The following is a 72,089-nucleotide window of genomic DNA, read 5'->3' on the forward strand; positions in this document are numbered from 1 at the left end:
AAATGACTGTCCTAGGATAGGCTTAGGGCAGGCTTACAGAATACCGATTTTGCCTGTCCTAAGGGTATCCTATTTTCTGTCCTACGCGCGCTCCTAGGACCGAAATAAGGATCGCGCTTACAGAATACCACCCCAGCTGGTTTGTCCCAAAACTCACGACCCTATGCAAAACGTCAACCGGGGGTCCGTTTCATGAAGCTATCACATAAAAGCTATCACATAAATCTTAGAATGGCCAAGCCGCTCTTAAGCTAGGAGAGACTTTCACAGAGAAGTAAAAACCATTTCACGAAGTCTCTCCTAAGCTATGAGAGACTTTAATTTTTTCAATCGTCATGTTCGAGGGTAATACTAATTAACATATCATTAGCATATCATTAACGTATTCTCCCTATTGTGTTACATGCGGTGAGCACTCGCTACATAGACATAGCACGTATACACACAGTGTATACAGCGCAGAGGTAACAGATCTACGACGGAGGCAAGATCCTGAAGGCTAAGTTGCATTCTACACCGCTACCAGTACATATTTCTATTAGTGAGTATATTTAAAGCTGTCTGCAATTAAAAAGTAATGCATGTGGATTCATAATGTGATATTATTTGGATATATTTTTGCTCGAATCTTCTACAATTCTCCAAGGGCTAGCTAGATGTATAGATCTAATCTTACCGGTAGTAGCGTTATCACAATAGTCCCACGTAGGCACATCGCCATGCCCCTGGGAGGCGGGGGTGCTGGGGGTGCTGCAGCACCCCTGACTTTTGGAGCAGGGGGGCATAGCACCCCTGTAAAAAATAAAACTAAAAATTTGGGGTGCTTCTGCACCCCCAGAACTTTTATCTTCTTACTGGGAAAATTGCTTGTTTTTTTAATAGAAAATTGCCCAAATATCCCATCCAAAGTGTGCATCAGATCGCTGAATTTTCACTCCCACACAGAACAAGCTTGTAAGTGCAGTGAGCACGATTAAAGCATTTCCATTGTCTCTGGATATTAACTTTTCTTACTTTTCTATGGATTTTAAAAAAATATGCTACCTGAAGGCTCACTAGATTGTTGAATTTCAATTCTAAAAATGCAGAAGTTCCCTCATTTAGGGGGAGGGTACCCCCTCCCACGATATTTCCTTTCTATTCTAGAGTAATGCAAAAGCTCCCTCGTATGCAGGGGTGCGGGGCAGTTACCATGATATTACCCCTCCTCTCTCCTCCCCCCCCCCCCCCTCCCCCCACCGCAAATGATTTTCGGGATTTCGGAGATTTTCTTGCTTTTGTGATGGAATACTGTCCAAATATTTTACCGAAACTGTGCAAGGAATTGTTGCAGTTCAATTCTGAAAATACAATGGGTTTATACCCCCTCCCACATCGTCCCCCTTTGGTCCTTTCCCATAAGATTGACATTATCTCCGAATGATTCTTTCATCAAAAGATCTGTCATTTCAGTTCAAAAAATGCAAAAGTTCCCTCGTGTGGGAATATAATATCCTCCTTTCATTTAGGCCCTAACCATTTCCCCGCTTAGTTTCCCTCCATAGCCGTAGTAATAGTACACTTCGTGGATTAATAATTCCCCCAATTCCACCAAAATGTGTTTGCGAGATGATGTCAATTTGATTCTAAAAATGCCAATAGCGTCATTCCTGGAACAAAAATATTTGGTGGGAGCTATGCAAACACATCACTTTACACCCATCTCGATCCTCCCCCCCCCCAAAAAAAAAAAAAGAATCCCCACGATCAATACATTTTCGTTTGTTTTTTTTTTGTTTTTTTTTATATAGAAACTGTCCAGATATTTTACCAAAAGTGTACAAGATCGTTTCATTTCAAATCTGAAAATGGAAAATGCCCATAGTGTGGGAGGGATACACCCTCTGCCGTTAGGCCAACTTCCATACACTTTTGAGATTGACATTTTCGGAATATTTCATCAAAAAGTGCGCACCAGGGCCCCGTGTCATAAAAGATGTTAGGATGGCAACTCTTGCTGGAATGGCAACTTCCATATAGCAACATCCAATCAGGAAGCTGGATTCTCATCGTTACCATGACAATTGTCATTCTAGCAAGAGTTGCTATCATATCAACTTTTTATGAAACGGGGCCCAGATCTGTCACTTCAATTCAAACAAATTCAAAAGTTCCATCATGTGGGAAGGGGATATTCTCTTTCAGTTTACCTTTATTCCCCCACTACATTATTAGTAGGCTCATGCTTCTTTGTTTGACAGTTTTTCAAATATTCCTTCATAAATGACTATTATTGTGTAGAGACAATATATTTTCATTTCAATCCTTAAAAAACAAAGGCTCTCTCGAATGGGAGGGGTTAGGGGACACCCCCTTCCAAAACCCTCCCCATTGCTGTATTAGCCTCCACCCCATGCATTGACTATGGCTACATTACATAACATTAAATCAAAAGTGTGCGCCAGAAATTCCACATCTTTGAATCGCAATCATAAAGATGCAAACGCTCTCTCATGTAGGAGGGGGATACATCCTCCCACATCCTTCTCCCGCTTGGTATCCCTCCATAAATGACTTACTACACTCGTCAGAAACAAATTCCAGGATATTCCACCTAGATTTTGCATCTGATCGTTGCACATTGTATTCCAAATTTAAAAAAGCAAAAGCTCCGTCGTGTGGGAGGGGGCTACCTCTCCCATCCCCACCTCCTCAACTTCCATACATGTATAACACAGTAATGATACACACGCAGAACATGAGTTGATTATACCCCAATTTTATGGTCATTCACATTTTTGTGAATATTATTTTTCATATAACTTATGAAAAATATCAACAAAAGTGTGCGCCAGATCGCTGATTTTCAGGCCTGAAATTTCAAAATCTCCCTCGTGTGGGAGGGGGATACCTCCTTTCACACCTTCCTCCTTTAGGTCTCCTTCCATGAACTTATACAAAGTAAAGATACACACACACACGAACTCTGATACAACTTTCTAGATATTCCACCGGGAGTGTGCATCAGATCGTTGTATTTCTATTCTAAAAATGCAAAAGCTCAATCGTGTGGAAGGGGCCTGGCTATCCCTCTAATCCTTGCCTCATCAACTTCCATTTATTTATTGCACAGTGATGACGCACACGCGGAACAAGAGTTGACTGTAGCCCGGTTTAATGGTCATTCACATTGCTGGGAATATTATTTTTCATACTTTTTAAAAATTTTCACCAAAAGTGTACACCAGATCGCTGAATTTCAGGTCTGAAAATTCAAAATCTCGCTAGTGTGGGAGGGGGATACCCCCTCCACACCCTCCCCCTGTAGGTCCCCTTCAATCGACTTATATTCAAAGTGAAGACCCAAACTTTGATCAAGAGATAACAGATACCTTGTTCAACAACATTTCATCCATTAACATAGCCCAGGGCCCTGTTTTATGAAGACTTAAAATTGATTATATAGTTGATTTCAACTGTAAGTCTATGGCAGCCTGTGTGGTAAGGAAATTTAAAATCAATTTTATCTTTTGATAAAACGGGGCCCAGAAGTATTAACTTTTCTTTCTGTTTTGATTGAAGAATTTCAAAATTTACCATATAAAGTGTGTTGAATTGCACAAAAAAATGCAAAAGTTTCCTTGGGTGGTACAGGGCTTTCTTACCCTCGATGTCCCATTCCCTTCCATTCACCTCCCCATACCCCCCCCCCCTTCCATTGTCAACAGTGCTTGTATGGCCTATGCATCCCCCCCCCCCCCCCTATTATATACTGAAACGCTGCTTGTATGGTCCGGCAACCAAACGGGTAAATCAGGGGTTCAGCACCCCTGTGAAAAAAGTTGCTCCCAGGGGCCTGCACATCGCCGTTTGTTTGAATGACCAAATGGCCAGCTGAGTTAGGTAGTTTGTTAATGTTAGCATGGTAGGGTCTAGGGCTACTACAACTTCTACAAGTAGGCCTAATAGTGAAATATTTGTGGGTTGATTTTTAGCGTGCAGATATTTCATGAGAGCAATTGCCCGATTTGTTCATGTATGGGTGAATTGCAGGTAACTTAAGGCGTGAATAGTGAAGGGATCAAAGAAGAAACCGGAAATTTCATAAGTAAAGAATTGGTCTGCATTTTATTATTAATATTATATTTTTGAAGACGTGTCTAACATTGAATAATTACACTGTCACTAGCTGTGTGGATAGTATTCAGAAGTGATACAAATTTTCTGTTTTGTGTCAAATCGACAGGAAAGATCTGGGTTTTTTTCAGTCTAGAAAATCTCAGGTTATTTTGTCCAACAGAATTATGGGCCTAGCCTAAGCCTAATGTTTTTTAGTTTAGGCCCTAACGTGAACTTATAGCGTTAGCATTTACACTACAGAGAACCAGCTGTACGTTACCTGTGTCATTGTTACGTTTACAAGTCCTAATGTTACTATCTAACGTTACTAATATAGGTCTACAACAAAAACTTGTAAAATACTAGGGGTTAGGGGTTATAACTGCGACCAGCCCGAACGCGAAGCACTGTGTGCCGGTAGGGCTTGTGCCGAAAGGGTGGGTTGGGTGGTGGCGCGTCGCGTTAATGGGAACACCACCCTTCGTCCAAAGCCCCCCCCCCCCCCCCGGTTTTGCCGAAAGGGTGCGTTGGGAGCGTTGGGTCGCGTCGCGTTGACTGGAACCCCACCCTTCGTCCAAAGCCCCCCCCCCCCCGGTTTTGCCGAAAGGGTGCGTTGGTACTTTTTCTCATGTAATATTAAAAGACGAGTTTTGAATTTATATCTAACCTTCAAACAACCATTTCAAAGAGGCTATCGTCCGGATCGGTTTACACTCTATTACCACCTGGTCTACAGCCAGTTGGTCTAATAGACTGTTTAATATCAGTTGGTCTAATAACCAGTTGGTCAAGTCATCATTTCGTCCAATTACTGTTTGGTCTAATTGTTATTTGGTTTAATTACTATTTGGTCTACAGTCAATTCGTCTAATAATAGCCATTTGGTCTATTTTTGGTCTATTATGAGTTGGTCTAATTCCATTTCGTCTAATCATCAAATTGTCTAAAAATAAAACCAAATTTGTCCAATATAAATTTGATGTACACATCAATAAAAAGGCCCCCCCCCAAAAAAAGAAAAATAGCCCAGTTGGTCATATAGACGAAACAATGATTGGACCAAATGGTACCTGATTAGACCAGGAGGCTGGCTATTAGACCAAATGACAATAAGATCAATGGTTATTAGACTAAATGGGTGTAGACTAAATGATGATAGACAGAGGCTAGACCAACTGGGCAATGGACCAAAATTAATGATGTGTACACCAAATTTATATTGGACAAAATAATTTGGTTTTATTTTAGACCATTTGATGATTAGACGAAATGGAATTGTTTGTTTGTTTGTTTGCTTTTATTTCTGCATTCAATCAAATGCAATTTGAATGCAAACTTCAAAAAGTACAAAGACAAAGAATAACAAGTGCAGTGAAATAAATCGATAACAGTACATAAATAGATTCACATAGGTGATTGCATTGAGCAATGTTGATACACAGAAATATGAAATAAAATATACAGTATTTTTCAGTAAACAACAGAGATAATTGAATGCAGGAGACCACCATCATAAGCGATTAAGCTTGAAATGGATGGAGGCCTCATAAAATGACTATCCAACGACATAACTCTCTTGGAGGAAGGTGATCAGGTGAGTGCAGTGCAGTTGCAGGTTGGAATTAGACCAACTCATAATAGACCAAATCGGTATTTGATGATATAAATTGGTGTTAAACCAAAAATAGACCAACTGGCTATTATTAGACGAATTGACTGTAGACCAAATAGTAATTAAACTAAATAACAATTAGACCAAACAGTAATTGGACGAAATGATGACTAGACCAACTGGTTATTAGACCAACTGGCTGTAGATCAAGTGGTAATAGAGTGTAAACCGATAATAATGATAATGATAATAATAATAATAATAATAATAATAAGAATAATAATAATGATAATAATAATAATAATAATAATACATTACATTTGTAATGCGCTTAATACAAAATGGAATTAGACCAACTTTCGTCTCTTCCCTGTGCGCTTAGAAACCGATCCGGACGATAGCCTCTTTGAAATGGTTGTTTGAAGGTTAAATATAAATTCAAAACTCGTCTTTTAATATTACATGAGAAAAAGTACCAACGCACCCTTTCGGCAAAACCGGGGGGGGGGGGGCTTTGGACGAAGGGTGGGGTTCCAGTCAACGCGACGCGACCCAACGCTCCCAACGCACCCTTTCGGCAAAACCGGGGGGGGGGGGGGGCTTTGGACGAAGAGTGGTGTTCCCATTAACGCGACGCGCCACCACCCAACCCACCCTTTCGGCACAAGCCTACTGGTAGTGGTACAACTAACAGGGAGTGCCCTGGGGTTAGGGCCGGTAGTACTATCTGGAGAGTCCGACAGTGGTTAGACTAACTAGATCAAGTACGGTAGTAATGGTAGGGCCTAGTAGTAGTACGTAGATCCAGGTCTACACAGAATATTAATTAGAAACCATGGTTCAGATCTTGGTTCAGACTTGAAAGCTATCTTCAACAATTCTAAGTGCATACAGCACTGTAATCGCAATGCATGTGTCACAATAAGATAGAGAATGATGTTTACCTAAATTCATTGGCATGGAACCTCTAGAATTCTACTGCTATACTACCAGATGTCTATAGATCTAGAATCCAGTGGTATAGTGATCCTGAGTAGCACCTACTGACCTAGATACTACTTAACCAGTGTATACCAAAAGTATAACCAGACTAGACCCTTTGCCTTGATATTCTTAAACATATTATCATTAACATAAGTAGGCCTATCACTCATCAGTAAGGAAGTTAATAGGTCTTCTTAATAGTGCTATCTATCTAGGCAGTTAGTAGATTCTATAGGTCCATACTCCGATGCTAATACCGCTTACACAAGTTCTTTTAGCAATTTAACTGATGATGATGACATGACAACAGTTGATGATCAGAGTCAGACTGTGGCTGCATCTCGGGCTGTAACTGTGATCAACCCGAATGTGAAGCCACAGTACAGCTGGTCCTACCAGATCTTAGGTAGATGTAGACCTTGCAACATGGATGCCTAGCGACAAGATCTAGAACCTCAAGAAGTCATAATACCCTAAACTATAGGCTTACACATGTTGAATTGAGACAACTCAAATACTAGTAGTATGTCTTTTAATCATCCCCCCCAAAAAAAAATAATAATATAAGATCCTTTATATATTTAAACTGCAAAAACATGTGAACTGATTTCAAATTTCATGCAGATTCTAGATATTGTGTGTAAAATCTTGTATAATCAAACAACAGTTTGAAAACACATTTTCTATTTTGTATTCACATTTTTAATTATAATGTTAGATATGGAACATCAGTCAGACTGCTACAATCAGACTTCTTCATCTAATAAAGCCCAGAGTCAGTTGCTGAACTTCACTGAACACAGAACCAAACTGCTGAACTTCCATCTTCTCCACAGCTAGACTGCTACTGAACTTCGTCGAGACTTACGATGTATCTACCAGCATGGTCACCTTCAACAGAATGCAAGTATTTTAGCTTATAATACTATTTTAGCAGACAACATATCTGTATATTTTCAAATACTACAATTGCAACATTATTTACATTTGGACATCAAATTGTCTCTGGATTTTTAGTTGAATGGTGTTAGACAGGAAATATTGAAAACAATGTTTGCTGTAATGTCCATCTTGGTAATTGAAAACAAACATTGTTATCCAGTGAATAGTGACCCTTCTAGAAACAACTGTTTTTTGCATTTTTTATTTCACTATCTGTAGAATATTACATACTGATCCAATTGAAAAGAGATAATTCATGGAAGGGGGGGGGGGGGTACCTGCATGTCTACATGTATCAAGCTCCTGAAACAAACTTTAGCAGTCACGTTATCTTAATAATGTAGGCCCTACTATGATTGTTTATTTACCCTCTCCCTTTTCTAGTATCAAAACCACCTTATGCTCTTACAATGTTTGAAACAAGAATATTCGACATAGCTAATCATTTTAAACTGTGAAAAGTCCTATTTATAGCTTATGGATCAGTAGATACTAGTGAATTCATTCTTTCAAAATCAATGGTAGGGCTTTTCAATTTGATTGCTATAGCTTGTTATAGCAAAGGCAAAGCAACCATCTCTAACATACTTTCTAATGTCCCATGTCCTGCACTATTGTTTTGTTTGTAAGATATTAACTGTTCTTGTATATTGAATAAACTCCAAACAGCCAAGGACCAGACAACATGTGAACTTCATCCACTTCAGAGTTAAGGACTGGGGGCAAGATGCAAATGGAAAAGTCAAGTGACAGTGTCATGGATATTCCACCATCTTCATTTGGTGTGTTAAATGATTATTTTTAGCTATTGAAGCAAGTTGAGAAATCATGTTATCTTGATCATCTACAGTTGGCAGCAAAATTATTCAGCCCCTCTCTTGCATGTTGAACACTCTGGCATAATGAATTACATTATAACTGAGATCATTTCTAAATCATACAAGTGGTGATCAGATAGTTTGCTACAAGTAAATAACAGATCAGTAGCCTTTGATTTGCATATAGTTACAAACTTTGATCATTCATGTATAAAGAGATATGGTCCAATGAGCACATTTATGGTCATTTTCAGTCCTTTCAGTGATCACTGAAATGCTTCGTTGAATATGGTTTATTCACTCAATGTTTTGATAGGTGACACAATATGATGGAATTTGATGTAGGATTCTTAATATTTCAATTGGCATTTTTCATTGTACAAAAATATCTAAATGAACTCATTTCTAGTGAAAGTTGCCACCATAGAGTTTGTACAGAGGTTTAGCCGTGATATTAATAATTCAAAGTTTAAGTCATGTCAAAATGAATATAACCCAATGAAATGCTAAGAGTTGTGCATAGAATGGCAAGATACTATTTAAAATTCCATAAAAACAAAAGAAATTAATCGTTATCATCAGACCATAACACGTCATGCTTCAGTGATCACAGAAAGGTCTGAAATGACCATAATGTGCTCACTGGACCTTATCTCTTCATGCATGAATGATCAAAGTTTCTAACTATATGCAAATCAAAGACTATTGATCAGGTAGGCATTTGTCATAAACTATCTGTTCACCACTTGTATATGATTTAGTAATTGTAATGTTATTTATTTTGCTATAGTGTCCATAATGCAAGGGGGGTGAATAATTCTGCTGCCAACTGAATAAAGTGAATGCTTGTTATTAATTTACCCTCTCATTCATTACTAAAATTACCTCATACTCTTACAATTTGCTAACAGGGGCTCATTACATAGTGATTCAAACTTTGAAAACTGGCAATTACAACTTGTTGTTCACATAATATATCTTACAAAATTGATAATCATTAATGAACATTTTGTTATTATTGCTTGTTTTAATAAAGATGTACACTCATCTCAAATATTTTCCAACTATCCCATTTGTGCATCAGGGGCGGATCTAGCTTTTTATAAAGGAGGGGGTTGGGGCGGTATGTGAGGGAGCGTAACGACCGAGCCCGAGCGAGCGAGGTGGGGGGGGGGGGGGGGGGGAGGGTGTGGGAGGGGGGTGTCCCCCCTCCCACAGTAGGGAGAATTTTTGAAAATCTGTGTGTGAAAATGGCATTTTCTTGCATCTAAAACACCACTATTTTGGGTATAGAGGTCATTGCCATAAATAGAAAAAAAAATAAAATTATAAGTTAAAAAAAAAAAAGAAAAAAAAAAAAATGGTCCCCGGATTTTTTTTTTTTTTTTTATTTGGGGGGGGGGGGGGGTTGCAACCCCCCAACCCCCCTCTAGATCCGCTTCTGTGCATCCGATGTTTCTGTTTGTATGGTATTTAACTGTTCTTAAATTTGCACACCCAAAGGCCTGAAGAGAGCTGAACCTCACCAAGCCTTGGGACAGACAACTGCAGCTGAACTTCACCCAGGTCAGAGTCAGACTACAATTGGACTACAAACTGTATAGCAGCATCTTATCTACGACAGAACACAGGTATGCTTTTCTCAAATTAAACTTGAAAGTATAAAGATTTTACAAAATAAACAACTTGAATAACTGTTGAAAAAGGGCAACCTCTGTTGATGACATATCAGTTACAGGTAATTCGGTCTTTCTTATTTTAGCAATTATTGTAGACTTGGTGGACAAACAATGTCACCTCTATATGTGAACTGTTCCATACGAGAAATGAAGAAATTAGTGCATTTATACACCCCAGTTGGGAGTTGATTTAATGTTTATGTCTATATCAGCCACAATTGGGAATTCAGTACGGCTTACATTAGTTGATTAACGCACTGACATAGCAATGCAGCTGATTTATTGCATAACCCATTGAATCATCTTTCTGTTTATTTTGGAACCCCCAGCTTGCCTGACATAAGTTACAATCCTTTTTAAAAAGTCATGAATGTATAACGTTCTGTCAGACAAGTGTTTAAAGTCACAATCACATTCTCATTTTGAGTCTGTGTCACACCTTTTTTGTTATCAGGAAGAATCTGCTACACTAATTCTTGTGTATGACATCCCAGACGATTTTCTTAGTTTTTTTTTCGTAGATGCTGTTAAACTGTTTCTAATATACTGTATAAGAAATTGCTGAAAAGTAGTTCTGTGTAATGATATGTGTGCCAGTCGTGTGTGTATTCATTCAACTGTAAGCCCACATATTTAACACTCTGTATAATGTCAGGCAGAGGGGATGAATGGCGTGTCATAAAATTTCAGTATGTAACCAATATTTGTTTTTCCATATTTGTATTTCTTTTTTCTTTCATATAGATTCTCAAGGCATGGAGCTTGCCGAGGGTGATGCAGACAGGTTGAATGCAACATATGATAGTTTTTACGGCTGTAAATATATATATATATATATATATATATATATGAATTTAATCTTTCAAAATCAATGTATATACAGTGAAACCCCGTTATAACGAGGTCCGTGGGACCGCCAATATTGCCTCGTTATAACCGGTTCCTCGTTATAACCGTACGCACTAAAAACAAAGAAAACATAAGCATGGAGTCACATATACCAAGCAATCAAACTTATGAGCAGTCTTTGTGTTGTTATTACACAAGTAAATGGATCATTATTATTGAGAAAGGATAAAAAGGAATCATTTGTGAGTTGACACCAAAAGAATTAAAAAAAAAGAAGGGGTTGAAAACGCGTTCTTTGTTTTTCTTCTGAAAAATCTCTTCGCGTGTGTTGTGCATGCCTTCTCGAAAAGTGCACGGCAGGGTTGAATTCGTAATCCTTTCTACACGTATCTCTTCCTCGTGTATTGAACCATTCTGAAAGAATGAAAATATCATTTGTGAAACACAGTATAAAATTTTAATAAACAAAATCACATTGTATTAAAAACATGTGTTACTTTTTTTCTGAACATGGGTGCAAGCAGAGTAACATGCATTATTGAACTTATTTTACGCTGTGTGTGCCCAGCGGGATCGCGATGATTACATTACTAATTATTTAGGCTGTATTCCATGATGTTTGCACCAGCAGGGGTTGAAAATGCATTTTGTATTTTTCTCCCCAAAATCTCTTCGCATTTTGTACATGTGTCCTTGAAAGGTACACGACATGGTTGAATTCGTGATCCTTTTTACGACTATCTCTTCCTCATTATAACGGACCATTCTGAAAGAATGAAATTATTCATTTGTAAAATACAGTGTGAAATAATATGAACATCACGATGATTTCATTAATTATTTCGGCTGTAATCTTTTACGTAGTATACACATCAATGTTTCACAACCAGCAAAACAACTGGAAGTCGGAGCTAACATGGAAAGGATTATGATTTTGCAGAGGTTGTGCTTTTCTAATATACAAATAGGTTAGGAGAGTCCATCTGAATTGAGTTGTACATCATTTTAAATCTTAGAGTCTGCTCTTTCAGAAAGAGGATTGAGCTTTTAACTTTTTGGAAGATACTAAGAAACCACTAATGAAGTGCTACAGAGCATACCATTCTCAGAGGAATTCAAAGTTCATTTGATGAAAATCGATTTTGAAATGGCTGAGACATCCGAAAACAAAGTAAAACAAAGTAAAAGCGATTCTAATGAAAGGTTGGTTCCACCTTTTATTAGGAATCGCTTTATTTTGCATATTTCAGCCATTTCAAAACCAATTTCATCAAGTAAACATTGAATTCTTCTTGGAATTATGTGCCCTTTCATATTTCAGAAGAGGTTTCTCATTATATCACACACACAAAAAAAAATCTGAAACCAGGTCTCAACCAAAACTACACCATCCCTTTAACCAGAAATCCATGTTTGGTGACTTTTTGTGACTTTTTGGGGGTTTTGTGATGCGGAGTCACAATTGCAGTGTTAGATATGAAGCTACAATCAGACTATTGCAGTTTGACTGCTGAACTTCACTCAGAGTTTTGTCATAGATGAGTCCATTGGTGATGGCATAAGTGCTTTGCCAGGCATTAACCAAAACCAGAAATGAGACAAATCCCCCTTAGAAGAAAAGAGAAACAAATGCATTGCAAAACAAAACAGAACAGCTAATCATGCAAAAAAAGTCGGTGAAAAGCAAACGGGTGAATCGAAGCACACTAAAAAAAAAATAAATAAATAAAAAAAAGATAAAAAAAAACCGAAAAGAAGATTTATAGTAAAGTGGAAGAAACCATTTTAAAATGGACAAATGCAAATCTCTGTCAGCACATAACAGTCTGATTTCTGATTGCTTTGATGAATAAAAGCTATTGTGTAGCAGACAAGGTCATTATTATTAGCACTATTATCATAATTAGTATTCTGATGTAGGGAACCTCAGAGTGCAAAAACAGTGGATTGCAACACATATCATTGTATGCTTACCAAATATTTGCAATGATAGAATTGCTTGAAGTTCAGCTGCTTTCACAATTTGATTAATAAACCATGAAAATATTTCAAATGATTATGAAAGATGTGTTGAGGTATAAGTGATCCAAACATAAATACATCAGTGAACGTTGCAGTGCATTATTTTTGTTATTGTTTCCAGGCGTGTGACGTCAAACTTTATGTAACCAAGTTAGAAAATTATATCTATGCGGGCAATTATAATTTGATCAGAAAGATATAATAAAGAATAACTTATTATGTAGAAATGAAGTAGAGTGTAATACCAGAAAATACTGTGAGTGATAATAATTTCACAAAGACTCTTACCAGTATCATCATTGTGGTTATGATAATTGTGCTGTGATTATGACGATATTGAATAATGAAATACATGTTTTCAAGATCAGATTTTCCAATGAATCAGGCAACCAGAATATGAAAATTTGACAGCAACAACTGTTTCAATAGTTTCTGCAGTTACATAATCTGTCACATGACATGTAGTTAAATTGTGTAGAACTAGTATTAACCCTATAAAGTCCAAGGGGGGAGGGCACATTGTGCCCCCCCCCCACCAGATTTTCATTCGCCACTCCTTCGCCCTTTATCCAATTTTAACCAAATTTGGTGACTTTTCCTAAAATCTTATTCCGAACGTTTTGATATATAATTTAGCTATACTTGATATTGCTGGTTTCCATGGCAACCACAAACTGACAACCATCTCAGTCAGATTTTTGCGTATTTTTCTATTCCAATTCAAATTTACAATATTATAATGTATGAAATGGGCGTTTCTTGGCTGAAATTTGCTGAAGAAGCAGAATGTGAAGTAATTATGGCCTTGAAATGTTTTTCCTATTGTTTCCTTTGTTTTTCTGTGCCAACAGCATAAAACAATAGATATAATAGAGATGCTTGAAAATAACAGTATTTCCAAAGATTGACGTTCTATTTTGTGTCATTTTGATTCCTTCACCCAAGTTATACCTCTAATATCACTTGTTTATCACATTATCAATCTGCAAACTTAAAATTCCAATATTATGGGAATATGAAATATGATTACTATGCATGTACCTATCCCAAACAATACATCATAGGTCTCATAATGTATTTCTTTATTTTGTTATGAATAGCGCCCCCATGTGGTGACCTTGAGAAATTTCAACCATAACAAATAATCAGCTTTGACTTGCACATCATTTGTGGCAAATATGAAAAATATTGGTCTATGATAAGACATATATACTGGGGATAAAGAAATTATACCAAAAAAAATCATGTTTTTAGCATATTTCCTATGTATTTCTTTATATTTTGATAAATAGCGCCCTCTATGGGTGACCTTGAAACAACTCAAGTATGTGGTCATGTAGAGTATGAGTTGCTCTACCCATGTGCCAAATATGACGATGAGACATCAAACAATAACAAAGTTATATAGGGGGGCACAATGTGCCCCCCCCCCCCCCTTGGGCCTGGGAAGGGTCAAAATAGCTTGGGCTTAATAGGGTTAATGAGTATGAAATTGATAGTGGTGAATGAATTAAATAATTGAATCATTATCGGCGCTTATCATTATGCATCTTTAAATGAAATGTGTTTCAGTTGTGGCAATTGATGAGTAAAATCAAACCCAAGTATGAAACCATGAATACCTGCAGAAACTTGAACTATCACTCATTGTGATTTTTACCCCCACCTCCAACTGAGGGAGTTCGTTCAACCAGCACTAACTTTATACGGTTTTATTTTTTATAAAAAGTTGTTACCATGGGAACGCATTGTTCAACATAGAATAAAGTCATGTTTTGTTTATTAAAAAAAATCTGTTCGTCATTAAATTATGTGTCATAATTACGTATCGCAAATCAAGTGCTCAAAAACTGAGGGAGTTGGATGAATAAACTGGTAAGTCCTATGATTTTCATTAAAAAATGATGTTACCATGGCAACACACTGTCCAATATTAATGGAAGAAAATTTGAAAGAAAGGTTTGCACAAATACATATTATGACTGTCACATGTGTCAAATATCAAGTCAAATGCTCAAAAGCTGAGGAAGTTAGCTGAATCCACAGTATTTTTATATGATTTTCATTCAAAATACTCTGTTACCATGGCAACACATTGACAACGATCAAAGAAGAAATTCGCACATCAGTCAATGTACTTTAGCAGTCTCATGTGCCAAATTTCAAGTAAAATGCTCAAATACTGAAGGAGTAAACTGAATCCACAAATTTTTTGTATTATATTCATTGAAAATGCTGTTACCATGGCAACACAATGTTCCATATCTATGAAAGATTGAAGTTTGCACAACTGCATATCATAGTGGTCACATGTGCCAAATTTCAAGCCAAATGCTCAAAAGCTGAGGGAGATGGCTGAATCCACAATAGTTTTGTATGCTTTTTATTCAAAGTCTGTTGTTACCATGGCAACGCATTGTTCAACAATGACGAAAAATGAAGTTTGCACATCTATGTACTATACCGGTCACATGTGCCAAATTTCAAGCCATTGCTCAAAGACTGACAAATTTATCTGAATTCACAATATTTTAGATGCTTTTAAGTGAAAAAAATGCTGTTACCATGGCAACGCATTGTTCAACATCAACAAAAGATTAGTTTTGCACATCTGCATACTGTAGCGGTCACATGTGCCAAAATTTAGGTCAAATGCTAAAAAACTATACGAAGTTAGATCAATCCACATATTTCTTTGTATGATTGGTATAGAAAAAACTGTTGTTGCCATGGCAACAGATTTCTTCACATCCACACAGGGAAAAAAGCGTCTTGCACAACTACACATTACATTGATCTGATTCTATGCTGAATTTCAACTGCATTGCTTTAAAACTGAGTGTAGTAGTGTAATCCACAATAATTTGTATGATTTTTATGAAAATATGTCGTTGCCATGGCAAAGCATTACGCGATATTAACGAAAAAGATGTCTTGCACATCTACCTTTGACAGTGGTCACACATGCCAAATTTGGGGTCAATTACTCCAAAAATGAGAAAAAAGTTTGATACAATGACTCTCAAAAAGCTATCACATAAACTTAGGAGTGCTCCTGACCACTCCTAGATTTATGTGATAGCTTTGCCAAGTTAGGAGAGACTTTATGTGCTAGCTTCGTTCATGAAATGGTTTGTAGAAAAAGTCTCTCCTAAGTCTGAGTTTATGTGTTATAAAATGGGTTCAAGAATGTAGCCAATAGGAAGCTCTGAAATGAGACACACCTCCTTCCTTTACTTCAGTACTATTGCACTGCCTGTAATCCTATGGTAGATTGCCGATCGTCTGTGCGCGCGGCGGCTCCTTTGATGAATTGCATGCATACGCGTACGCGCTGTCAATCCTGTAAACAACTTCTAGTTCGGGCTGCCGGCCGGCCGGCCTGTCTTCCCTTGTGCATAACTATATGTGGCGTACGTACGTATACTGTACTATACTATACATATACGTACACTTTGTACAGTACAGTAGACCAAGCGTTATGGGACCGGACGCGTACATGGAGTCACTTTGAAGAGCAAATCCAACGATTTAGCAGGTTAATTCTCACGCCGTTTTCAGAGTATGTTGTCTAGTAGGCCTATATGAGGAGTCTATATCAAGTCTTTAAGGTAAAGGGTGCATATTCTATGTAAAATAAGTAAGTTTTCATGCGGGTGTCCGTAAACCCAACCCCCCATTATACTTATACTGTATGTGCGGGACTTCCGCGAGTGCGACGTGCGTAAAAGTTTGGGACGAACATCTTCGGACGTCTTGACCCACAAAGGTACGTGAAAAACGCTGAAAAATGATGTTAGTTTTCGAATTTTCGACCCATTTTATAAAACAAATGATGCACAGGATTATTTCGTGGCGTTAGTGTAGGCGTAGCTCACTCTCGGGTATTTACAATGTAGTGCAACATGCACTCGGCTTCGCCTCGTGCATGTTTCACAATTGTAAATACCCTCGAGTGCACTACGCCTACACTAATGCACTCTATCCTGTGCATCATTTGTATAATAGCTTTATGCGATAGCTTTTTCATGAAACGGTTTTTAGCAAAGTCTCTCCTAAGTGTGACTTAGGAGAGAGAAGAAACGGACCCCGGGAGATGTATTGTCCGACCCGCTAGATGGCGCACTTTATAGAGTTCTTGCAAAAAAATTGACCATGGTTTGTAAATGGCGGACGATTCGAATCTACTGTATTACGCTTACGGTGCCAGGGATGTTCCATTTTCAGCCTTTCCTCGTCCAGTGTCACTAAAGTAAGTTATAATCAGTTTAAGGCTGCCTCGAAAGGCAGAATTAAATAATCAAGTCAATAGAGTACTGCTTATAGTTATGGGTGTATAGAGCTTTACATACCGGTAGTACGATGAATCGTGGTAAACACACTGCAGTGTAAACACTCGCAGGCTACGTTCAGTCATATACCTGTACTTAGTATACATCATGTAACGTTAAATGTAAATACATGCACACCACCGCACATGAATACAGGGGCCGCACAGCCAGCTGTTAATAATGTATGGGGTGTGCCTAGCCCGACCAGACGCCGTGATTGTGCACGGTTACAGCGACTGGGCTGTGCTTCACCTTTTTTAAGGGTGTGCCTTGTATGTAAAATAGTGTGATGATAACCAAATTATGATCGTCAATGACAAGGTACAGGGCTGTCAACCTTGATCAGTGTTGAATGAGAGCTAGGACTCGTAGATAGGATTGAGACACTGTAGCTGTGGGGAAGCAAGCGACCAAAATGAGGGATCATCGAAGTCGAAGGTGAAAGCGACGGTTGTGGTGGTGGTGGTGGTGGACGTTGGGGGGGGGGGGGGATCGAGAGGGGAGAGCATGATGCTTGCTTGGGAGCTTCCCTGTATTAAACGTTAGGGAGTTTTGACGATTTTGCAAAGAGTCTAGAGAATGTAGCCTACCTGTGGGAAAATCTTGAAAGTTTGTGCTTAAAGGCATGGGCAATTTCACTATATTTTTAATTTTGGGACACATGTGTTAAATTATTTTTTACTCTCTTTTTTTTTTTTTTTTTTTTTTGGGGGGGGGGGAGGTTCATCTTGCTTGAAAATTCCTTCATTGGAGTGAGACATTAGTATCTCTTTTTAGGTGCAGTAGAATGAGCACTAGTAGTTTATAAGAGCCTCTCTAATATTACATATTGTACCTCCGCCAAGGGAGGAGGTTATGTTTTCGTATACCGTTGGTTTGTGTGTTCGTTTGTTTGTCCGTGTGCAAAATAACTCAAAAAGTAGGTAACGGACTGGGATGAAACTTGCAGGAAAGTTTGAGAATGACACAAGTAACAAACGATCAACTTTTGGTAGTGATCCGAGAATTTTGGGGGAATTTATGAAGGATTTTTTATATTTTGGCAGGTAGGGTCAGTGAACTTGGCAGTTCAGGCTGCACGTATTTGAAGTTTGCATGTGCGCACTAAAGTGCGTGCTCTAGTTTCTGCTAGGGTGAGGCGCGCCGTGCATCTGAGGGTTTATGACGTAACAAATGCTTCTATATTGGGAAATCGGGCGACTTTCAGCACACAATGCTTAACGTATGGGTGGAAATCACTGATATCTCTATGGAAGAACAAGATCAGTGGTAGAAATAAGCTGCATGCTTGGCGGAGGTCTGCGCTCTCAGAGTGCTTCTCTAGTTATTATTATAAATCATTATTATCATCATCATCATTATTATTATCATTATTATTATTATTATTATTATTATTATTAGGGCAAGTCCAAGATATCGCGCACCTTACGTATGGGACATTCAGAGATTTCAAACCTCTGAAAAGTAATGAAGGAGCACTTGGATTTTATTGTTTATCATCAGGAGGACTGGTATCCTTGAGAAGAATATTGTGTTTAAGTTTGGTGTCATTTGACCTTGGGTTGATTATTTTATTAAGAAAAATATGCCAACTTACGTATGGGACCAGAGAAAAACTGGATTTTTCAAAATAAAGTTTGAACTGAAAATTCTCTGAAAGTACCTTACTGATCAAGTTCTGTTTGGAAGTGAAGAAAGGTACAATACTGAAGTATCTTTCAGCAAAGTTTCACTGCAAAAGAATAAAGCATATTTTCATGAAGTTGGTTTAATTAACGAAAGTACACCTTACGTATGGGACATGGCTCAACTTACGTATGGGACATTTGTCTTTAGTGCACAAATGCATTCATGGGAATGACTTTAAATTTCCCCATAGTGTCATATTTAGTTCCACAAATCATGCTACAACATGTAACAAATGAAATAGACTTCTAAGTGGGTACTTTCCCGGTTCAGGTACCCAGCAAAAGCTAAAATAAAACAAATAAAAGTAATTATCAATTTACAATTAAATGTCTTAGTTTGGATTCCGTCATGCATTAACACTGTCCTCATGATGTCTACACATGCAGATATAGTATACTGACACTCTATTTCTAGCCCATTTGTAATTACTCTAGTCAATATTTTTTCATCAAATGAAAAAAAAAATGAGCAAATTCTAGCTTGTGACCTTGATATAGCATACATGTACATGTACAATAACTAATTTGTAGTCTTGATAATTTCAACTTTAGAATCAAATGTCATGTACAATGTATTTGCAGATACAGTTTGAAGTGGGTACTTTCAGTAGCTCTAGGCTTACCTTGCAAGTTGTCTAAGTTTTTATAAAGCTTTATAATTGTTTGAAATGCAGCACAAAACACAACAACAAGAGTACTTCATTTTGCTCTGTAATCATCATGTTTTGCCATGTGAATTTTAGCTGAACTGCAATATCAATCAAATTTTAATGAAAGTTTTAGATTTTAAGGAGATAGAAGAATGTATGTACCAATGCTGTTTTTTTTTTTTTTTTTTCAAATTGCTTGGCTTCGTGTCTATGAAACCAAAGACGACAAAATTTGTGCTACTTTGTACATACATACATGCTTGTGTAGTGATACAGGAAAGATTATCATTTGCACATTCAAATCTAGATTTGAAACACTTAAGTAACTCACTGATCTGCAAATTACAATTTTGAATAAATTCTAATAACCTCATTTGATCATACACTACCAGACTGCAGTGTATGTTGATAATTGTGTAGATGTGGGGTACAAAGTAAGTATGAGTTGATGAAGGTGTCTCAGAGCACATCTGTCTCTTCAAACACAAAATAGAAAAGAAAATTGAATTTCCTATTTGTTTGTGTAATTTGTGTTTTTAGCACTCCAACCACAGAACCAGTATTGATATTGTGGTTTATAGCAAATGTAAACTATAGTCTTCATTTTACAGGATTTTCAGAAATCATGTTCATGACCTTGATAAGTCATGACATATTCTGAGGGTGAACAGTTGAAATATTAACAATCATATCAAAATAAAAAGTACAAGTGTACTCTCATAGGGTTTTTCCTTTGCTATCAACTCAAGTAATGACAAAGTTACCTGCTCACACCTTAAGTGATTTTTCTTTTCAGTAAGACCTATAATGTTGTCATTGATGCGCGCCATAAGCACAATTGTTTTGATTTCGCTTTTGAGGCTGTACAACCTGTGGTACATGCTGAACAGTGTACTGCACCTAAAATGACACTCAGAGAATCCCATTCTTGGACAAAGTCATTTTGTAGAGAGGTAAAGTTGAAAATGATAACTGAATTAAGAAAATGTCCAATATCAAAATGTTAACGGGGAATGTTAATTCAAGACCAGCTGCACAGCCTGTAATGAAAATAAGAAATTACAAGTATAAATGAATATTCTTTATTTTCCTTTCTTAATCATAGAATGACTCAATAATGCTGTTCTTACACTCTCCCTGAGGTCATCTGAGTAGGAGAGGCAGATATATAGACATATTCTTCAGAGTAGGTGCAAAGATAACCATTAACCAAACAAATGTAAGGACATATAGCATCCATGTCAAAAGGCGGTTTTCCCATTCACTTTGCATGTAATGTCCCATACGTAAGGCATTTGTCCCATACGTAAGCAAACTTTAATTAGTTATAAGATGAAGGACTAATTAAATTTCCTCATTTAGTTTTGCTAATCTGGAGTTGAAATGAATAAATTAGAACTTCCTAAAGTATGATTGGTCAATGTTACAAATCTTCAGAAAAAACTTAAAAAAACATACTCAAATCCTTACGTATGGGACACTATGTTCTGGGAAAGTGCATAATTTGCATAATTAATGTGCTGACCTTGTCTTACCAATTGCAGATTATACTAACTCATACAGGGGTCATGTCCATAAAGGAACTAGGTCAAGGACAAATTCAACTGATTTTAGATGAATATTTATAATTTGTCCCATACGTAAGGTTTGTTTTTGATTTATGCAAATCAAGGCCATATTTCTTGCATAAATTTGCATAATTCAATATTTTCTTTGCTGGAAACATATGATTTAACTCTTTGGCTACAAGATGATATCAATAACTTTTTGATAAAATCAAGATGAATTTTGAGCATCTGAGGGGACATTATCTTGGACTTGCCCATTATTATTATTATCATTATTATGTGAGTCTTGTGCTCATAATTGTATAACATGTACAGTTGCAACATGTAGTCACTTTGTTGTACACTATAATCTGTCTAGACTATGCAGACCCTATGTGAATTGTACCTTGTGATGATGTAGACCTGTTCAAGAAATGTGTTAATGGATCAGCGGAGTGAAATCACACCAAGGGTCCACTATGGTAGTTGCAATTTCTACTTAATCACAGTCAAACTTAGAAATTTGGTTCATCAAATATTCATTTCAATTCTTCACAACAGCAAAGTATCTATGCATTGATTGAATATGAGTCAAGAAGAATCTAATTTATTTACAAATGTAAGTATTGATATGAACTGCACAGATAATCTTGTGAATCAGAATCAGTCTTTACAAAGTGTTTGAGGTAAGTAAATCTAAAATATTAAAATTGTTCTGATTTATGATGAGCTGAATGGTCTTGGCAAGTCTTACCTGATTCTGTCCAGTAGATGATGGATCAGTCCTGTCTAAACTATACCTGTTGCACTTCTGCTCAGATGACCAGCTCACAGTATGTAAGCTACCCATGAGGAGGGCCTAACTAGCACACAATGGCAGGTGTACCAGAAAGGAAGTACACAGCTCTCCGCAAGCGCCTGGACCAGCTGGGATACAGGCAGGCCCTGGGGATCGAGTCTGTGCCCCTTGTGGAGAGACTATTCAATGATCTCATTCACACCACAGAGAGTCTCAAAAAGGCCAAGTTACAGGTGAGGACCCTGTGAGCGTCTCGGTCTGAATATCTCCAAAACACCATCAGTCTGTTACTTTTGCTTTTCAGATAATTATGCTTCTTGAGGGGGTGTATGTGTTTCTATCCTTTCCCCTTGATAACACTGGCGGATCCAGGGGGGGGGGGGGGGCGCATCCGGCGTGCGCCCCTCTTTATTTTTTGTTAAAACGAAAGAAATAAAAAGGAAGAAATGGTGGGCACGTGTGCCCCCTTTAATTTTGTAAAGGCGCCTCCCCTTTACAGAATTCCTGGATCTGCCCATGGATGTAAATATTATGCCAAGAGGCAAGGTACGCTGTATTGCACACAGAGTAGATTGTGATTATTCTCTGAAGGTAAAAAAAGCTGTTACATAGATCAATAGCAATGTTTTTGCCGGATGTGTATCACTATTGCCTTCCATGAGTCAATCAGGGCAGTGGGAAAGAATTACACAGAATGAAATGTAGTACATTTATTCAACAGTCATTTTAAAAGTCAAATTAGTACAGCTGTTACTCTGCTAATTCTGATTGATAAATTGTCAGATATCTGAAGAGGAATGGGTGGCATCTGTTTTCTGAATCAAATTTTGTTTAGCTCATTACAAACTTGGCCATTCCACAAACTCTATACCTTGACCACATGCATTGTCTATCACTGAACTACAGAGTACAGTGGACTCTTGTTATAACGAAGTCCTCGGGACTGGCAATTTTCTTTCGTTAAATCGAAATTTCGTTATAACTGAACAAATAAGCAATAAAAATACATAGAGTGGATAATGTTAAAGCCTGAATTTTTACATTGTTGTAACCGGAATTTCGTTATAACTGTGTTCGTTATAATGGGAATGCACTGTTATTAAAATTCAAGAGTTCTTTGCTAGCCAACATTAGCATGAAGTTGTACCCTACTTTATTGGAGAGGGGGTGGGGTTGTAAACTCATTTGCTTATAAATCTGGCTGTATATTTTGTGTATTGCTCTTCATTTATTCCTGGTTTGTATGCAGAATTAATGCTTGTGTAAATGCATGTGCATTTTTGTGTTTGAGAGAGAAAGAAGGCAGAGATTATCGCAGTGTTGGGGTTTTCCAGAACTTTTCATGTCTGCTCTGTTCTCATCCCAGGCTGGCAAGACAGTGAAAGAGAAAGGTAGCTGGGAGGAGCAGATTGAACCCTATCGAAGCGAAAATGCCAAACTGATGAAGGAAAGTAATGACCTTCATGTACAACTCATTCGGCTGAGGGATGAACTGGATACAACTTCCAAAGACCTCAAGGTAACTTAATCATACAATGTAGCTGGGTAATTCTCTCCAAATGCAGGTTTTCACTTGTGTCAGAAATGTTGTTTGTAGTGTAGCTTGGTAGATTCTCCTATGTTCTAAAAGTTTTAATCACTTGAAAGACTCAAGAATAAGGTACGCTAAATGAGACATTAGGAAAAAGAAGGTGAAATAATGTTTGTTTTTTTTTTTGTTTTTTTTTGGGGGGGGGGGTGGGTTCCTTTTGATGTATGTATGCATAGAAAGGGACATATTGTATTTTGCAATGATAGAGACTGATCTAGGCAAGCTAGCAGCTACATATTGACTTGCATCAACACATCTCTAAGCATAGTTTCCTTTTAACATACAGCATTTGGAACTGAAACCACGCAGTTATTGAAAAATTATTATGAGAAAATATATGTAAATGTTTCATCTATTCAGGGTAAGATATTTCTAATCTTCAAGTAATGATGCCAAATCTGTCTACCCTACACTTTGCTTCCCACTCCTATAAAGAGCACCATTCGTAAGCTGGAGCATGAAAATGCAGACCTGCGCTTCCTCAACTCACAGTATGTGCACAAGGTACGTGCCCTAGAAAGAGACTGCAAGTCACGCAATGACCGCATCGCCCATCTACAGGAAAAGAACTTCCATGCTGTGGTACAGACGCCAGGTTAGTATGAATGTGATTGTAGTGACAAAAAGTGGTTAATATTCGAATTTCAGTTATTCTTGCATGGACTTTATGTTGCAACTGATTGACAAATTGCCCTTCATCCATGTAAATGCTGATTATTCAGTGTTTAGAGTAAAAGCCAATCATGGGCATACCTAATTGGATAAATAAATACATAAATGATTGTGTACTTGTTTAGATACCAGGCAATATGTTTTGGTGTGCTTGTTATCAGACCACAAAAAAGTACTGGCAGTACTTGTTTCATTTGTTTTCATAGACCTGTAAAACCATAACTTGTGATTTAAACACATGCATTCAAGTGTAATGAGGTTTAAATTTGATTGCCCTTATTTCTTGAGAGTGTTTACTGGTTATTTATGTTTGTTGAATTGTAAGCATTATAGAGTTTGGGTTCTAACAAATGATGCAAACAGTCATTGGAGGTTAAGGTACATGCAATATATTTGTGCTTTGCTGTATTTAGAAAGATTCATTTTTGAGCCATTTTTCTCATCTGATAAAAGTGTTGACTTTTCATTTAGTTCCTCAAGAAATGGCAAGTCATTCATCAGAAGGAAACACTGATCACAAACATTTCTAGTTGAATTATACATGTACTGGCCATTACAAGTTATCACTATCCAAGGTTGTGATTTTGCCGAATGTAGTCCTTTTTTACAGTGACAATGCACTTTTAATAAAACGCTTTATTTTGTGTCCCAATGATGCAACATTTTGTCCGACACGCCGACATTCTTGATATTTTGAAAAGCAGAGATGAAACAAGTTTGTTATATGTGTGCATGGTCATAAGGATTCACTGGCCATTCTATCTCTCAGCCATGAAATGTGCAGGCAGTTGAAGCTGATGTTTGTGACATATGTTATCTTGAACATAAATGCCAGCTGAAACCAATATTTTGTGTACCAATGAAGTGTTTAGCTAAACAAGAATCATACTAGAGTGTCTTTTGATATTGACCTATGTGGTGTATGAGACTTGGAATATAATTCTTCTTTTTGTTTTGTTTTGTTTTGCTTTGGTTTTTGGTTCTTTATCTGAAACCAATGCCTGGAACTGTACAGGCGGCCGCAAGAAGAACATTCCCTTCAGAAGACAGCGAATGGACATTGACTGCTCTGTGCCAGGTGCGGATCACTCTCTGGCTGGGATTCCCCCAGGAGTGGACGACCCGTACATGGCGGATCTCATACACGTTGCCGATGAGAGGGTGGAGAAGATGCAGAGGGACGTGGAGGGAATGACTGAGCGGCACGAAGCAGACCAGAGAGTCATCAAAAGCTTGAGGAAGCAGGTACAGTGACCATTTTGTATAAGAATTATGAAAGCATATCGGACTGTGTGTGTGCATACTGTTGTGTGTGGAAGTATGTTCTTTTTGCTTTTATTTTCATTTTTTCTTTTTGTAGGGGGAAGCATACTGTATACGCCGAATATTTCACGAGGTTTTTATTTTTCACAAATTTCGCAAATCAGGTGCTATTCGCGAAATTAAAGATACGCAAAAATATTGACTCTGATCTCGATGTGGATGTGACGTGCGCATGTACATTTCTCCGTTCAGTGCAGGATTCCACGATCGCGAATTTAACCACTTGCGAAATCGTCGGGAATTCCCGATTAGCGAAAATTTTGACTCCTGAAATGGCGTATACAGTATACAGTAACCAGCAATGCCATTAAAACACATTGAATGTACCAAGCATACCCTTTCTTGATACTCATCTGAGACCTAGAATGGCAAGGTTGAGGAAATAAAATAAATCAGATCATGCCATACACTCATCAAAAAGGGAATTTTGTCTGGTAAGTACCGTGTACATTGTATCTTGAAACAAAGATCCTACAAATTGTATGTTTGTGAAGGAACGGCACACAAGACAGCTGACAACTGAATAAATTGTAACAGTGCATCGATGATTGAAATGAGATGGAGTATTAAATCAAGTCTTAGACCTAGGAGTGTCATTAAAGTTGGGATGGAGTTTCAAAAATCTTGAAGTGAGATGGTACCATGTAATGCCTTATGACAGAAGAGACTCTACTATGCATGAATGAAACTCGCTCAAAGGAAGAACTACCCTGGCTAAGAGCATAAATCCTTGAAGGTTAGTAAATATAATGGCAAGTTTTGTTTTGTATGTTGTATTTTTTTTGTGTGTGGGGGGGGGGGGGCACAGGTGTATTTGTATGCATATTGAGTTCATGTACATGGAATCTGGCAGTTACGTGCTACCATTTTGCTGCTATGGTTCTAATCTGAAGTATATTAAAGTCTGTTTACAAGATTACTCAAATAGAATGAAAATGGACATCATAATTTACTGTCTGTGAGCTGGGAAATCACATACAGTTCAACCTCGATTATCCGGCCTCCTTTATCCGGAAATCTCTATTATCCGGACACATTCACGCAGTGAAGGACTTTTTTTTTTTCATCCAAAAACTGAGAAAAAACAGTGACTTTAGTTTAACATCTTTTCAAGGATCTATTTCACTAATTTCATAAGATGTGCATGATAGGTTTCTCAATATCTAATGAGGTAAACATGTATGATTTTCACATAAAGATATACTTTATTTTTGTGAAGAAGTGACTACAATTTTGCAAAGGCTAGCATAGATTACACCACCGTTGTGTGGTACGCTACCTGCCTAGCTGGCAGTGCACTGGGACGGCAGCTTGGACTGCAGCTTTATAATTGTGTCTCCTATATCCGGCCAATTCGCTTATCCGGTCCCGACATGGCCGGATAATCGAGGTCGAACTGTACCTGGAAAATGGGAAAGACTAGCGTTGCTTCTTTGACCAAAGATATCACATCATGACATACATAAGTTGGCCTTATACCAAAACATCATAACAGGGTGATTTGCAGGCCCAAACTCTTTATATTTCTTTGTTTTGTACCTTGATCACAGTGAGAAACCTGGTATAGTTTAACCGCTGTAGACAGGGTCATTACATGGCTTTTCTCTTTGGGCAATTGTGTCTAGTAGCCGCATATGGCAAGTGGCCCCTATAGACGGTGGTTGCTGTAAAGAGGTTTGACTGTATAATAAAGTAATTGTTGTGGGTTTTTAGGTCCTTATTATAACATGGTTCCTTTGTTATACTAGTACGTGTAAGTTAATATTAATTTGTGGAAATTACAGGACATATCCATGATAATTAGTGATTTGATGTTCTATCAACAATTTCATGGCCATACCTAATCTCAGACATAGTAATGTCACAATGTTCATTGTGTTATATATATGTACACTTCACATCATCGTTTGTCCTAAAGTAAAGGACCTGTATCCTATAAATTTTTAAACACATGCTAAACATGGATAACCCAGTAGAGCATGCATCACACCAGTCTACTTCAAGTGTTTTGCATGAGGGCAATTCCATGGAAAATGTTTCTCATATATGGATGAAAAAATACAAAATTAAGGAACATTCAACTACTTTGCTTTATCCTGGAAAGCATTCTGGAAGGGTCGCAGCCAAAAGATATACATGTAATTAAAAAAAAAAAAATGTCCAATGTGGATTTTTTTCAGCTCTTAAAATGAAGTTGTTTTTTTTTTTTTTAAGACATTACAATGTACATGTACAGTAAAATTCAATGTGATTTGCATGTATTTTCTTTAAAGTAAGAATAGTCAATTATATTCAGGAAATCATTCTTATAGATATGTTATTATAAAGCTGAGGGCTCATTCTTACATTATCCTGCTGGAAACCGAACGAAAACAACTTTTTTTTTTTTTTTTTTAAATTGCCATTAGTATTGAATTGTTTTCACTTTCATCTCAAAGTGTAATGTCCATATCATTTTAGATTTACAATTCCGTATAGCACACTAGTGTTTTGGTCCAACTCTGTTCTAAATTCAGTGGATATGGAAAGCTAAAATGTGATATCGCACAACACATCCAGAGAATACATCTGTATTTTGAGTATTTACATGTATACATATGTACTGGTACTTCATCAACAAAGTGTCATAGACAACACCAGTGCGTTATGAACATTACACATTTGTAGTACATGTACATGTGATTTCAGCAAATAGTTTGGATTCTACACCGCAATTATGTCCCTATATCTCATATCTGACATACGAGTGTTCTGGAGATCACTGAGGAGAACGTCACTTTCCATGTCGGCAACAAAATAGATGAAGTGTGGGTGTCTCTGAAGGGAGCAGAAGGAGTTCACTTGCATTCACTACAAGCCATATTCAGAAAAAAACTAAGGCAAGCTTGATGAACACTTCTTCACTGATGCTGGAGAGTTACAGGAAGATGAGCAACTGATTCCCGCCTTAAAGGCACTGTACAGTACTGGTTGAGGTGAGGATTCAGGTTTATAGCATTCCTAAGTGAGATAATGAGAAACCTCTTATGAAATATGAAAGAGCATGTAATTTCATTATGGATTCAATGTTTATTTGATGAAAATTGTTTTTCAAATGGATGAGATATCCAAAAAAGTGATCATAATAAAAGGCGACAGGCCACGCCTTTTATTAGGATCTCTTTGCTTCACCTTGTTTTTGGATATCTCGGCCATCTCAAAACAGATTTTAATCAAATAAACTTTTGATACCCCATAGAATTGCATGCTCTTTGACATCTCATAGAGTGGTTTCTGAATTTCTCGCAAAATGCTAAACGCTAAATCCTCACCTCAACCTCTGGAATAGGACATGGTAGCACTGGTACTGTATACCATCTCATACAATGGACAAGAGGAACTGCTTGCATTTTCAAGCTGATGTGGAAGCAGAATAAATGAAATTTTCATAACATTAGTGGTGGGCTATAAATGGGTGATGTTTCAAAATCCTTAGGGTCCCTGCTTATTGGAAGCAGCTTATCGTACTGAGCATTTTGACACCTTTCGTTAAACAATCGGTTGAAAAATGAGATGGAGTCGGCAAAAAAACTGATTTGAGGGGGGGGGGGTGCAAAATTACTGTCGAGCGCCATCAAAATATAGTGAAAAAATGATAAATTCACTATCCAAAGGAGTATGAAGATGATTTAAGTGTCCAGGTATATGTTTTTGAGGTCAAGAAATTGATTGCAAATGTCAGAAACCATTAATATACTATAGGGCAAGTCCAAGATAATGTCCCCTCAGATGCTCAAAATTCATCTTGATTTTATCAAAAAGTTATTGATATCATGTTGTAGCCAAAGAGTTAAATCATATATTTCCAGCAAAGAAAATATTGAATTATGCAAATTTATGCAAGAAATATGGCATTGATTTGCATAAATCAAAAACAAACCTTACGTATGGGACAAATTATAAATATTCATCTAAAATCAGTTGAATTTGTCCTTGACCTAGTTCCTTTATGGACATGACCCCTGTATGAGTTAGTATAATCTGCAATTGGTAAAACAAGGTCAGCACATTAATTATGCAAATTATGCACTTTCCCAGAACATAGTGTCCCATACGTAAGGATTTGAGTATGTTTTTTTAAGTTTTTTCTGAAGATTTGTGACATTGACCAATCATACTTTAGGAAGTTCTAATTTATTCATTTCAACTCCAGATTAGCAAAACTAAATGAGGAAATTTAATTAGTCCTTCATCTTATAACTAATTAAAGTTTGCTTACGTATGGGACAAATACCTTACGTATGGGACATTACATGCAAAGTGAATGGGAAAACCGCCTTTTGACATGGATGCTATATGTCCTTACATTTGTTTGGTTAATGGTTATCTTTGCACCTACTCTGAAGGATATGTCTATATATCTGCCTCTCCTACTCAGTTGACCTCAGGGAGAGTGTAAGAACAGCATTATTGAGTCATTCTATGATAAAGAAAGGAAAATAAAGAATATTCATTTATACTTGTATTTTCTTATTTTCATTACAGGCTGTGCAGCTGGTCTTAAATTAACATTCCCCGTTAACATTTTGATATTGGACATTTTCTTAATTCAGTTATCATTTTCAACTTTACCTCTCTACAAAATGACTTTGTCCAAGAATGGGATTCTCTGAGTGTCATTTTAGGTGCAGTACACTGTTCAGCATGTACCACAGGTTGAACAGCCTCAAAAGCGAAATCAAAACAATTGTGCTTATGGCGCGCATCAATGACAACATTATAGGTCTTACTGAAAAAAGAAAAATCACTTACAATGTAAGGTGTGAGCAGGTAACTTTGTCATTACTAGAGTTGATAGCAAAGGAAAAACCCTATGAGAATACTTTTTATTTTGATATGATTGTTAATATTTCAACTGCTCACCCTCAGAATATGTTATGACTTATCAAGGTCATGAACATGATTTCTGAAAATCCTGTAAAATGAAGACTATAGTTTACATTTGCTATAAACCACAATATCAATACTGGTTCTGTGGTTGGAGTGCGAAAAACACAAATTACACAAACAAATAGGGAATTCAATTTTCTTTTCTATTTTGTGTTTGAAGAGACAGATGTGCTCTGAGACACCTTCATCAACTCATACTTACTTTGTACCCCACATCTACACAATTATCAACATACATTGCAATCTGGTAGTGTATGATCAAATGAGGTTATTAGAATTTATTCAAAATTGTAATTTGCAGATCAGTGAGTTACTTAAGTGTTTCAAATCTAGATTTGAATGTGCAAATGATAATCTTTCCTGTATCACTACACAAGGTATGTACAAAGTAACACAAATTTTGTCGTCTTTGGTTTCATAGACACGAAGCCAGGCAATTTGAAAAAAAAAAAAAAAAAACAGCATTGGTACATACATTCTTCTATCTCCTTAAAATCTAAAACTTTCATTAAAATTTGATTGATTTTGCAGTTGAGCTAAAATTCACATGGCAAAACATGATGATTACAGAGCAAAATGAAGTACTCTTGTTGTTGTTGTGTTTTGTGCTGCATTTCAAACAATTATAAAGCTTTATAAAAACTTAGACAACTTGCAAGGTAAGCCTAGAGCTACTGAAAGTACCCACTTCAAACTGTATTTGCAAATTACATTGTACATGACATTTGATTCTAAAGTTGAAATTATCAAGACTACAAATTAGTTATTGTACATGTACATGTATGCTATATCAAGGTCACAAGCTAGAATTCGCTCATTTTTTTTTTTTTCATTTGATGAAAAAATATTGACTAGAGTAATTACAAATGGGCTAGAAATAGAGTGTCAGTATACGGGCAAGTCCAAGATAATGTCCCCTCAGATGCTCAAAATTCATCTTGATTTAATCAAAAAGTTATTGATATCATCTTGTAGCCAAAGAGTTAGATTATATATTTCCAGCAAAGAAAATATTTAATTATGCAAATTTATGCAAGAAATATGGCCTTAATTTGCATAAATTAAAAACAAACCTTACGTATGGGACAAATTAAAAATATTTGTCTAAAATCAGTTGAATTTGTCCTTGACCTAGTTCCTTTATGGACATGACCCCTGTATGAGCTAGTATAATTTCCAATTGGTAAGACAAGGTCAGTACATTAATTATGCAAATTATGGTCTTTCCCAGAACGAAGTGTCCCATACGTAAGGATTTGAGTATGTTTTTTTAAGTTTTTTCTGAAGATTTCTAACATTGACCAATCATACTTTAGGAAGTTCTAATTTATTCATTTTAACTCCAGATTAGCAAAACTAAATGTGGAAATTCAATTAGTCCTTCATCTTATAACTAATTAAAGTTTGCTTACGTATGGGACAAATGCCTTACGTATGGGACATTACATGCAAAGTGAATGGGAAAACCGCCTTTTGACATGGATGCTACAATGTCCTTAGGACCTTACATTTGTTTGGTTAATGGTTATCTTTGCACCTTCTCTGATAGATATGTCTACCTCTCCTACTTAGTTGACCTCAGGGAGAGTGTAAGAACAGCATTATTGAGTCATTCCATGATTAAGAAAGGAAAATAAAGAATGTTCATTTATACTTGTATTTTCTTATTTTCATTACAGGCTGTGCAGCTGGTCTTCAATTAACATTCCTCCTTTTAACATTGTGATATTGGACATTTTCTTAATTCAGTTATCATTTTCAACTTTACCTCTCTACAAAATGACTTTGTCCTAGAGAATGGGATTCTTTGAGTGTCATTTTAGGTGCAGTACACTGTTCAGCATGTACTACAGGCTGTACAGCCAAAAAAGGGAAATCAAAACAATTGTGCTTGTGACACTCATCAATGACAACATTACAGGTCTTACTGAAAAGAAAAATCACTTAAGGTGCAGCAGGTAACTTTGTCATTACTTGAGATGATAGCAAAGGAAAAACCCTACGAGAATACTTTTGATTTTGATATGATGTTTAATATTTCAACTGCACACCCTCAGAATGTGTCATGACTTATCAAGGTCATGAACATGATTTCTGAAAATCCTGTAAAATGAAGACTTTAGTTCACATTTGCCAAGAACCACAATATCAATACTGGTTCTGTGGTTGGAGTGCTAATAACAAAAATTACACAAATAAATAGGGAATTCAATTTTCTTTTCTATATTGTGTTTGAAGAGACAGATGTGCTCTGAGACACCTTCATCAACTCATACTTACTTTGTACCCCACAGCTACACAATCATCAACAAGCATTGCAATCTGGTAGTGTATGATCAAATTAGGTTATTAGAATTTATCAAAATTGTAAGTTTCAGATCAGTGAGTTACTTAAGTGTTTCAAATCTAGAACTACATTTTCTCTTAAGATTTAAATGTACAAATGATAATCTTTCATGTAACATGTACAAAGTATAAACACAAATTTTGTCGTCTTTGGTTTCATAGACCTGAAGCCAAGCAATTTGAAAAAAAGAAGAAGCCAGCATTGGCACATACATTCTTCTATCTCTTTGTTCTACCTCGGCCTTTAAAATCTAAAAGTTTCATTAAAATTTGATTGATTTTGCAGAAGCTACAATTCACATGGCAAAACATGATGATTACAGAGCAAAATTAATTACTCTTGTTGTTGTGTTTTGTGCTGCATTTCAAACAATTACAAAGCTCTACAAAAACTTAGACAACTTGCAAGGTATAAAGCCTAGAACTACTGAAAGTACCCGCTTCAAACTGTACATGTACATGTATTTGCAAATTACATTGTACATGACATTTGATTTTACAGTTGAAATTATCAAGACTACAAATTAGTCATGGTACATGTGCATGTATGCTACATCAAGGTCGCAAGCTAGAATTCGCACATTTTTTTTTTTTTTCATTTGATAAAAAATATTGACCAGAGTATTACAAATGGGCTAGAAATAGAGTGTCAGTATACTGTATCTGTATGTGTAGACTTCATGACGGAATCCAAACTAAGACATTTAATTGTAAATTGGTAATTACTTTTATTTGTCTTATATTAGCTTTTGTTAGGTATCTGAACCAGGAAAGTACCCACTTAGAAGTCTATTTCATTTGTTACAAGTTGTAATCTGATTTGTGGAACTGAATATGACACTATGGGGAAATTTAAAGTCATTCCCATGAATACACTTGTGCACTAAAGACAAATGTCCCATACGTAAGTTGAGCAATGTCCCATACGTAAGGTGTACTTTCGTTAATTAAACCAACTTCATGACAATATGCGCCATTCTTTTGCAGTGAAACTTTGCTGAAAGATACTTCAGTATTGTACCTTTCTTCACTTCTAAACAGAACTTGATCAGTAAGGTACTTTCAGAGAATTTTCAATTCAAACTTTATTTTGAAAAATCTAGTTTTTCTCTGGTCCCATACGTAAGTTGCCATATTTTTCTTAATAAAATAATTAACCCGAGGTCAAATGACATCAAACTTAAACACAATATTCTTCTCAGGGCTACCAGTCCTCCTGATGATAAACAGTAAAATCCAAGTGCTCCTTCATTACTTTTCAGAGGTTTGAAATCTCTGAATGTCCCATACGTAAGGTGCGCGATATCTTGGACTTGCCCATACTATATCTGTATGTGTAGACATCATGAGGACAGTGTTAATGCATGACGGAATCCAAACTAAGACATTTAATTGTAAATTGGTAATTACTTTTATTTGTTTTATTTTAGCTTTTGCTAGGTACCTGAACCGGGAAAGTACCCACTTAGAAGTCTATTTCATTTGTTACATGTTGTAGCATGATTTGTGGAACTGAATATGACACTATGGGGAAATTTAAAGTCATTCCCATGAATGCATTTGTGCACTAAAGACAAATGTCCCATACGTAAGTTGAGCCATGTCCCATACGTAAGGTGTACTTTCGTTAATTAAACCAACTTCATGAAAATATGCTTTATTCTTTTGCAGTGAAACTTTGCTGAAAGATACTTCAGTATTGTACCTTTCTTCACTTCCAAACAGAACTTGATCAGTAAGGTACTTTCAGAGAATTTTCAGTTCAAACTTTATTTTGAAAAATCCAGTTTTTCTCTGGTCCCATACGTAAGTTGGCATATTTTTCTTAATAAAACCATTAACCCAAGGTCAAATGACATCAAACTTAAACACAATATTCTTCTCAGGGATACCAGTCCTCCTGATGATAAACAATAAAATCCAAGTGCTCCTTCATTACTTTTCAGAGGTTTGAAATCTCTGAATGTCCCATACGTAAGGTGCGCGATATCTTGGACTTGCCCTATAGAAAGCATTCAAATTCCCAAATTTTGCCTTTTTTTTTTTGGGGGGGGGGGGGGATAGGGCTTAGTTTCGGCCCATTTCCGGTATTCCAGTCACCCAACGTGTACTTTGTCATCTTCCAATTGTTGTCACAGATTTATAAATTTGATGATACTGAAGATATAAACAGTAGAATTTAGGTCAAGAAACTGATTGCAAATGTGTTTTAAAGCCCTAATTTGCTAAAGAAAGCATTCATTTTTTCTCTTTTTTTTTTGGGGGGGGGGGGGGGTAAGTGGTGGGGTAGACTCTAAGTTTCATTGTATTTTCTGTCCATAAATGACCCATCTCAAATGTGTAGACTGCAGATTATGATCACAAGTTGTAAAGAAAATAATTCAACATTACTTTCCCTGATAATATCAAAGGGAGAGTGGACATTCCTTGTTGTTAACTTCAGCAGAGTTTCAGCAGTGGACTATCTTTCCGTCTTCATCCTCTATCACATGCCGTAGAAAATAGGCAGAACATCACAAGGTTGTAGGTTGAACTGTAATGTAACGGGTGGTGTTACATTTGGAATGTTATTATGAAGCAGAAATGAAGGAGCTCAGGTACAGTTTTGGTACATTTCATCGATGCAAAGTGTTTATTCACAATCGTTCAGAAATATCATGATAAAGTTCAATGACAAGTTAAATGACGAGTATGTACATCAGAGTAAAATATAGAAGTATCAAGATGTAGGAGAGAGAGCAATATCAAGTAGAGGTTGACTCTCTGATGTCGAAATCATGATCTCTCTTGGGGGCTTGGAAAGAACACCAAACTTGGAAAATGTTCAATGGGTGATGGGTGAGAATTTTGGTAAGACAACCAATCAAAAAGGGATAACTAAAAAGAGTGACCAAAGGGGTTGTCCTAAGGGGTGATGTTTGACCAATTAAAGGAGGGGGATTCTTTTGTGGAGGAGGAAGTATTATAAGATAAGGGGCAGACAAAGAGTCTGGTGGTTCACAAGGTGTGTGTATATAATCTTTGGGTAATTAAACCAGGGACAAAGAAGGGTTGTTATGAGGGTGATTAAATGACTCCTTGATGTAAACATCAAACAAGGGTAATTAACGACAGGAAATCAATAGTAAATAATCTTGGTGTTATATTCTGAGGTGAGTATACAAAAGCAAGGGAATTTAAGTTGAGTTGTTAATGAATAGGAAGTTATCCCCAAAATATCCTAAATATACATTACATCCCCTTTTGTTAGGAAACAAGGCTCGGGGGGGGGGGGGGGTTAAAGTATTACAAACAAATCAGAACAAAGAGAGGCTTCTGGAATTTCCAGAATCTGAATGTTGGAAAACAAAATGATAGATATTATAAATGAAAACAAATGAATGGTAGGTAGTGGAACTCAAATCATTACTGTCCCACTATCACTTTCACACATTCACTCTCACACATTTAAATGACATAATGATGATCTATTTACAATGAGATACAGTGAATAAAGTAACCAACTAATATTCTTCAACATAATTATCCTAAAATGGTCAATTTCTTCAACCATAACAATAACAACTGAGCAATGACTATAATTTATAACTTCAATATGCTCAATTATCAAACAAGGAAAATTAAACCAGCACAAAATATGCATGAATAGGAATTCATGATTAAAAGAGCAAATCAGGAATTACAGCGAAAATTAATATATCAAATCATAATCAAGAATTTGAGTCATTCTCGCAGACGCTAATTTCCAAGCATCTAATTGAGTATCAGCGGAGAGGTAACGAGTGCGCTCGAGGTATGAGAGCTATCTGTGCGGCCTATTAGGAATTATCACTTCAGTGAAGGATGTACACAGAAGAATATGACTCTCAAACCTCACTCGATAAAAAAGTAAATTTCTCCAAATTGATAACAATAGAAGTAAGCGAAAGAACAGACACTTTCAAGTCTGTTTATTAAAATGAGTTTAAACTCAAATTTCTCCAATCAGTGTCAAGACAATTAATTTGATACAATAATATAACATGCAATTACACAGCCTTGAAAAAGGATTCCAAAGCTTATTTTCTCATTATTTTGGCAATGAGATTAATAATGTGAAATTTACGTATATTACTTCAGCAACAAATACAACAAATCATAAAATGACAAAGAAATATATCATATACAGCTTTAGACTTATAAAGCTTATCAAGAAAATTATATGTATAATCGTTTCATATATTTCTTTGGTGTTCCCGTGATAGGAATGATTCTATCAATCAGAATTTGTCTTATCAAGTTACTTGTGTCTGTATACAGTCCTATGTTCCACCAAAATCTAACCTCTTTGGGGTTATTACCGTCAGTCGGAGTCCTAATGAATGAAGTCAGTACTTGTAATTGCCCGTTCTTAAATCGTCCTCGGTGTAGGGTCATGTCATTGTCAGAAGGCGCAGTTGTTAGAAGGTCAAATTGTCGTTCAAGGTCAGTTTGTCGTAGGGGGGTTGGGGCGGCTATTCCGTTGTTAGGGGTGATGGATGTCACATAGTCAGATGTTTGGATTGGGTCTGTCGTCTGAAAGCACATGATGTGATCAGCAGTGCATTCAGGAGGGGTGTGGTCATGCTCATCAATAAAATTTACTGATGGTTTGTCAGAGGTTTCACCGTCTCCAGGGGTCACTGTCTTTCCAAGTGCCTCTTTCAGTCGCTGGAGGTGGGTGATGGGTTTCCTCTCATCCGATGCTTTCATGAAACAGGGTTTCAACCTGTTGTAGTTAAAGATATCTCGCAGAATTTCACCTTTGAGAGTGGAGAGAATGAAGTGGGTTCTATCGAGCACTTCATGCACAACTAAAGGTCCGACCCAAGCAGCTGCAATCTTTCTCGAGTTTGCAGTGAGGGAGGAAGAAGTTGGCTTGTACAAATAGACTAGCTGGCCTACTGAATAGATAGGAGTTTGCCGTAGTTTATTTGTAATGGCAACATTCTGCTTGTCTTGAGTTCTCCTTTGGAGCGAAAGCATCGTGTGAGAGATCTGGTCAAATTTCCGTTTGAGATGGGAAACATATTCGTCATAAGTCTGGGTCAGACCAGACATTGGGTTGAAGGTCAAGTTAGTCATGGTTGGGGGGTCTCGTCCAAATACAAGCTGGTAAGGGCAGTGGTCACCTAGATGAGGGGAAGAGAATGAGTTGTAGGCATAGCAAGTAGTGGGAATAAACCGAACCCAATCTGTTCCAAATTGGTTCAAGTTCACCTTGAGGAAGTCAGAGAGTGTTCGAATGTGGCGTTCAACTTGTAAGCTGCCGTGGTTTGCAACACTAATCACTTTCCTATCAATGTTCAGGGCGGTACACAGTGTAGTCAGTAGTTTGCCTGTGAGAGCGGCTGCTGCGTCAGTCACAAGGCAGGAAGGGGGTCCGAAAATGCAGATAACCTTTTGTATCAATGCCTCACAAATTGTTTCGGCATCGAGAGTGCGAAGTGGGGCACAAATAACAAAGCGGGTTATCTCGTCACAAATGACCATCAAATGTCTAAAACCAGTTGCCGAGGTAGGCATGGTCTTAAAGTCAAGGCTTATTCTGTCAAAGGGTCGATAGGAGTCAGGTACGCGAGTGTGAAATGGGCGTAACTTGTCTGGTTTGCCACGGAACTGTTGGCATCTCAGGCAAGCTTTGACATAGTTTTGTACCCTGTCAAACATCTGTGGCATATAGTAATTACGTCGTATTGTCAAGTAAGTGCGCATTGTTCCTTGGTGGTTGCTAAGTAGGTTGTCATGGTATTGTGAAATGATAACATCAGTCAATGATTCTGGTACAGCAAGTTGTAGTTTAAAGTCGTCAGTCTTGTCAAAGAAAAGGCGGAATAATACACCATCACATAGGATGTATTGCTCAGCTTTCAGCTGAATTGTTTTCGCTGCCTTTTTGTCACTGGGTAATATGTCATGGGCTAGAAAGTCATAGATCGGTTTGAAAAATGGAGATGTCTCTTGTTCGGTCTTAAGTCTTCGTATGTCAATGGGCAGGTTGTAGTCACGGATGATTTTTCTCTTTATCAAGTCTAGTACTTTGTCTATGTCATGTTGTTTGGGTATATGTGGAGCAACAATCTGCTCAACATTTGAGATCAGTGGCTTAGGGGCTGTAAACAAGTCTGGGGGCACATCCCTGTATGTTTGTGTACACGGTGACTCATTTTGTTTGTCCACCAGTCTAGGTTCTGTTTCCTTCGGAGCTTTAGGTGTTGGTTTCTGTGTGTTGGGTCTGTTATGGTCATGTGGGGCAAAGTGTGTCGTAGTTGGGGGCAGGTCAGGGGGTGTGTCTAATGCTGATCTCTGATTGGGCGGTTCATGCGAATGTGGGGTATTGTTATTGGGTGCAGGTGTGATGATTGGTTCAGGGGGTGGGGCGGTGTCAGTATCAATATTGTTATGGTTGTTAGTTTTGGGTCTGTCAGGATAAAGATTGGGAACAGAAATACCCATCTTTTTAGCAAAGGCGCGTGTCACTGGACGCTCGGCAGGTTGTATAGGATTAAGATGATCTAGGTCATGATTATCGACTAAACTAAATGAAATGGGCACTACATGATCTATTTCGGCATGTTTGTCGCTTGGTATGCGAGACAGAAAATCTGCTAAGACAAGTTCGGTACCCTTCTTGTATGCAATCTTAAAGGAGTACTCTGATAATTTCAAGATTAGTTTCTGAAGGCGGGTGGTGGATGGTTCATCTTTGGACTTTAATATCTGAACAATTGAGCTGTGATCAACAAATGCATTGAATTCACAGCCACGCAACAAGTGTTTGAAAGCAGTTATGTTTATCAAAAGGCCAAACAATTCTAGTTCTGTTACACTATACCTCTGGCAAGCGTCAGGGAGAACTTTAGAGTAATAGCCTATAACTCTTTCATGTCCGTTGATGATTTGAGTCAAGTAAGATCCAGTCGCAGTCCGTGATGTGTCACTGTAAAGTGTGAATCGTCCGGTATTCGTAGGCATGTGTAGTATAGGGGGTTTGGTCATGAGGTCTTTGATTTTGTTAAAGGCGCGTTCATGTTCGTCAGTCCATTTAAATTTCTTACTCTTTCGGGTAAGCTGGTGTAGTGGCTTCAAAATAGACTGTATTTTGGGGAAGAATCCTGCAACATAATTGACAGCACCAATTAACCGTCTAACTTGTCTGGGTGTCTTGGGTCGAGTCATGTTGTGTATAGAGGCGCATCTATTGTTCAGTGGTCGAAAACAAGCCTCACCGTCCGAGTTAATAGTTATCCTATGTCCCATGTAGTCTACGTCATTGGTGAAGAGTTTACATTTCTTAGGAGAGATTTTAAGTCCATTGTCAGAGAGGGCCTGTAATACTTTGGTCAGGTGGAGTTTGTGGGATGTCTTGTCAGGGCTAAATAGGATTATGTCATCATGGTGAGCAATGCAGAAATTGCGGGAGTTGGGAATGGTGCCTAGAATGTTGTCGATTTTTGCTTGGAATAGTCCGGGTGAAATGTTAAGTCCTTGGGCAAGTCGTTTATAGTAATAGTGCTTTCCTCCATGATAGGAGGCAATGCCGGTATACTGTTGTGCTTGTTTAGAGAGGGGAATGCAGTGAAAGGCAGATTTGAGGTCGATGACACTCATTACTTTAGTCTTAGCATGTCCGATGCGTTTAAGGGTTTCAGTCAGTAGGGGAAAGGGATGGTTGATACGTCTAATTCTAGAGTTCAGGTAACGAAAGTCAGTCACTACTCGTTTTTCACTCTTGTCTTTCTTGGCAATGAGTAACACAGGCGAGGTGTATGCCTGATGTCCAACCTCAAGTATACCAAGTTTCACGAGTTTGGTCAGTTCCTTTTCGATTTGTCGTTTGTCAGGTTCAGTAGCAAAGTATGGTCGAATGAAAAATGGTTCGTCATTGGTCAAGTGTATGTCTACTTCAAAGTTTGGGCAACTAGATAGCTCACCATAGAGGGAGAATGCGGGTCTGTTGTCTTTAAGGATCTGTATCAACTCATTCTTTTCAGAGGGAGAAAGCACACTATCCTTTAAGTCAATATGGGCTCTAATGATTTGGTCTTCAGTCATGTTAGCAATGGGGTCATTGGGATCAAGATGGGGGTATTTATCAAGGTTTGTTTGTCTAGTCTGATTGTCAAGGTTACTGTCTGCGGTGTCAAGCTGAGTGGAGTAAAGTGCATGTGTGTTGTCAGTCAAGGTCATAGTTATGTTATCTACAGGGAGGGGCTCAGTCACACGTACGGGGTTAGTAGTGTCGAGAAAGGCAATCGCCCTACCCTTAGAGAAATGTAGAGGTCTGTCAGTAGTATTAGTCACAATGATTTGAGTCGCACCTTTTGTTAGTTTTACCACCATTGTTGATGGGCAGTGCCTACTGAGGTAGTCATTGGAAGTCAGTATGACGTCAGAGTTACGTAAGTGAGCAGGTGTATGTCCCTGTAGTGTCATGAGTCTGGACCCAAATGGTTCGATTTTCACCTTTGATGTAGGGGAAAATGGTATCCTACGCCGTTTGATTTTGAACCTATGGTCCCTGAAAGTCAAAGTCCCGTCTACGTCCGAAAGTGTGTTATTGCCTAATATCAAATCAACACCAACAAGGTTTTCAACGACTAAAGCAGAAATTTCGAATTTGTAACCTTGAATTGTGACTCTGAATTTAATCGCGGTTTGCGCTTCAAGGAACTGCCCGTTCCCTAGTTTAAATCGAGTAGGAGTCACGCTCTGCCTCTTTAGGTTGGAAAGATGTGGAGTTGATTTAACATAGCGGTCAGAAATCAATGTCTTGGAAGCACCACTGTCAAAAAGAATGAAAATGTGCTTACCACTGTCAATTCGTCCCTTAACAAAGTTATTACTAGTCAGTTGCAGGTCTACGTCCTCTGTCCCTAAGTATGTCGATTTGAGTTTTTGTCCGTCCCTAGGCCTGGGGTGTTCATTTTGGGAGGTGGAATAGAGAGCGCTTCTATTTTCCTCCCTTAATGAAAACCCTGGGGATGTGTGTCGAAGTACTGTCCTGTGTATTGTAGATGTTGTTGTTGTTGTTGTCGATACCCTATATAGCATCCTTTAGAGAAAGGGGATGTTACATAGTATTTCGACACCCCCCCCCCCAGCATCCTTTAGAGAAAGGGGATGTTACATAGAGTTAGGCAATTCTCCATTACCTAACTATGTAATATAGTTTCCATTCGTGCTTTAGTCCTTTCCCTTATAGTTCAATAACCCCCTGCTAAAACACAGTAACCCCAACACCTGTCCATCACCCCTCATGTCAATAGGAGTCTTTATGTCAGACCACCAAGGTTAGTTTCCTCCTAACAACCCCACATCAAAGTATCCACTCCCATTGTGGTCAGAAAGTTATCACCCCTTGTCCAGTTCCCTTCCTGCAAATCCATCTCCCATTACCCTCAACACTGTTCCTTTGTTTCAGGCCCCAAAATGAGTAAGACCACACCCTACGTTTCCATGCCTACGCCGAACTGACCAATCATATTGTGTATGGACCATGTGCTGTTCAGGATGAGAATTTCCCCCAAGTTTTAGAGATAGTTTCAGAAAGTAGAATCGACAGACTTCTACTCCAGGCTTCAGCCAGATGAGTTAGCATTTCATCTGTTCTTTAAACATGTTGTGATTTATCTGGGTTACCAGCATTGGAGATACTTGTAACTCTTAATTGCAACTCCTATGTTACACTTTGGCTATTCTGCTGTCTGAGTTTCGGGACTCAGAAATAAACACTTCAACTGCATATTATTGGACTCCACATCTCCTTTATTTCGTCGATGACTTTATCAGCGTAATTGCATGTTTGAATCTGTACCTCTCCACAATGTCATAACACATGGCAACTTCGATCCCAAATGGCGCCTAGCGCGCCAATACACAACAGAACAACTACACAGGCTTTCAGAAGCTGGTGACAGATTCTGTTTCAAAGAATCTCCACACTGAAGAATCTGTTGCAGTAACCAAATTCTGTGGACTTGGTTTTCCTACAATGTATGCCAAGTGCTGTTTCTCAACATGAAGAAGGCAACTCAAGCAGAACCTGTTCAAATTCTTCCACAACTTCACAGAGATCTAGCAGCTCAGAAAGTGAATACTCTCTCAGGGTTTCACATGACTTTCTAGTTATTTCAACCAGAAGAACCAACATTAGCTGTTGAGAAACATCTCCTACATGTATGTACAGTACTGTGCCGTACAAATGCTGTGTCTGTGTTGCATTGCAACAAGGTGGCGAATGTACTGTAGATTTGGGGCACAGTTTGATCTTACACCACATGCAACATCTGTCTATACCCTAAATGATGAGGAGCTTGAAGGTCTACAAACTAACAATTTGGATTGGGAGAGAGATCTTGCAAAGTTTGACAAGCTGGCAGCAAGATCCACAGCCTGCTCATGTATTCAAATTGGAGTGTCATACAGAAGGCACACTTCTCATTTCCAAGCATGATCTCACTTCTACAACCATAACCAGATTTCAGCAACAGACCCGAAAATCGTCTGACCCTCATTCGTACAATACTTCAGAGTCCACCACAATCAGTGCATTGCCGGACATGCCCGTGGAAAAGGATATACAGTTGTACATGTATGCAACTGATTCTGAACATCACTGAGGTTCAACCAGCACCTTCAAAGTTGAAAGTTGCAAATGGCGCTGCTGAACCAGATATTGCGGTCAATGAACCTTGTGCCCTTATTTGGGATGTTAATAATGTCAGACAGTGGTACCTCAGCATATATGCCAAAATGACAATGGAAAGGGCACATACACATGTAGTAGAACATCTTATAAAGTGTTGTGATCCTGATAATGGGTTACGTTGGAGATACCCAAAGCGACATGACATACAGACTGTAAGTGTCCTGCAAATTATACCACGCAACAGCATGGGACCATGGGACCTCAAAAGTGTACCATGATATTTGTGCTTGACAATTACCACACAATAACTTTGTTGATGCCCTGTTCCACTCATTCTATAGTCCAGATACTGGACGATTTTTATCATCCGCAGTCCCCACACACTCGGCACCCACCCAATGCGCCCAACCGCTGATTGCGACACTCCACCAATTGGTACTCCCGAAAAAAATGTATTCAGGAGGGGTGAATTGTGTAATACAGTGTACATACAGACACCATCAACGTACGTCCGTACACACGCGGGCACACTACGAATACAGTCCAGGAAGTGGACTACTCATTCTATTGAGTAGAGAGGAGAATAATCACATCATTATGGCAAGCAAATGCAAGTTTGATAACAAATGGAACTTAAATGTAGTAATTTTTTACGCCGGTATGTGGTGTCCTAGTGTAACTGTTGCAGTTGTGAAAGCAGTGTTTTTAACAGATTTTTCATTTTCAAAATTTGAATTGCTTGAAAGAGCATAACATACCCTTCCTATATCTACTGTTGTTTATATCTCAATTATCATCACATAAGCCTGTGACTACAAAATTTTGGAAGATGGCAAAGTGCATATGTTGGGTGACTCGAATACCAGAAATGGGCCGAAACTTAGCCCTATGCCCCCCCCCCCCCCACAAAAAGCAAAATTTGAGAATTTGAAAGCTTTCTATAGTATATCAAGGATTTCTGACATTTGCAATCAATTTCTTGACCTCAAAAACATATATCTGGACACTTAAATCATCTTCATACTCCTTTGGATAGTGAATTTATTATTTTTTCACTATATTTTGACCGACGCGCGACAGTAATTTTGCGCCCCCCCCCCCCCAATCAGTTTTTTGGCCGACTCCATCTCATTTTTCAACCGATTTTTTAATGAAAGGTGTCAAAATGCTCAGTACGATAAGCTGCTTCAAATAAGCAGGGACCCTAAGGATTTCGAAACATGACCCTTTTTTACCCCCTGTATAGCCCACCACTAAAACATGGACTTTTCTGACACTTGACAGACTGTGATTATAAAAAAAAAAGAAATAAAGAAAAGAAGATCCTTTAGTGAGCAAAAAGACAGTGAACTTTTGTTGAACTATGTTGCATTTGTTTTGATGAGAGTAGTTGTTTATCAGTTTCTAGAGTTTGTGTTAGCAATGGGTATCAATGTGAATAATGTGTATAAATTACCATCCAAGTGGACGGAATAAAAAGTATACAAGCATGTGATGTCTTCTATTGATGATGAAAGTGGACAAATCTGCAGTGTCCATAACTAGGGCTAACACTAACTTGTTTTACTGGTGGCCGGTTCGAACTATTAAAATCTTTTGTTTGGTTTAACTTCATTTAGGTACATTGTAAATTGGTTCTGATGTAATTCAACATCAGTTATTTTCAAGAGATCCTCGTCCTGTGTTCCCCTCCCCCAGTACCGGTAAAGTAACAAAGAGAACTCTAACATGTTTGCATCATTTCTGAGAATGAATCCCAAATACACATGTGCAAATTGATGGAATGCAGCAATGTTAGTAGAACACATCAGCAATTAAAGTTTGAGGACAACCTGTTCAGAAGTTTGGAATTTCTGTTTTGGTGCGGCCATGGCTGGATGAGAAGACTGCAACATTTTGTGACTTCATGTATGTAAAATGTGAAGATAATATCATGAAAGATTCACTTTCTAGTATTTATGAAGGAACTTGACTTTCCTTAAAATAAAAAGAGGGGGAATACAGTTGTAATATGACTCTTGGCATATATGTCAGTTACATTTTCAGGGACTGTGTAATTCTCTTGAATTTGGTGGTTCCCTTTTCCTGGTATTATGTTTTCTCTCACATGATTTCTTTATCTCTCATGAGCAAAGTTAGCCACAATATGATGAATCAATGTGTACATGTACCCTGTATGTTTTCTATAAGTGATATGTCAATTATGTAACATGCAGAAATAATAATGAAATGAAAAAATCTGAAGTATTGTAACGTATTTCTGTGTTGTGAAAGAATTGTGCCTAAATGCTGTAATCATACAAGCACACTATCCCGAGCAAAACACGATGTAAAAATCTGCCTGGGTTGCTTGCCAAAGTATATGGCTGAAGAGGCACTCCTTTTGTTTTAACTCGCACAGCAAATTCATGACAATCATGCCACTCACACAGTCATGTACTCAAATCACCACCACCAATACCCAAGTCATCTCAGAAGAGACTTAATAAAGTAGGTCGCAAGACAAGTACATACCGTTCGCTGTTGACTTTATTTAGGCAAGGATCAGCAGTAAAACAAAGACAAAATTGTCCACTGGTGATAAGTTTCTTCCACCAGGACCAAAACCAGACTCTCTCCTCTCTCCGTCTACTCGGACTTTTATACTGACCGTCCAAACTTTTACCCCCTCTCTCTCTTTCTTTCTGTCACTCTCTCTCTCCCTCTCTCTCACAACCTAGCTAGTTACATAATCTTGGGCGTACACAGCCCTACAGTGTACACCAGGGAGGTGGTCCCTGCCTACCCCCAACATCATTGCCATGCACGAGGAGGATACCCCTCTCTCGTACACACACACACTCACACACTTATGCACACAAACACTACTACCTCGTAGCTTGTGCTCAGGGAGCATACATGTACAACACAGTAGGTCTGTTCTCTGGGTGTTCCATTCCTCTGGAAGGAGTAACTTTAGACATGGTCCTTGCTTTAGGTCAATTTTGTTACAGTATTTTCATTTGACAGAATCTTTTATACTTGTAACTAGACTACCTCTACTGAGTAGGCCCTATACATGTACGTAACTGGCACCAACAGTGACGTGAGGCAAAAAAAAAACCCCAACAACAACAACAAAAAAAACACACACACGGGTCATTCTTCGCTAAGTGTATATTTCTGTGTCCCGCTAGTTTTAATAAAGGTAATATGTACAGAAGTAAAAGGTCATTTCATTACTTTCTGTTCTGTTTACAATGACTTACATTCATATAATTAAGATAACATACAAAAAAGGGGATGAATTGTTTATCCTGACTTATTATTTTAATTTTCCCATATCCGTACCACTGAAAACACCATGTCCCGGTGATACTACAAATAAAATAAAGCTATCCTTATTTTGAAACGTTTTTACATGCTTATTTATTTCATATCAGAGCGTGCTATTAAATTATTAGCATAAGAAATACCAATATCAAACGATTTAAGAAAAAAATGAAATTGATAATTCAAAACTGTGTGTCCCGCCATTTTGTGTCGTCCCTGTCACAAACATTTAGGGCGCCATTAGCAAAAAATGTCAGGTATCCCAAGTATCGATTTTAGTGTTACATAACAGTTACATGCTGAAGTTGGAGAACTCACGTGGTTTTTTTCCCTATTTTAATCAAGAAAGTTATAATTTTTTAAACTCTGTGACAAAAGCCAAGTGGTACCTTTATTCAGCGTCATCTCTGAACGCTTAAGATTACATATCAAATCAATAGGCCGGTTTACTAATGATATGCATAATGATGTCACACCCCACGCGACCCTAGTGATTGTAACTAACTCGGGCAAGCGAAACCGCGGACACCACATTGTTTTTGCATTCACGCTTGTATTGTCTGCGATCGTTACTCGATGTGGATAATCAACAGCTTTTGTTTGCTATAATCTTGCTTTGTGATGGCGTCAGCTTCAAGATCTAGCCAAAGTTCGAGAAAGCCATGGAAGGATTGGACAGTTAAGGAATTAACTGAGTATTTGAGGGATAGAGGTGTGAGCACAAGCGGCTACAAGAAGGGGAAACTCTTCAAACTTGCAACTGCCGTAGCCGATTTGGATTTGCCCATCGATCCCGACCTCTCCCGGGCGGACACCGACTGGTCACTGTAGAAGCTCGCTCGGGTAGGCTGCTCATTCTCCAATCCTACCAAGCTCACTGGGTTTACATCCAACTTTGGGAGTTTTCCAGATTTTGGACTCCTTGACTTGTCCAACTACCTGATCATCCTGTAGTAATAAAATGAAATGGATAAGAAACTATCTCTGAATGACAATGAACGTGGAAACAATCTCTCCCCTCCCCTTCATATTTCAAAACAGTTGGCCACTTTGTTGTAAAAACCCAAATTCAAATGTACATTAGAAAGATAAAATAATACAAAAGATTATGTAGAACTACAGCCCGGAACTACAGGCTGACAGGAAAACATCTGCTCCTTGGATTGTAGTTTCTTGCTGATGGTAGGCCTACCTGTCTACAGTATCTAGTATTAATTCTTACCACGATCCACAAAGTTGTAGATAGGAACATCCATGGGAGCATCTTGAATTTCTCCTGGTTCTTCAGCTGACCGATTTCTCTTTGGACTAGATGGCGGCGGTAGCTCTTCCAGTGACCGCTTACGGGGAGGAGGCCGCACAGGTTTCGATGCAATCCGTCGCTCGAGCTCCGTGGCTGCCGCTGGGATAGGATGGGGATGTTCGGCTGATGGGCCCTTTCCTCCAACAAAATGTTTTGAACAAATGTATGTATCCTTGGTAATTCGTTCAATTCCAAAATCCTTTCGACCACACTGCTTGATCCATATCTTGCACTTCTCCAAATTTGTTTTTGGTTTCGGAAAAGGGATGAAAAATACTCCGAGCACCTCGGGCCTCTTCCCCTCATACCTCGAATCACTGTTGCATGTTCTGTAGCAGCAGTGTTTTCCACCCATTTTCAGAAACTACTGAAGACAAAATCGAAACCAAAATTCAACAAAATCGAAACTATAGTCCAAATTGCGTTTGATCACAGCAGAATTCTCCCTCATCTAAGGTTGGGAATTGATTTAGAGCCACACGAAATGCCAGGAGGTAAAGTCGAAGTTGATGCATCGCACACATGTACACAACATACACGTATGTCTACATGTGGGGACGTGTCGGGGACGGCTGCAGCAGCCGACGTTGCAGGCTCGTATCCTTTGTTTGCCCGAGGTTGCGGCCGTGTGCAAAATTAAAGATCTGTGCATATTATATAATAGTAAACCGGCCTATTTATAATTTTGGTGGCATAACGGGAAAGATCATACCCTCTCCCAGTACACACGGTTCTTACCGCAGGTGAATGGATTAGGAAGCGAGGCCATTAATTGTTGGACCCGTCATCTCCGTCATAAACGTCACGAAAAGTTATGGAGATGATGTGAGGGAATTTTTTCTGTAGTACAAAATAATGTCAACAAAGTGATATTGAAAATGTATGATGTTAATGATATTGGAAGTCCTTTGACCACTGCTATTTTTATTTATTATTATTATTTTTTTTTTTGGGGGGGGGTTCAGTTGCATCAAATATTTATTTTGTTTATGCCATATTAGATTACAAAATGTCATCTCTGTCACGTCACATTTTGTATACATGTATATTACTGCAACACTAAAAATTGAAAGTTTTTTTGGTTTTTGTTTTTAATGAGGAAACACCCCATAAAGATTGCGCCCGTATTTTATATGAAGTCAACATTCACTGTGATTTTCCAATTTTATGAAAGATTTTCCATTTCTGAGACACTTTTTCTTTCAATAATTTGTAAGGCCAAAAATATACATTTAGCAAAGAATAACCCACACACACCCACACAAATAAACAAACAAACAAACAAACAAAGAACAACGAACTGCCTACAGCTTCAGATCTTGAATGTAGAGTAGTGATTGCAATCAAGAGTCTCGACGAGAAGATTCGAGACTTAGGTACCGGCGGTACTCAATTACAAACTCGAAGCTACCAGTACCAAAAAGTGGCACAACGGGAGAGAAGATCATACCCTCTCCCAGTACACACGGTTCTTACCGCAGGTGAATGGATTAGGAAGATGAGACGAGGCCATTGGACCCGTCATCTCCGTCACGAAAAGTTATGGAGATGATGTGAGGGAATTTTTTCTGTAGTACAAAATAATGTCAATAAAGTGATATTGAAAATGTATGGTGTTCATGATATTGGAAGTCCTTTGACCACTGCTATTTTTTTTTTTTTGGGGGGGGGGGGTTGCATTAATTTTGTTTATGCCATATTAGATTACAAAATGTCATCTCTGTCACGTCACATTTGCATATCATGATTAATACACACACACACACACACACACACAAAACAACAAACAACAAACAAACAAACAAGAACAACGAACTGCCTGCAGCTTCAGATCTTGAATGTAGAGTACATAGTGAATCAAGAGTCTCGACGAGTAGACTCGAGATTTAGGTACGTACTCAAGTACAAACTCAAAGCTAAAGGGTAACGTACCCGGACTCTCGACAGTTGCTAGGCACGCCAAGTGTTAGAGCATGTGTACGCACATCCGTACTTGCAAATTCATATGGCGTCCAGCTTGTTATCAGTTAAATACCACACTAAAGAGCAGTATAATCGGCGAAATTGAGGTGAAACGATCGTCGGTAACCCCAGGGTCCCGATGTATGAATAGAGCGGATCACGAATAAAGCCGATCGTACACACACGCATGTTGAAGAGGGGGTCAAAGGGCACAATGGCAATGCGGAGGGGGTAAATTCAGTTAGGATTTGAACGCAAATACGGTCGATAATGAGATCGGCGAGTGTATGTATTGTCGGCTGCTTGTGCTTGCTGTGTGGCTTGGGATTTTCGGGAAGGCTTGTCGAGTCATAATTCGCTATCATCGAATGTGATCGAACCAGCAACGGTTAATCATGTCGGATCGACATAGCAGTAGAAGGAAGTCTGTTAGAACTAGGAGTCGAGTGAGTATGCTATTCGCGAGAATTTGTGTGCATTTTTAATCAAAATTCAACGTTCCCATCACCGCACCGTCTGTTTTTCGCACGCCGCTATCCCACCTCCCTGGCCCATAAGTGCGTGCCTTCTGTAAAGGGTGGTCTTCGTTCGGTTGACTTGTGCCTGGGTGACGCTTGCGGCTGACGTCTGTCATTGTTCCGTAGAAAAGGCATGAATAGAGCTACCCAACCGACTGTACTGGAATGGAGGCAGGTGTTCTCAAATTATGCAGACGGCTACTGAGATGTCAATGTAGCTTACGTAAAAATAACGGCTACAGTACACCGTCGATATTGTACCGAGATTTAGATCTACATGTTGGGTTGTTAGGGAGAGCAGAACGATTGCTAACAAGTTAGATTTTCTTAGTCTAAACAAACGGGCGCAAAGTAGAAACTCCTAAATTAACAAATCTAGTCTCTAACCTTAGGCCTAGTAGAAAACTACCGTAGGTGTAAACAATACATAAGTCAAAACGGAGTTCAAAAAATGTCCAATCTAAGATGGTTAAATGCTTGCAAGTACAAGCAAGTGTTGAGAAAGGAGAAAGGACTCAATTAATGTAAAGAACTAACGTTAGAATCTTGGTAGAAAGGTAAGTTGTCCTTAGTGGCTTGAGATGATGTGCGGCGCCGAGATGATCTCAACAAATGAAGTGAGCATCAATTGGTGTTTGGAAGTTGAAATGTCCTCTGCCTCTTCTGCTGCAAGATTTTGTCCATTCATTAACCATACAGAAACTAGATTAGAGGTTGCACCCATGAAATCTAGCATGCATGTACATGTACTAGGCCTATGATATGGCAGGTAATGTGCTGTAAAAGCTGATTTTACGAATGAGGAGGTCACAGACATTTTTACAAGATGTTGTTTTTGCAATTTTGGCTGTCGTAAGTGCACTAATGCCGTTGTTCACTCCCTTCTTGCATCAGATGGCCATTTCACACATTGTTGAATGTGTGAAATGGCCCAACAGTGATTAGCAAAATTCACAATTTTAAACTAAACTCTTGTGAAAATAACAGCTTTTACAGTACATTTAAACCTGCTGTAGTAGCCATGAAAAAAAAAAAATTCCTCCCCCGGTCCAAGAGAGAGGCCATATTAAAGACCTTGTCTATAGTGACCACCTGTCTATACATACTTCCTCTTTTCTTTTCTTTTTTTCTATCCCTTTGTTGGTCACTACAGACGGGTTTAACTGTACTCTATTCTTCTTCATATTGGAGTACAGAGCCCTCTTCCTGGCATGGAATTATAAGCAAAGTAAAGGTCAATGAGGCACATGTTGTCACATAGTATGCCATTGCACTGACAAGCTTGCCAACTCAATGTTTGACATTTTGAAGTACAGTGCACTCCCGTTATAACAAACACGGTTATAACGAAATTCCGGTTACAACGATGTAAAAATTTAGGCCGTAACATTATCCACTCTATGTATTTCTATTGTTTATTTGTTCGGTTATAACGAAATTTTCGATATAACGAAAGAAAACTGCCGGTCCCGACGACTTCGTTATAACGGGAGTCCACTGTATTGCCAAACTTGCATGATTATGAAACTTCTCCATCGTTTGGCATTACAGTAACATTAGAAAGCAATCACATGATTTAACATGGCTGTTTTTTGTTTTTTCCAGATGAAGTTTGATGATGTTCTCTGCTAAATACATTGTATCATAAGTAGGGAGAATTTCAAAATGGAATTCTGAAATATGTTTGGAAATTCTACAGTGCTCAGCTGATTGACAGCTTGTATCTCTCATGCAAAATAGAGTAAAAGGCATGATCCTAGTACATGTTCAGTTTATGAAATTGTGTAATGTTTCCTTCAGCCCATTCCATTTTCATGTTAATGAACTAAAAATTATGCTTTTTGCAGGTGGATAACAGGGACCAAGAGATATCGAGACTTAGTCGTCTCCTTGAAGGAGGCCGCCCTCTAGAGGTAGTGTCTACAGAAGCCCAGAATCGCAGCAATGAGAGGCTCATATCACATCTCAACATCCAGGTAATGACAGCAACAAAGTGACTTTACACCATCCTTTCACTATCCAACAATTCAAGCGATAGAATTAGCACTATAACATAGCAAAAATTGAATATTTGTTCTTGCACTATAATGACATTGAAATTAACATAGCATTTGTATGTTTTTAAAAAATACATTGACTAATTGTATGTTTTGTTTGTCATGTCACATGAATCGCTAAGTTGTTTGCAACATCCAATGTATTCTGCAAAAATTTCAAAACTTTTTGCATTTCAATTGACAGAATTACAGAAATATTGAAAATACATTTGAACAAAAACTCAAATTGAAATGCCAGTTATACAATACTGGAGCAAATTAGGAATAAAGCTGAGGTGATAGTCAGTGTTATGAATGTGTTGTTCTTTATGAAAAAAATGTGTGTTTTTTTTTTTTCCTACTGCCATGCATATTTGGAACAGATTGAATACCTACAGCAGGCAAACCGTGAGCTTGAGAGGGAGCTGAAAGACTCCAGACAAGCGAGGGAGGCGGCTGTTGAGGAGAATATCGTTCTCAAGGGGCGCAACGATGAACTGGCCGGCGAGCTCCGCGATGTTGACCGTCTGGCCAAGCGGCTGCAGGCTGACCGGGACAGTGTTATGGCTACAGCTGACAAGGACATGATTGAGGCCAAGACAGAGCTCACTCAGAGCACCAGGGAAATCAAGGAGCTAGACATTGAGGTGGAACAGCTGAGACAGGTAGAGCAATTCATCAAAGCCTTTGAATGACTTGGAATTTTTTTTTTTTTTAATTCACTCTTTATTTCTGATTCAATATATAAATGTAAAAATACATGTGAATATGGGCAAATTGTACAAGAAGTGTAGTTTGAAAATGATGAAAACACTGACAAAAGCGAGATTATGAAAAAGACCAAAAAAAAAAAAAAAATGGGGAAAACAGATAGCATAGGTTCATAAAGTACAGAAATTCATTATCATTGTGTGTGTGGTTGTTTGGAAAATGGTATGTGCGTAGAAGGCCAGAATAGGCTTGTTGTGCATACCCAGCATTTTAAAACCACTCTAAATATTTGTGATCTCGCATCGCAAAACGAACAAAATATGTCATTAATCCAATTTTATGTAAGGATTCAAAATATGTGAAATGGGTCAACTGCAACTTATGTTGCAACTCCTGCTGCAACATAAACCAGTCCACATCATTGATTTCTTTTTGAGATTTTGTAGAGAATTCAAGTAAGATGATGACTCTTCAACAATATTTGTGTTTTTTTGCTTATAATCCAGGAGAGAAAGAATCTACTTGATGATATTGATACACTGAGGAGTGAGGGAGCAGCCAAACAGCAAAACATTAAGAGGCTGCAGAACCTGGTAGACAAAATCCAGGAGGACAAACGCAAGCTCAGTGAGCGAGTCAACAAGCTCACAGCAAATGGTAAACTACATTGTACTGAGCTTCGGGGCTCCCTTTTCACAAAGCATTGTACATCAGTTGCTATGGCAGTTGTCAGGCAACAGCCACTCATCCCTGAGAGTGAAGCCATTCTGTGGTAACTTGAATAATTGAAATTACAGTTGCAAATTTCAGTTTGAAATAGGGACCTACATGTAGTGGAAGGTTTATGTTTGAGAGAGTGACTCCTAAAATCATACTGTTTTCCTATGTCTGTCATTTTGTTGTGAGGTAAAAAGTAAAGATATGAATATAAGATACCAGGCGTCTTCACTCATAAAGTAAAAAGCAATGAAATTGAAGGGAAGTGACAATTGTAAATTAGGCAGATTTTTATAACTTTGTTCTCATTTTCATGCCAGTATGCTCATCAAGTAAGGTGGACCATGGCTACCTTGTAATAGCAATTACAGCCATGTTACTGTGGTGTTGTTGACATAGTTTGTATTGCTGACAAACAACAAGACTATTAAACAGTCAGTGTTACCAAGCAAATTGAGATGAAATCTATCACTCTCTTTAACTAGAGAAGCACTCTGAGAGTGCAGACCTCTGCCAAGCATGCAGCTCATTTCCACTACTGATCTTGTTCTTCTATAGAGATATCAGTGATTTCCACCCATATAGCATTGTGTGCTGAAATTCGCCCATTTCCCAATATAGAAGCCTTTGTTACGTCATAAACCCTCAGCTGCACGGCGCGCCTCGCCCTAGCAGAAACTAGAGCACGCACTTTATTGCGCGCATGCAAACCTCGAATACGTGCAGCCTGAACTCCCAAGTTCATTGACCCTACCTGCCAAAATATTAAAAATCCTTCATAAATTCCCCAAAATTCTCGGATCACTACCAAAATTTAATCATCTGTTACTTGTATCATTCTTAACCTTTCCTGCAAGTTTCATTCCATATCTGTTAAATACTTTTTGAGTTATTTTGCACACGGACAAACTAACAAACAAACAAACCAACAGTAACGAAAACATAACCTCCTCCCTTGGCGGAGGTAATTAAGTGAAAGCACATTTTATGTAATATTTTCAAATTCAGTACCATACTGATGCATTTTAATTCGAAGAATATACCGGTAATTTGTACATGAGAGGGCCTCAGCATGTGTAGGACTTACTGTTAATGTGAATTAAAAGGTTAATTTGGAGCTGGTTTCGTGGGATGTCATTAATAGGGGACATTGATCATTCCTGTCTTTACTTGCTCAACAGAGAGGGAGCTCGTGCTTGAGCTGGAACGGATGCGTAAAAAGGTCGGTGGCAAGGCGCGAAAAGAAGCCCCACCCACCAAGCTGGACAGCTACACAAAGGCTCTGGAGGAGGAGAGAGACTACTACAAGGGAGAGGTGGAGGTTCTCAACCGCATCCTACGCAACAAGGATTCCAGTTCCAGTGGGGCCAAGGACCGAAGCCCCAAGAGAAGCCAGAGCCCAGGGAAAGGGAGTAGGAGTGCAAGCCCTAGCCGCTCCACCAGTAAAGACACAAAGGTCTGCACCTTCCAATTCCTGTGATTTCATGTTTAATGAGTATTGACGTGTAGTATTTTGTCCAGTATTCTATAAGAACCTGTGAACTTCGCACTCCTGTCCCTTAACCATTATTGTGCTTTTATTGCCAATTGGTGCAGATATTTCTGCAAGAAAAAAAAAAAAAAAGAAACGGGACAGAAATTTAAAAGTCAAAGAAATGTTTGGCCATAGCATTAGTTTTCTGAGTTTGTGTTTCTCTTATCTCTATTCACCATCAAATACCCCAGATCTTTTCTTCTTCTTTTCCTGCTGTCACTACAGCATCTTGCAGATTTTCCCACACAACAGTGCTGTAAGAGTGAAAATTCTTGTGGTGTTGAAATTTTCGCGCATTTCGCACAACCAGAAACTAGCGCGAAAATAAAAGCACATGAATATTTTTGCTTGCCATATGTTCCGGTACTTGATGTCTTGGTTTCCGTGGAATTAAAAGCACACGAAACTCTTCTTACCCGGCTGAGCGCGAAAAATAATTCGCATGAAAATATCCACTTTTACAGTAAACTATTATCCTGCCTTCTTTCATCAGCTTAATTTTGAGTTTGTGCTTGTAGATTGCTCTGTAAGAATGGGGTTGAGGTGTGCTGGGCTCTATTCACTTCACTCATACTATCTAGAAACTTACAAAGGAACCCTGTACTGAGCTTTACCTAGCATCATGCATTTTCAAGGACAGATGAAAATCCTGTTGTGCTTTTATATCAAACTACTTGTAGTTTTCCAACTGGAAAAAGAGTGTTGCATGTTCACAGGTTATCATAGTAAGCCACAAGATAGAGTAAATCTCACAAAATCCACTAGGTGGGACTGTTGAATGGTTTTTATAGGCATTGAACTAAGTGTATAACAACCAAATTTGAGAAGGAAGTATAAAAGTTGGAGTAAAATTGTTAACAAGTTTTTGCCATGGGAATGAACACAACACACAGTGGATTAATCAAAATGTATTTTCTGAATTTAGACCGATGCCCATTACGAAGCCATCATCCGGGTATTGGAGGATGAACGGAACTTTTACAAGAGAGAATATGAGACACTGAAGGCCCTCAGGGCTGCACAGAAAGCCAGCAGCCCCCTCTGCAAGGATAACATATCTGCCATGAGAGATCTGGTGAGTTCTTGCTACTATCTGTTGTTATCAAGAGTACTAAACATTCATTCATGCAGTCACACAATTGTCTGAAATGTAAGTATGAATAAGTACTTGCATCATCCAATAGAGAATACACGGGTGCCACTGTTTTTACCCACAAAGTAAAGAATTGGGCAATGAAATGAATACAGATAAATGAACATGGAAGGCTCCTGCCTGAAGTTTTGCTTGAAGAGCTAAGTTGACTCTTATTGCCATGTCATCAGATCAACAGTATTGCTAAGACTTGGCAAGCTTACTATGATCTGCATTTGCATGGTAGTGAATAGTTCTAATACGTACAATGTGCAGCAACAACTACTAAAGTAAACCATGTTGTTTGTTTCCTTCTACAAGATGTTGAGTCCTTTTTTTTTTTTAAGTTACTGGCAAAGAGGCAGGCACATACTTAGGAAGACTTTGCAGTACATCGAGCTGACAAAAATTAAAATAAGGCATTCAAGCTGTTTAAACAATTTTATGCATTTTTTATAAATTGTTTTGCTTATGTTGGGATGAGATGTGGGATGAGCAATGGTTTAGCCAAAGATGATCAATGGATACTGTAGCAAGAATTGTATTAGTGATGATTAAGTAGTGATTATTGCTTTCTAATATCCTCTGTTCCAGAGGATATCAGACGAAGCAGAGATGCTCAAACTCAGGAGGGAACGTGACGACTTGCAGTCTCTCCTCGACAAATTTGAGAGGCACATGGCTGAGGTAAGTTATTTGGTTAACCCCACATTTGTCACCAACAACTTCACATGACATCTGATTTACAGGCAGTGGCTGGTGATGTTCAAATACCTTTACAAGTAATTGGCACAGAAATCACTCTACAGATTATTGTATTAAATCATCATTGAACCACTGCAGCATGTATAGGGGAAAATCTCCTGCTTTTCCTCTTTCTTCTTTTTCTCTTCCTCTGTCTTTCCTTTTCTTTTTTTTTTGATAGAAGAAATGAGAAACATCAATATCGCTTCTAAATTGAGCTGTCATCTCCTTTTTCTTCTTTTTTTTATATACCCAGTCCTTTTCTTATTTACGACATGATGGATAAATTTTCATGTTTATTAACCAGGCTAGCTCCTTTTTGATTGCCTTACCCATCTTCAAAGGTGTCGCCTCAAAACGGGCAAAAGAAAGTAAAATGGAATCAATATTTGATAAATAATGTGGATTTACATTGCTCTATGTTTTGCTTTCTTATGTCCACATTGTACTACACCAAGAATGTCGGGGCTTTAATACTTTCAGTTCATGGGTTGTTGTTTTTCTTGATCAATATGATGAATTAATTGTCCCCGCCGAACGAGTTCGAGCAGGGGACTATGAAACGGGCTCCGTACGTGTGTGTGTCTGTGCGTCCGTCCGTGCGTCCATCCGTGTGTGATCAAAACGTTAAATTTGCTACTTCTCTGTCATTTATGAGCCAATTTTTATTCTGTTTGCTTTATATGATAGCACTACATGGGAGCTTTGAAATTTCTACACAGAATTTCAGTTGTGACCTTTGACCTTGACCTTTGACCTATATTGTACATTTTGCTACAAAATGCTACTCCTTCGCCATTTCTAACCCGATTTCGATTCCATTTGCTTTATGTGATGGCACTAGGTGAGGGCTTCAAAACCTTTACACAGAATTTTGACCTTTGCCTTCTTTGACCTTTGACCTTGATTTTTGACCTATATTGTACATTTTGCTACAAAATGCTACTCCTTCGCCATTTCTAACCAGATTTCGATTCCGTTTGCTTTATGTGATGGCACTAGGTGAGGGCTTCAAAACTTCTACACAGAATTTTGACCTTTGACTTCTTTGACCTTTGACCTTGACTTCTGACCTATATTGTACATTTTGCTACAAAATACTACTCCTTCGCCATTTCTAACCCGATTTCGATTCCGTTTGCTTTATGTGATGGCACTAGGTGAGGGCTTCAAAACTTCTACACAGAATTTTGACCTTTGACTTCTTTGACCTTTGACCTTGATTTTTGACCTATATTGTACATTTTGCTACAAAATGCTACTCCTTCGCCATTTCTAACCAGATTTCGATTCCGTTTGCCTTATGTGATGGCACTAGGTGAGGGCTTCAAAACTTCTACACAGAATTTTTTTTTATTTTTTTTTTTTGATTTTTGACCTATATTGTACATTTTGCTACAAAATGCTACTCCTTCGCCATTTCTAACCAGATTTCGATTCCGTTTGCTTTATGTGATGGCACTAGGTGAGGGCTTCAAAACTTCTACACAGAATTTTGACCTTTGACTTCTTTGACCTTTGACCTTGATTTTTGACCTATATTGTACATTTTGCTACAAAATACTACTCCTTCGCCATTTCTAACCCGATTTCGATTCCGTTTGCTTTATGTGATGGCACTAGGTGAGGGCTTCAAAACTTCTACACAGAATTTTTTTTTTTTTTTTTTTTTGATTTTTGACCTATATTGTACATTTTGCTACAAAATGCTACTCCTTCGCCATTTCTAACCAGATTTCGATTCCGTTTGCTTTATGTGATGGCACTAGGTGAGGGCTTCAAAACTTCTACACAGAATTTTGACCTTTGACTTCTTTGACCTTTGACCTTGATTTTTGACCTATATTGTACATTTTGCTACAAAATACTACTCCTTCGCCATTTCTAACCCGATTTCGATTCCGTTTGCTTTATGTGATGGCACTAGGTGAGGGCTTCAAAACTTCTACACAGAATTTTGACCTTTGACTTCTTTGACCTTTGACCTTGATTTTTGACCTATATTGTACATTTTGCTACAAAATACTACTCCTTCGCCATTTCTAACCCGATTTCGATTCCGTTTGCTTTATGTGATGGCACTAGGTGAGGGCTTCAAAACTTCTACACAGAATTTTGACCTTTGCCTTCTTTGACCTTTGACCTTGATTTTTGACCTATATTGTACATTTTGCTACAAAATGCTACTCCTTCGCCATTTCTAACCAGATTTCGATTCCGTTTGCCTTATGTGATGGCACTAGGTGAGGGCTTCAAAACTTCTACACAGAATTTTGACCTTTGCCTTCTTTGACCTTTGACCTTGATTTTTGACCTATATTGCACATTTTGCTACAAAATGCTACTTCCGGCGGGGACATATATTTCTACTTTTCCTTGTTTACATTAGGATTATGCTGTAGTTAGTGTTTCGTGTTACCATGTTTGAAGGATCACAAATAAAGTGTACACTTTACATTTGAAGTTAATACTTGCACACGAAACTCCATGCAGTGCATTTTGTACTTGATGGCGTATATCCCTAACTCTGACATTCAAATGTATGCCATCTATGTTTCTACTTTTCACTTATCACATTGATCTTCACTCTTACAGATCCAAACTAATGTTAAAGTGCTGACATCTGAAAGAGACAAGGTCAATCTCTTATATCAGCAGGTAAGAATGATTCAAAAGTTCCAATTGTTCTTGCATACATGTATCAGTTCATACACTACCGGTAGTGTGGATGTATTTGAAAAAGACAAAACAAAAAACATGCATGTGTATCACATCAGTAGATTACATTGATATTGCATGGAGAAATCTCAATAGAAAGCTTGAAGTATATAGATGAATGACGACAGTAGTGTGTTTAGTTTTGAAGTTAACATGCCAAGGAGTGATGTAAGGGAAAACTGCAATATTATGACATAACATTATTCCACTCTAATGTACTAGATACTGTAAAGGTGGAATTGTTGTTGTTTTTTTTTTCGCATTTCGTGCAACCAGAAACCAGTGTGAAAATAAAAACATGCTAATATTTTTGCACGTCGTATGCGTTCCACTATTAATGTCTTGATTCCTGTGGAATTGAGAACACACAAAATTCATCCTGCCCAGACAAGCATGAAAAATTACTCAGCACAAAAATATCCACTTTGACAGTATCAGTGAACAGTATCTTGACACTCTCAACATAGAGAGAGAGAGAGAGAGAGAGTCTGCAGTGTTACTTTCCAGCAGTGAATATCGTGTAATGGGCGGTCGACCAATCAGAGAGCAATAATTTTTATGTGTTGTTATTGGCCGTCATGTTCCCGCTGCTCCATACATGCGAAAGACGGAAAGTGTATTCTCCTTTTCCCACACCAGAATATATACCAGTGGTATAGTCTTCATTTCAATGACTTTTCTTTCCTACAGTGCTGCACTAGATTTTGATTGAGTGGTATGTATTTGTCTATAATTGAATGACGTAATTCATTCCTAAATTTAAAAAACATATAATGGCCCGAATTCACAAAGATGGTACAAATGAAACCATGGTTTAAACCATGGACAAAATCTATGGAGCGCCAAGTGTCATTTCATCGATGAAATGATTATTTTGTAACGAAATGACAACATTTTGTAACTAAATGAACATTTCGTCTACGAAATGATAATTTCGTTAACGAAACGGTTATTTTGTCAACGAAATGACCAATTTCGTAACGAAATATTCCTTGCGACACTTGGCGCTCCATGGTTTTTGTCCATGGTTTAAACCATGGTTTCATTTGTACCACCTTCGTGAATTCGGGCCAATATGTCAAACGGGCGCACATACACACACACACACACACAACGGGCGCACGTACACACACACACACACACACACACATTGTTATGTACAGTGTATAGCATCCCTTGGCAGCTAGAGGTGGAATTGCAAGTGTTGCAACTGATCAATGGCATATATAACAATCACTGGAATGTAAAGATAAAGGTATGTGTTGAGAAGATAACAACAAAGAAATATTCAAAATAGATGAGAGAGTGCATACTGTGAACTTTGCAGGCAAACGATGAGCTTCAGAGATTACGTCAGGAAGCGGTCAAGTCACCCAAGTCCTCCAGGGCATCCCTGGCAGCCCAGTCCATTGTCAGACGGGTAGGCAATGAGCGCGATGATGCCATCGCTGACCTCCGCCGCATGACCACCGAACGTGATAGTCTGAGGGAACGCCTGAAGGTGAATTGCTGTTTGTTTTGGGACTTCGCCATATCTAAATGAGAAGGTTAAATCATTGCATAGAGCCATAGGGAACTAGCAAGTTGTTTTTCTTGTCTGCTCTGTCTGGCAAAAGTTTGATTGCTGACCGTGGCCTGCAGCCAGAACCATTTGTCTTGATTTTCAGTAATAGAATCGTATAGAACACAAAGCACGATCTCACACAATCACAGACCTGGATATCACTAGACATCCCATTTATGACATGTTTGCTTTCTTTTGTTTCCAGTATCAACACTATATAATCTTTCCACAAGGAAGTTTGTAGTTTGTAGTGTGTGGCTCTGTTGTTATTTTTCATACATTTATTTATTTTTTGAAGATGGTCCAAAAGCTTAATGGCACTTTGAGTGACTCTAGCTAGAAGGCAAACTATGTATATTGAAGAGTGTTTGTACATAAAATTATCCTCCTTGTACTTCCACTTAGCTTTCATAGCTTAATGCTTAATGTGGGCAAGAAAGAAAAAAAAAATTCAGATATGGGTCTCGTTGTCTATTGGCAACAATTCAAATATGTAATTCCCATTTTCTGCTATTTTGAAATCTTGTGCAAGTTGTCTGAACATTTTCAGCTGTAGAATGTGTACTCAAATTTAGTGTTACTGCCAATATAAGGATAAGCGATGTATCTCAACTATGCAGTCTGGTTTCACACTGAAATCAGAAAAAGATGGTGAGGAAGATAGATATTCAGTACGCTAAATTTTGTTTTGCACTAAGAGAAAGTATGTGAACAGAGAAATAGATTTCCTGAGTAGCTGTCGCAGCTGCTAAGGAGCCCTATATCATGTGTATTCAAAGTAAGACCACACCGTTCATGTTGTCAAAGAACATATGTGACCGTGCATCACAAAATGAACAAAAAGTCGCACCCCTTGATTTTACGTGAGGATTCCAAAAAGATGAAACGGGTCAACTAACTCAATATTGAGTTTTTCATATTTTCTGAAAGAACTACCCTTCTTCTACATTATTCCTAAGTTTGGGATCATAAAATGAATGGGAAAGTGCATTATCAGCAGTTTTTTGTACAACTCTTTTTTGTAGAGTAGTGAGATCAGGTATGTCTTAGAGGCCCCTTTTCATTCCTTGATAACCCTTTGCACCACTCTTCACTTTCAAGTCTGATAACTTAAAGGGATAAGGCTACTGCTTTGAAAGTTGCAAGTTATCATGGTCAGAATGTGTTAATAAAGCATGTTTAATTTCAAATTAATCTGATTATCCCTTCATTCTTGTTGCCCCAGTGGTTTACATCATGTTTTTTGTCCAATTCATCGCACAGCTAGCACGGTTTGGTCAAGATTAAGCGCTTGAATAGACAGGTAGACCCTATACTTCAGAGCCTCTTTTCTCATTTCACACTTCTCTAGAGTGTGTGCTTTCTTTCCAATATCTAGATAGGTTAGGAGAGTCCATTGCAATTGAGCTATACATTATTTTAAAGCTCAGAGTCTGCTCTTTCAGAAACTGCTCTTAACTAAAAATCCATGTCTGCCGACTTTTTGTTTGTTTTGTCATGCAGGGTCACATATTTAGGAGCAAATTCACTGAATTGGTATTGTTATACTTTTAGAGTATGTAAATGGTCCCAGCAGAGCTGGCAAATAGTGTGTGTTTATGATATTAAATTTTTTCTGCATCTTAAATAAACACAATATGATTTTTGAAGTATGATTTTTTTTTTTTTTCCCCTTGAAATTTAACTAAACTTTCATATCTTGTTCATGGATATTTTTCTTCAGAATGTTTTGTGACATGCAGAGTTTGGCAGCCCAGTTCTGGCCATAATGTTCTGTCATGCATTGTAAACCTGTTGAAGACTAGTCCCAAGTACACTCGGCTAGGTGTCTGTGGGAAATGCGTGTTATAGCAAAATCAGGTCGTCCTCAGTGGGTTAATGTTATCATTGAGGACTCTCTCCCCGTCCCTTTCCCAGATTTCTACCGACACTCACCTAGGTGACAAAGCCAGACTTGAACAGAGAGTGGAAGACTTGGAGCTCCTTCTACAAAAGGTACTTTGCAGCATGTGACTGACTGTATGAGAAAAGTATTTGTGGAGTGTTTATATGATTGTCGCTCTCACAAGGTGATATCTTTTGCTAGCCAATGCAGATCTCTATGTTTGTTTAGATATGTCATCAGAGACTGAAACTGAGTTTAAAGGGGATGGCTAGTAACTGATCAGTGGGAATACTGGGGGATGATTGTTCCAATCCTTGTAGGATTCATCGAAGAGTACATTATATATCTATTGTTGTGTGAAAATTATTTTCTTCAGAATGGTCTCGTATTCAAGTAATGTGCAGTTTAACTGCCCCGTCACTGTACAGGCATGCTAACTTGGAATGTTATTAAACTGCACTTGAATATAAGACCATTCTGAAGCAAATAATTTTCACACAACAATAGATACATGATGTACTCTTCAATGAATCCTACAAGGATTGGAACAATCATCCCCCAGGATTCTCACTGATTCCCAATGATCAGTTACTAGCCATCCCTTTTAAAGTGTGACTCAAGCAGGTACTGCAGTAATCCAGCTTCACAAAGTCTTCCTTTGTAGTGTGTGCACAGAGCACCAACACTCAACTCTTTATATGCCTCAGTATTTAGCTTTATTACCAAGCTTTTTCATCAGCATCCAGTAATCCATTCAAACTTGACCAAGTTAAAGATTAGCCAGCCCACTCAGGTGTAGCAATGTGTCTCAGTCCAACAGAGAGACCACTGGGATACAAAGGGATTATTGGGATTGCAATCTCTATTCATCAGCAGTTACACTCTAGATACCTGTGCCAGTTAGTGAAGCAAACACTCCAGGTTGCATACCAGTCAAAGATCAAAGCACAGTTAGGGTTCAACAGTATTTTCTAACACTGCACATTGTTTTCTCCACCCATTCATTGCATTACGCTGGCACTCAGGGGCTATGTTATGTGTCACACAGATTCACAAGTGTGTGAAAGACAGTTGTTTAAAATTATATGTATGTATACACATACAACTTTGTATCTATGTAGCAGGATTGTGCTTTAATGTTGTAACACTTCATTTTGTACATATTTCTTTGATAATGTTTACTTGGGTGAAAGTCACTTTTGAAAAGTGGAACAAAGTGCAACGAGATTCAATAAACAAGTACATTGTACTCATTCTCGATTATAATGATTGGTTTAAGTCAATGTTTGTGACATTTAAATGTACAGTAAAGATTTAATTTAATTGGTTAAGAGTAATGTTAATACAAAGATAAAAAACAAGAACAGAAACAGTGATAAGGAGAAAAAGAGCTTCTGCTGAACCATAAAAGTAATCAGACATTCAGAGAATTTGAAATTCCACATTGCTGCAAATTTAGTCATACATTGAATACAGTGTATGTGATGTATAGACTGGGGAAATGGCTAGATATGGTGACCCTATTAGTACCGGTATTTAGATGTGGTGCTCTGTGCAAGATGATATCTTTGATGGTAGAATGATAAACAAAGGAGATCATTTCTTCCTTTCCCCCCTTGGCACAAGGCGGAGCAGGAGCGCAACAGCAGCCAGTCTCGGGTCTCCTCCCTCCAGGCCATGATAGTCACCCTGGAGGAACAGGTGCGCACCCAGGTGCTGAGAATTGAGGAGGCTAAGGAGGATGCCTCAGCATCCAAGGCCCAGGCCTCCAAGATGAGGTTTGTCGCACATCATGCCCATTCCTAACAAACGCAGAATCTGCTGTCCTGTCCTTACACAAATGTTAACCCTAATCTGAGCCTTTTTTAAAATGATGAAAAGCAAGCAACTTAGTTTGCTGTAGATGGAAGCCCCCTTTACCATATCAGATGTAAGCCTCACCAACGTACCAATACATTTAATCCAATGCTCACTTGTGGTGACAGAATGGCATATGGCAAGCTTTAGCCCTTACTCGCGTTTATTGCCATTTCATATAATGCCCATTTCAAAGAGATGACCCACTAACCTGGTCCAATGTCATCATTTTTTGGCCAACGTCCACCATCAGGTTGATCGCAGACCAGACAGAGCAGTCAGTGGAGGAGTACCAGCGCAGACTTCACACCAAGTCAGGTGACCTGCAGGTAGCCGAGGAGAGGATCGTGAGACTCGAGGAGAGAATCAGTAAGTGGACATCTTGGCTTGTGATTTGTTTGCAGATGAGTTTCATATTGTATGGCAGGAAACTTGCAATCTCCTCCTCACCCTTCATTTCAACGTTTCATCCTTGCCTGGCAATCCTGTAGTCACATACCAGGTACCAAACTCCTTTGAGATGCTAACAGACTAGCTGCTTTCTAGGGAACATTCAACTCTTGGATAAGCAGAATTGTTAAATGCAAATTATATCGATGGGAAATGTAGGACACGTACAACCTGTATTGTAATCCTGTGTGAAATGAAGATAATGTGATGAAAAAGATGTGCTCATTATTGTGCAATGCATTTCCCAAACCCAGCGGACATGAATGCCAACAATGCGCTCCTTAGGGACGAAATCAATGAACTGAGGGGGACGGTGGCTTCCATCGACCGGGAAAAGGACGCTCTTCAAATGGCTGTTGATGAGAAAACGGAGAGGGTCATTGACGTGGAGCGGGATCTGATTGAGAAAGGCCGGACCATCGGTGATCTGAGGGCCACCGTGCATGACCTAGAGACCAGGCTTGAGTGAGTCGCGTAGCTGGATCATTCATAGAGGATGCTGCTGAGATATGCAGTTATACTAAAATTATCCTGGAATACATGAGCATGAGGTCTTTTGTCCTTACTTCCAAGTGAATAAATGGAAGGCAAGCATTTGATGATATGAATGTTACAGAGATATGAATGTGCGATATGGTTAGTTCCCCCATCCGCCAGCGGTGATGTGATGATCAGTTGAGCCCTGTTTTTAGCAAGCCGCATGCAATTCACTCTCACGTGGAAGATTAATCGACACCACTTTGGTCCAATTTGTCGATTTTTGATAATCGATTATGAAATATTACGGAATAGCTATGATCTGTTATGTGCTCAGATTGCAATACTGTTGCCCTACTTTTTTGGTCAATATTTCACATTTTTTTGCCATTACCCAACTGAAATTGTGTTATCAAAGCATTATTTCTCACGTTTCTTATGGGATGCGTATGTGTCCATTCTAGAACAAATATCGTCAGTATCTGCAGGCATATTGAAACTCTGTTTTACCTTTAATATCTGCCTTTTTAGGCAAGCTGTTAGCGATCTCGGTAGCAAGGATCGGGAGATCCGCAGCCTGCGCCGACAGTTGGACTCCACCAGGGATGAGCTGACAGATGCCTCACGAGGCCGGGATGTCACCATCAGGGAGAATCGCCGGCTCCAAGAGGACCTTGCCACTATGACCAGGGAGAACCAGGTAAGATGACTCTCTTGAACTGTTCAAATTTGTCTCAGTATCTCCCTGTAGTGCAACAATTGTCATTTGTTGCTTGCTGCAACATTAAGCTTGATCACTGAGAAATAAGATCAATGGACATGAAGATTCATTGTTGATTTTGTATTAAAGGACAAGTTCACCTTCATAAACATAAGAATTGAGAGAATGCATCAATATTAGTAGAACACATCAGTGAAAGTTTGGGGAAAATTAGACAATCGATGCAAAAGTTATGAATTTTTAAAATTTTTGCGTTGGAACTGCTGGATGAGGAGACTAATACAGCTTGTGATGTCATATGCGTACAACAGTATAAAGAAAATGTAAAGAAAATTCAACATATTTTCATTTTTGTCGCATAATTAAAGAGCACTTGACTTGCCTCTTTCTAAAGGCAGGGGGAATAATATTACCCATAACATATGTGACCCGCTACAACAAAATGATCCTAAAGTCGGGCGAGGTCGATTATTTGAAAATTGCATGACACAATTCCCTAATCTTTCTGCTTTAAATTGATATATAACACGTCTTATAAAAATAATCGGCTGCGGAGATATCGATGTTTAAAAGAGAGCATGTCAAGACGTCTTGGAAATCACTCTTTCGAGAAAAGCGCCCTAAAAGTTCTCCTTGCGACGCAATCACAATCAACAGACACGCAAGTCAGTATTCACCTCCGGACAATAGAAGTTAAGCCCTAGCAACCCCCTGAAATGCTCATTCAAACACAGCGTCGGCGGTCTCCTCACCGACCAATCAGTGACCAGGATGTCAGGAGAAGCGGCGAGGCATAGCGCAACCCGCCCGCACGCACCAGTCGACTGGGCAGTGTGCGAGCTTCACGCTTCGGTTAGCGGCAAGCAGCAAACTGACCAATGAGATCACTCTGGTCGTTGTTAGGGGCGGAGCCTATGTGTGGCGCTCAATCCAAATGCTCGAACCAGTTTCTGCTTCGTTGAAACGCCAAAAAACATGGCCCAGAAAAACGCTATTTTTTGGTCTTTCCTTTCGTCATTTTGCTTCAAAATTTCGACAGATGATAGAAGACATGTCAGACTCTAATAATATGTCAAACTCAGAAAATCGTAAGTTTTGACCAATTTTGATGCTCTAACTTCAAACTCGATTTTCATGGCTTCGACCGTGCGCGACTTTAGGACCATTTTGTTGTAGCGGGTCACATATGTCAGTAACGAGTCAAGGAAATGTGTACTTTTTTCAAAAGATGAAATTTTGTGAAATTCTCTTTATATTTTCCTTATATTATTGTACTCATATGACATCATACGCTGCAGTAGTCTTCTCATCTAGCGGTGACTGCACAAAAACTTCAAAAATTCATGATTTTTGAACGGATTGTCTGATTTTCCTCCAACTTTCAATGATGTGTTCTACTAATATTGCTACATTCTCTCAATTTTAATGTTTATGAAGGTGAACTTGTCCTTTAAAGAGATAGTTTCTGTCCATGGCATGGTGAAGATTGTTGATTGCCTCTAGTCTATGTGTACTTTGCTTTGCAGGGTGGTGAATATGAAGTACCGTGGTTTGCGTAAATGTGAATATTGTGTGTTTGTGTCTTATTTGGCTGTAATATGAATATCAGTCACCTAGAGTACTGAGAATATCAGTTGCAGTAATGGTTAAAATCTGTTTCACCTGTCATCCCTCTCTCCCCCTGTCAGACTGTCAACCAGGAGCTGGAAGTTGCCATAGAAGAGAGGTCCACGCTGAAGACCCAGGTCCAGGAATACATCGCAGAAGTGGCCCGTATTGAAGACCTGCTGGCTGGCAAGGTGCTGTGTCTGTAGCAGTAGGCAAACTCTGAATGGCAGGAAGCTGTAAATCTGTCTACCTTTCCATTTATCCCAATATCAAACAAGAAAAGCAAGAACTTTTTTACAGATGTATTTCCTTGATGTGAAATAGAGTAGTAATGTGGCTGTTATTTCATTGTCATTATTATTACTGTGTGTGTATATATACACTTTGATATGTTTAATTTCTTCCTTTTGTTGCCTCCTCCTGGTACACCTTTCAGGGCTCACTGTTTGCTCAGCCACTTTTTATGCAACAGGAGCCAGACACACATGGCTTTTCAGTTGTCCATCTGTCTGTTTCTGTGTTGGTCTTTCTGACTGTCTAAATGACTTAGGTAGATAATACAGAACATTAGCTGTCAGAGTCTCAATGTACTACAAAAGTAAGTACATAACAGTTGTTCATGAATTAGATTTTAGGAAAAAAGTGTATGTTTAATCAGTGTAATTTGGGAATATTCTCATTCTGAAGTGTTGTGTAAATCATTCAGAGTAATTTTATTGGGTTTGTATGTAGGTTGAAGGTCCAGTTCACCTTTGGGAGAAGTGATTTTAAAAATGATCAAGATATCACATTTGATGCATATGTGTAGGTCTGTTATATCACAAAACATCTTATCATACACAATTTTCGCGATAAAGCCTAAAATATAAGAGGAGATATCAGTGTTTTTCTCAATAAACCGTAACTGTATAAGGTTTAGTCTTGAAACATTTTTATTATAACTATTATTCACATTTTGTGTATTTAACACTTAACACTTAACATTGATTATACGGATTCAAATTTTTACAGTGGTTGTTTCTATCCCTAACTTACATTTTAGAGCTATTTTAAAGCACTAATGCTGGGATTTTGTTTCATCTGCAAATGGTAAATTATGCCTTTAAAGCATATAATGCTGTTTAGTGTAACCCATTGAGGACAAGTCCCGAGTATACTTGGGCAAGTGTCTATGGGAAATGCGTGTTGTAGCAAAATCAGCCCGTCCTCAGTGGGTTAATATTGACAGAAATTGATAAAAAAAAAAAAACAGGCATGTGAGAGTGTTAAGATAATGTATTTTACTGTCCAGTGATTTTCCCTGCCTGTTTCTGTGCGTACCCAGGAGCGAGAGCACCGCGACCTGCTGGACAACTACCGCTCAGCCACAGCAGAGGCTCAACGCTGGGAGACGGAGGCCACAGAGAGGACCAGCGAGTCCTCGAACATGCGGCTGGAGCTGATGGCCAAAGACACCGAGATGAAGAGGATGCGGGAGAGAGTGGACGAGATGGAGAGGGAGATACATGAGGTCAGTCTTGACCAATGGCAGGACACTTATTCCTGTGACAATTGCTCTGGTCTTTTTTTTTTCCAAGGATTTAGGGGTAGGGTTGTGATAGGGTTTTAGGTTTAGTTTGATGTGAGGATTAGGATTCCATTGGGTTTATGTTTGTGGGAAGAATTTATAGGGCTTTTTACACTTGTGTTTCTTAACCCCGGACTTTCTCTGACCCAGGATTATCGTTAGTCCCGTACCAATTTTTCAGCTTTTTACACTCGCCAATTAGTCCCGTACTATCTCTTGTCCGGGGCTAAGGAGAAAACTAACCTTTTTACACTCATATTTCTTAGCCCCGGACTTTCCAAACCACATGAATATTCATAATTACGCTGTGTACTGTACACGTACACGCACGCACCGGCAGCACTTGATTACCTCGTTTCTGATTGGTCAGTGAGGGTCGGACTTCGTCTCCGTCGCTTAGCCCAGGATTATTTTTATGCCTCCGCCAACGAAGTGGCCGGAGGCATTATGTTTTTGGGTCGTCCGTCCGTCCGTACGTACGTCCGTCCCGTTTTGTTTTTGTCGATATCTCAAGAACCGTGTGGTGGTTTTGCATCAAACTTGGTATGAGGGTATATCCTTGGGGGATGATACTTTGTGTGGATTTTAGGGTCACAGGGTCAAAGGTCAAAGGTCACAGGTTATTTTGTGAAAAAAAAAAATTGAAATTTCATGTTTTTCTCCATATCTCGCAAATGGTTCAAGGTATCTTCATGGAACTTAGTATATATGCTTGTACCGTTGGGCAGTGATTATCTAGGGAAGTTGGGGGTCATGGGTCAAAGGTCAGGGGTCAAAGGTCAAGGTCAACTCCTCAAAATATAACTACTTTCCTTATATTTATGCAGTGCCTGAAGGATTTTTTTAAAACTTGATGTATGCATGTATAACCCAATATATATTCTGTGGGAAGTTTCTTGCCAAAAGGTCAAAGGTCAAAAGGTCAAAGGTCAAGTGAAAGTGCTAAATTGCACTTTTTCCTCCATATCTCAAAAATAACTCAAGGTATTGTCATGAAACTTACATATTTATGCATGTTCTACCTAACAGTGATTCTCTTTGGAACTGTGGGGTCAAAGGTCAAAGGCCAGGTTTCAATAATACTATTTTACCATTTGATACTGAAATTATACTTATTCTCAATACCTTGAAAATTACTCAATGCATAAACTTGTAAAAGGGTCAAAAGTCAAGTGAAAATCATCAGTTCCCCCAAATACCTGCACTCTGACGTTTTAATCATTCATCCAATTGAACCTAGTTCTAGGAAAGTGAACATTCAGCACATTTGTGGCAAACCTGTCATTTTAATATTTTGCCAATTGTGTGAAACTGTCATCACACATTGTCAAGACATTGTACTATAGACCTATTAGGAGAACCATGTATTATGGCGGAGGCATACACCAGTCGCCGTAGCGACATTTCTAGTTTCGTTCTGTTTACACTCACTTGCTTGGCACCGCAATTGCGGTGCTAACCCCTGCTATTTTGCAGGGCCAGATAGTACCGTACTATCGGTGGGGCTAGCCCACTTTGGCAAAAACGAGTGTAAACAGAAAGTGGGCTAAGGATAGTCCCGTACCAACGGTGGGGCTAAGGCCCCCCCTTAGCCCCACCATTGGTCCGGGGCTAAGCAAATATTTACAAGTGTAAAAAGCCCTTATGTTTGGCTTAGCTTGCAGATATTTCAAAGGAGCAGTCGTCGCAGGAGCAAATGTCATGGAACTGTGTTGACCAAATAG

At 38.5% G+C, this 72,089-nt stretch overlaps 2 protein-coding genes and 1 long non-coding RNA gene across 3 annotated transcripts in view; all 3 read left to right on the plus strand.

Annotated features, from left to right (window-relative positions):
• The first annotated feature begins 453 nt into the window (after positions 1-453).
• Positions 454-10,972, plus strand: LOC140235239 (uncharacterized). Its single transcript, XR_011901689.1, has 5 exons — positions 454-541; positions 7,413-7,597; positions 8,306-8,418; positions 9,958-10,085; positions 10,878-10,972. It is a non-coding gene; the product is annotated as an uncharacterized lncRNA (long non-coding RNA).
• Positions 10,973-17,175: 6,203 nt separating this feature from the next.
• LOC140235478 (centrosomal protein of 135 kDa-like) lies at positions 17,176-25,536 on the plus strand. Its single transcript, XM_072315506.1, has 5 exons — positions 17,176-17,256; positions 22,040-22,252; positions 23,386-23,538; positions 24,046-24,205; positions 25,298-25,536. Exons 2-5 carry the CDS (start codon positions 22,094-22,096, stop codon positions 25,534-25,536), a joined length of 711 nt encoding a protein of 236 aa, XP_072171607.1. The 5' UTR covers positions 17,176-17,256; positions 22,040-22,093.
• Positions 25,537-50,513: 24,977 nt separating this feature from the next.
• Positions 50,514-72,089, plus strand: part of LOC140235479 (centrosomal protein of 135 kDa-like) — a 40,272-nt gene continuing 18,696 nt past the window's right edge. The window contains exons 1-16 of the mRNA XM_072315507.1: positions 50,514-50,572; positions 52,492-52,620; positions 53,064-53,345; positions 53,898-54,048; positions 55,290-55,564; positions 56,568-56,717; positions 57,369-57,461; positions 60,114-60,176; positions 61,564-61,737; positions 63,718-63,795; positions 65,312-65,463; positions 65,796-65,911; positions 66,247-66,457; positions 67,001-67,169; positions 68,879-68,989; positions 70,123-70,308. Coding sequence (XP_072171608.1) covers positions 50,522-50,572; positions 52,492-52,620; positions 53,064-53,345; positions 53,898-54,048; positions 55,290-55,564; positions 56,568-56,717; positions 57,369-57,461; positions 60,114-60,176; positions 61,564-61,737; positions 63,718-63,795; positions 65,312-65,463; positions 65,796-65,911; positions 66,247-66,457; positions 67,001-67,169; positions 68,879-68,989; positions 70,123-70,308 — 2,391 coding nt within the window. The 5' untranslated portion in view covers positions 50,514-50,521. The remainder of the gene's footprint in view (positions 50,573-52,491; positions 52,621-53,063; positions 53,346-53,897; positions 54,049-55,289; positions 55,565-56,567; positions 56,718-57,368; positions 57,462-60,113; positions 60,177-61,563; positions 61,738-63,717; positions 63,796-65,311; positions 65,464-65,795; positions 65,912-66,246; positions 66,458-67,000; positions 67,170-68,878; positions 68,990-70,122; positions 70,309-72,089) is intronic.

Source organism: Diadema setosum, chromosome 11 (genome assembly GCF_964275005.1).
Source record: "Diadema setosum chromosome 11, eeDiaSeto1, whole genome shotgun sequence".
NCBI lineage: Eukaryota > Metazoa > Echinodermata > Echinoidea > Diadematoida > Diadematidae > Diadema > Diadema setosum.

Excerpts from the sequence above, each read along its gene's own strand:
- LOC140235478 (XM_072315506.1), top strand. The coding sequence starts at position 22,094 with ATGGCAGGTGTACCAGAAAGGAAGTACACAGCTCTCCGCAAGCGCCTG. Across the intron at positions 22,253-23,385 it reads TCAAAAAGGCCAAGTTACAG|GCTGGCAAGACAGTGAAAGA; the intron begins GTGAGGACCCTG and ends TTCTCATCCCAG. Across the intron at positions 23,539-24,045 it reads CAACTTCCAAAGACCTCAAG|AGCACCATTCGTAAGCTGGA; the intron begins GTAACTTAATCA and ends ACTCCTATAAAG.